Genomic DNA, 72,089 nt, shown 5'->3' with positions numbered 1-72,089 from the left:
GTGGGTCTCTGCTCCCATCTCTGCCTCAGCTCTTGTGGGAGCTGTGTGGATCAGGGTTAGGCTAGCACCTCCTGGGAGCGTCCAGCTCTTGGGTCTGCTCCACCCCATTCCCCTTGTCTGTGATGGCAGGAGGGGATTTCAGCAGCTTTCAATTAGCAGCAATCCCGCTACAAATTCCTTATAGACCAGTCACTGCAGAGGTGTTCCCTTATGTGGTTTTCCTGTCCCCCTGCTCTTTGTTGCTGCTCCCTTTTTCCCCTGACCCTGGTGTAGTTTCAGGGTTAAAGATCTCTGTCCTTATTTTCTCTTCTGTGTGTGTGTGTGTGTGTGTGTGTGTGTGTGTGTGTTTTATTTTTTTCTGTTCTTTGTTTTCAAGTTATATATTATTTTAATGAGAAATGTATGCCTTACCATTTTGCAGAATAGTTGAATTTAATATTGGTATAGAAAAGTGTGTATCACTTCAAAAATGAAAAGATTATTTCTCTTTTCTTTTTGTTTTTGTTTGTTTGTTTAAATTTTCTGTACTGATAGCCAAATTTCAAGTCTCTCCAAATCTCAGGCAGTCCAATTTTGAGTTTTAGATGATTTATTCTGTTCTCAGGTATTCTCTCAGTGCCTCCTTTCTGAGCTTGATCTGCTTCACCATCTTCTGATATTGATTTCCCTTCTTTTTAGGACTGAATAACATACTATTACATAAGAGTGAGTGAGTGAGTGTGTGTGTGTGTGTGTGTGTGTGTGTGTGTGTGTGTGTGTGAATTTATCCATCCATCTATCCATGGACTCTCAGGTTGTTTCCCTATCTAGGTTATTGTCACTAATGCTATAATAAATATGGGAGTGCAGACGTCTTTGCACGGTGGTGATTTCATTTCTTTTGATATATGGTCAGAGAGGGACTGTGAGGTCAAATGGTAGTTCTAATTTTATATTGAAGAACTTCCCTTCTATACTTAATTTGTTGCAGATTTTTGCCAAGGCAGAATATTGAGCTTTGTCAAAAAAATTTTTCCACCTCAATGGAAATGGCCATGTGTGCTTTATCTTTTACTCTATTAACATGATGTATTACAAAGGCTGATTTGAATGTGCTAAACCTGTCTTGCGTGCCAGGGATAAATCTCCGTGGCCACAGTGTATATACCTTTTGATGTATTATGTAATTTAGTTTGCTCTTTTTTTATTGAGGATTTTTACAACAAAATGTTCATCAGAGTAACAGGCCAATTGTTTTTTGAGTTTAATAAGTACCAAGGTGACGGTGGCCCTCACGGGTATCTTTGGAAGTATTCCCTCAAGCTCCACATTTTGGAAGAATTCAAGGAGCACTGGTATGAATTCTTCTTTGCCTGTTGGGCAGAATTGAGCTGTGAAGTCATCTACTCTTGAGTTTTTGTTTCTTAGGGGTTCTTTTTTTTAATCACTCCTTCAATCCCTTGATTTGTTATCTATTCCTTTCAGAGTCAATATTGGTAAGTTGTATTTTTCTAAACATTTATCTATTTCCTCCAGAATATTCCATCTGGGGCAAATAATTATTTGTAATAGTTTCTTGTAATCCTTTTTATTCTGATGTGTCTGTTGCAATATCGTCCATTTCATTTTGAGTTTGAGTCTTCCCTCTTTTTCACTTAGACTAGTATTGTTAATTTTGTTCTTTTCAAACAGACCTGCCCTTTGTTTGGTCGATTCTTTCTATGAATTTTGTATTCCTTATTCAATCTGTTCCTTTTTGAATGTTTGCTCTTTCTTTTCTCTGCTAACTTTGGGTTTAATTTGTTCTTCTTTTCTAGTTCCTTGAGATCTAACATTAGACTATTTATTTGGAATCATTCTTTTCACGAAAAGCATTTTTGCTACCATCTTCCCTCTTAGAACTGCTTTTACTAAAATTAATGGGATGCAGCCTGTAGCTTGCTTCCTTATTCTTTCACCCACTCCATGTCTTTGGAGGGGTCTCTTTGATCCATTTGTATTCAAGGTTATTACTGTAAAGTAAGAACTTCTTATTGCCACTTTGTTATTTGATTGCTGGTTGTTTTTCCCATCTTTTCTTCCTTGCTTCCTTTCCTGTTGTCTAACGTTGTGATTTGATAATATCCTATATTGCTCATTTTGATTACTCTCCCTTTTTTGGTCCTTTAGCTGCTATAGTTTGTGTTTTGTGGTTATTACAAGGCTTGAGGAAAACATTTTATTCTTTTAGTGTCTATTTACAGCAAATAACAACTTGTCATACTTCACTTACAAAAACCCTAGACTTTTATTCTATTTCCCACAATTAATGTTTTTGATGTGACAAACAGTATCTTTTAACATTGTATATATCTTAACAACACGACAATAATATATCTTACTTTAGCTGTTTTTTATTGATTTTACCTCTCAACATTCATACAAAGATATGTGTGGGATCTACATACACAAATACATTATCGAAGTATTGAGGATTTCACTGGGTATCTACCTCTAATTGTGAGTTTTGTATGTATTCATGATAATAATTGTTATCTATTCATTTCTGCTTAAGCACTATGCAGTTATATTCCATTTGTTAATAGTTCATATCAAAATTATACTAACATTAACATTTGTATTTTTGCATGCATGAATTTTTAATTGATCTTTTTCAATGTGCTTAAAATATATTTGTATTTTAAGTATGTCAATTGCTTTGCTTGAGTGATTTTTAAGTCTGGGACTAAAAGTATACATCCTAGATATTATAAACTGTTTTTCATAATTCTCTAACACACTTTGTATTTACCTTCCCATATTTTAGGAGTTATTTTCTCTGCTTAAAATGTGTTCCCTGCTCTTGTCAGCATCTCAAAATCAAATGAACATCAAAATTCACTTCTGATGAAATGTCTACCTGGAAGTCTTTTGACCCTCTCCCTACAACCTCTGAAATCACTAGTTTTAATCTTCTTTCAGCCAGTACTACTTCTAACCTCTAAAGTATAATATTATAATATTAATCCAAAAATAGCTTCTTAGAATACAAGTGTTCTTGTGTGCTCTGGCACATTTTGACACCAACTTGCAATTCTTCTGCTTTTCTGCTTTCCTCCAGGCTGTGTGCTCCTTGAGGACGAGACTAGAGGATCATCACTGTGATTCATTTGTTTGCCTGGAGTCCACCATACTTCCAGATCTGTGTTACACACTCAGCAAATGTGAACACAGAGTCATTTCCATTCCACCCCAGACAACTTACCTGCTCCTGAGGGCGCACGACTACTGTATTAAAATCTGGCCATTTGTCCACCAGGGCCTTTAGCTGGAAGGGGTTCCCCTGGTTGATGTGGAAGACAGTCCCGTAGACCTAAAACATTTCAACCAAGTGAGAGAGTCAGTGCATTACAAAGGGACAGCAAAGTGCCTTGTTTAACCACAATGAGCCTATTCCTGTGAATCAGGGTGTGTGACTTACAGACATATCCTTCAGTTTTCAGGATGTATATCATTACTCTAAGCAAAACCAAACAGATTTTTGCATGAAATCTTGAGAATATTTTATATATGTAGTTAAACATCAGACTAATAAAATAAACAATCCTCACTCTGACATTGTTGAATTTTTTGGAGATATACTAGCCTTGAACTTGCAGTCCTTCTGCTTTAGCCATGCCCCTCCCCACAGTGATTGGGATTATAAGCATGCACCACCACACTGGGGGGCGGGTGGGTATCCCACATTGATTGATTTTGGAATATGACTTGAGTTCTCAGGATAAATTGCCCATGTTCATGATACCATATATATTTTACATGTTTTATGCTTGATTTGATACTATTTTCTTAGGAATTTTTGGATCTATGTTTGTGATGGATATAATTCTGTACTTTCCTTACAACGTGTATTTCTATAATTCTGGACTCATAAAATGAACTTAAAGGTATTCTGCCTACTTTGCTACATCCTAAAAGAATCACAACCATGGAAACGAAATGAGGTACCCCATTTGTGTACAATGAATCAAAATGTAGTCTGTAAAAAATTTAAAAATAAATAAATAATAATTTTTTAAGAAAGGAATTTGCGTAGAACTAGTATTATTTTTCTCTCAGGTATGGTAGCCATTACCAGTGAACCCGCCTGGATGACGCGGGCTTTTCTTTGTTGGAATGTTTTCATTTACATACAGAGGGCAATTCAGGAGGCATGTTCCTCTTCAGCGACCTTTGGTACTGTGTGCTTTTCACAGAATAAATACTGAAATCTATGAAAACAACACTGGTGATTAATAGGTCCTTATCATGTTTATGATGTCTGTGGGTTTGTAGTAGGGTTTTCTATTTTATTCCTGACATTGGTCATCTGCGTCTTCTTATTTCTTGGTCAGTTTGGTCACGATATTATCAACATTGCCTAACACTTATAAGAACCATAAGTTGGATGTGGATTTGGGGTTTTGTGTTGTTTTCGTGTTGTTGTTCTCCACTCACATTCTTCGATTTGTTTTTTAATTTTCTAATCTATTTATTTTACAATTTCCTTCATTCTGCTTGTGAAGGGCTTAATGCCCATCTACTTTTTCAAGTTTCTAAGGTGGAAATTTAAATCATTGAGTTGAGACTATTCCCATTTTTAGGCTCATTTTGTAGCGTAAGCAGTTAGTGCTACATATTTCCCTGACAATGCTCCACTCTCACCTTTAAGGACTCAGGGAGCCCCTTCTTTAAGGACTTCTCTAGCATCTGGAGCATCTGTGGGCTTTGCAAAGGAAACATCTTGGCAGGTACTTCAGGCTAATGGGAGAATCAAGAAACATCAAGGAATGAGAAGAACTGGAAGGCACAGACACAACAGCAGTTCTCATTAACGTCCTAAGCTATATTCCTGCTGTCTCCTTGGTGCCCCTTCACTAAACTTCCGCTAACTCCAAGAAAGAATAGCAGTGGTGGAAAGTATAGATGCCTCTTTCTGAAATAACCTTACCTACAACCCCTGAAGTTTTTAAAAGTACTTGTGAGCATTTGTTTTCTAACAATTAAGGATGCACTCAGATTAATAGATCTATTCGCTAAGCATACATAAGCATTGATACAGACCATTTCCTATACTCTCCAAGAGCTTGCCCACCAATACCTTTCAGACTTCCAGTCTCATTAAGCTGCTTTCTGTCCCTATAATTTTCTCTAACAAAAATCAAATTAGTGGAATTATTTCATATGTAACTTCTGGGACTGGTATGTTTATCAAATCCAAGTTGCTGTGTATTTCAATAGTACATTGCTCTTTATTGCTGGGAAGTTTTCCATTGCAGAGATTGCACAGTTGAATTTTTTCATTTATCAATTGACCTGCTGAAGGACACTTGGGATTTTATAGTTTGGGGTGATTCTTAATTAAAGTTATGAAGAACATTAGTGTACAAATCTTCGTGTGGCTGTATGTTATTATTTCCCTCAGAGTGCACTTCAAGAGTTGCACGGTAAACGAATGTTTAACTAAATATGAAACTGCCTTGTTCCAAAGTGGATACACCATTTTGCGTTATTATTACAGTGTATGAGGGTTTCATTTGCTCTGTATTATTTCAAGCACATCTGCAGAGTATTTTTTTTTCTATACAGTCATATTCAAGAATCATTGCTATCGTGGGTAAAGTCCTCAAGAATATCCTTCAAATCAGTCTCCAAGGAGGTTCATAGAATTAGTTCTCAAGGCAGACCAAGTGGGTAAAGTTGAAGCGTATTTCAACAGATGCAGTTCTCTGAGGGACTGACAATGTTGAACTTTACTCAAGGGTTATGATTCAACAAAGTAACAATGGTTGAAAAATTGCTCCATCCAATTTGTGTCCATTCCTTACTTAGGATTCCCCAATTTCCTCCTTACTGCCCTAGGACAAGTTCAAATGTGAATCCTCGGATGCCCCATTCTTTGCTTAACAAAAAATGAGCTGAACTGCTATCACCCATTAATTAATAAGACTATACTTATTAACCAAAATTTCGTCCGTTTTCTCTCCTTCCCCCAGGTCCAGTCAGCTACAATCCCCATTTAACAGCCCCCAGCAAAAATAAGCTGAACACAGGGACATGTATGTCCCTCTGAGCCTCTATTGATACGGTGGTCCCTCAGTCCACTTCCCCTCTCTGAGTTCTCCCTCACCCTGTCCATTTCTCCTTCAGAAACGCTTAACTATTCATTCTTGATGAGCCATCAGAACAAAGTTTTTGTTTATTTATTTATTTATTTATTTATTGTGGTGCTGGGGATTGAACCCAGGACCTTATGCATGCCAGGCAAGCCATATCCCCAGCCCCAGAACAAAGTCCATACTTTATTAGCCAACTGTCCACCCTTTGATTTTCTGCTCCTCACAGAACTCTGAATTTTGACTTACCCTCAACCTGAGTTCTGGCATGCAGAAAGTTCCTCCTTATTATGAGGGTATCCTCTCTATCACCGTCTCTTGCTCACTTCTCTCTATAAAAGAAAAAATCTTCTCTTTTCTAACTTTCAGATGTTTCTAGATATTATGATCTGACAAATCTCCCTGTTACAATAGGCCCTTTCCCCCATTTTTCAATAATCCTCTAAATAAAATTTCTCCTTACCTAAGTCTGGAATTTCTTTTGTTTGAGAACTTGGTACAGTGGCTTTGTAAGATAACACCTTGGCCAGGCAGAACAGTATTTCATGCAATTCACTTAACTGCTGGTTTGCAGGTAGCATGGACCACAAGAGAGATTTAAGTGAGATATTTGGAGGCAAATAAGAGCAGCAGCTATTTTTCTTGGTCACCTCTTCAGACAAAGCTGGGCTTCCAGCTTGTTCCCCCAGATTCAACCATCGACTTCTCTCATCCTGGTCAAGTGTGTGCATCCAGCTCCATAATGAAGGAGCCTGGGAAGACACCCACTGCCAAGGCCACAGTAGCAAGAACTGCAAGGTTTCTGTCTGCCCAGTGAATTCCAGTGGGTGTTCTCACACTTTAAATCCATTTTCCCTCCCAACACCTGTGTGTACTTCAATCTCTAGCGGTAGAAAAGAAGAAACAGCCTTCCAGAAACTGCTTAACTAGCAAACACCATTGCATAAGGTCAAATTCTTATAACAGATCTTCTGTTTCTGATCCTGTGTTTTGACCCTGACTGATACACATACATGGGTAAGTGCCCTGAGCCACTGTGAGCTCATAACAAACTATAATAGATGCTTCCTGATATCTAAGAACTCATACTCTATTAAGGGAAATAAAACATACACAAAACTAAAAACAAAATGCAACATAGAATTAAATTTATATGTGTGTGAAACAGTGGTATAGATTTCAACACATTTTGAGGTAGTGATTTTGGTATGAAAATTATTCAAAATATGTCATTTTCTTTTTTATTACCAAGTGAAATTTGAAACCAGTTCACTCACCCTATCCCCAGTTCTCATCTCTTCTTGAACCTTGCCCCCTCCCTAAAGCTAAGGGTTGGATTTGTACAGTATATGTTGCTAAAAAGTATGAAGAAACATTTCTACATTTTGAATTACTGCAGCAAATTGCAAGCATCTGAAGAATGGGGTCAACGCATGCTTCTCCTTGTCAGGTGGCATCTGGGAATGCTGGTCTTTTGGGGGTGATGAACTAGGATCTGTACTTGGAGAAACAGTGCTGATATTAGTTTCTATTGGCTCCAATTACCAAAGACGTCACTCAGCATTTTGGCCTATGGCTTTCATATATTGGGAGAAGCTTGGAATAATGAATGCTTTGATTTTTCTATGTGTGTTTCCCCAAGATTTTCTGTCAGTCATTTGGGGACAACAACAGACTTTTCACTGACCCTTGAGCTCCCTTCATGATGTAAGGGAAGGAGAGTCTTAAACAAACCCACCGAGGCAGAGGCTGCATTTTGAATGTAGTTTCTGGGAGCAGGACCTGGGCCTTGTAGGATCTGCTTAGTTTTTGTAAATGATTTGTCGTTTTGTAGTGATGGAGACTGAACTCAGGGCCTTGTACATATCAAGCAAGCATTTTACTGAGCTATATCTGCAGCCCCTTGTAAACAATCCTTTAACCACTAAGTGCTGACTATTCATCTCACCTATGGTCTCTCTCTTCCACATAAGACCACAGAACATTTCTTTAATTCAATACCTGCTTTAGCTCTGACTTATCTCCATTTTATTTATGTCCGACTCCTACACTATCTTCAAAACCCAGTTTTTGCTCCTTTCCAAAGTCCTAATGAATGCCAATTTGTCCCTGACTGACTCCCTCTGAGATACCTCAACCCAAACAGAATGAATCATTCTCTTTCCTGCAAATCTGGTAACAATGAATTAGGGTCTGCCTTCTAATTTGTTAATTTCACTGGACACAAACTAGTATTCAAATTATTAATCCTTTCCTTCTCAAAGGTTATCACTTTGTCTAGTACACATTAAGGAATAAGTACATATCTGCTTATGATGGAATGTACAAACTACTTGTATTAATATAATAATTTAATTAGTCCTTTCCCCAAATTAAAAGATTCTTTCATTCATTCAACAAGTAAGCTATGATATGAATGTTTATGTCCTCCCTCAATTAGCATATTCAAATTCTAGTCCCCAAGGTGATGATGCTTAACCAGGTAAGAATTTTTGGGATTGGTATGAGAACATCCCTTCCACCAAATGAGAACACAGGAGAAAAACACCATCATAGAATCAGAAAACAAGCCATCTCTAGACATGGATGCTGCTGGCACTAAAATCTTGGACTTCCCAGCCTCCAGAACTGTCAGAAGTAGAGTTTTCTTGTTTGTAAGACATCCAGTTTGTGGTATTTAGTTAGAGCAGCCCAAAGTGGACCAAGAGAAATTACCAATCAAAGGTTACCTCTTGAAAGACATGGGAATTGTTACCATATACTGCATTAAATAGCTCCAGAACAGAAGCACCCGTGCCAAGAATGAAAGTCTCAGAACAGAAGTGTAATATTTGTGAAGGTTCATTGGACAGTCTAGCTGGAAACACCTCAGAAGAAGAGAAGAAAATAATAAAATAGAAATTGGCACCAGAACACTGAAGATATAACATTAAAGTATCAGCACGCATATTTAAGACAGCATTGGCTGTAGGTACATGTACCCTGAGACACAAATACGCTGTTTCACTAGTATACTTGACTAAAACCGGGGGAGACAGTGGAGGTGCACACTCTGGTAGGCTGTCAGATGGGCAATGAGAAAAGTCCTGTAAAAGGCACTTGGAACCTTTGACACAGTCAAAGGTTTGTCCAAAGAAAACAATTCCAATGAACAGAAATTCTCTGGAAAAAATTGTGCAAAGCATATTTACACAGTGTTCATGTGCACATTTATAGACAACTCATATATAAAGATAAGAATTTAGAAGGGAAAAACAAACAAGGCAGTAGCATTATAGAAGAGCTTTTAAATTTAGATTTCTTTTTCTTGATTTTAAGTTACCAACTCATCTCCTCTCTATTTCAGTCCCCATGTGAGAATCCACTCTAGTCTCTTCATGACTAAACAGGGCACTTCAATTCCCTGTACGTCAGTTACCCTAGGTAAAGTCGACTGCCTTAGAATGCTATAGAGGATTACATAAGATAAGGTTTGCATGGCGTGTATACACCTTGTATCAAATAAATGTCACCTGAGCCAGCATGTTCCTTTCAGGTGCCATTATAGTTTCTGTCTCCCACCCACTGACAGCAAGCTCCCAAGTCCCTTCATATTTATTCATCAATACAGACTCAAACCTGGCTTCATCCAGTCAAGGATTTCTGACAGATCTAGCATGCTGCCCTGCACACAGCAGTTGTGTCTGAAGTAGGTTTTTGCAACAGAAAAACTTCATTTCTTCTGGAAAAATTCTCAGCCCCAGTGAGCTCAGAAATTCTTATCCACATCCAACAGGAAGATTTGGCTCATTTTTCCTCAATAAGGAGATAAAAGGAAATGAGGGGTCTCAGATCAACAATTCTCCTTTGTTCTCACCTGAAAGTTGTCTTTTCATTCAAACTCTGCAAAGGTCTATAGGGAAAGACAGGAAGCAGCAGACTGTTCCGGAACAGGAAATATATCCTCTGAGGATGCCGATTTTTAAAGGTGCTTTCGTTTGTTTTCCCAGGAATGTGGTACTAAAGTTCCTGATAGAACTTCAGGCTGTGCAAACTTCTGTGACCTGAGTGTGAGGGCAAGCCCCTCCCTCCAGGTCCCATGCTCAGGCAGGTGGCTCTGGCCCTTGACCGGTTCACTTTGTGCATTCTGAGGCTGTTTTCCAGAAGGCTGCCTCACTTTCTGTTCCCAAAGGTCCGGTCATTACTAAGCAACTGAGCTGTGAACCTGCTGGCGAGGAGCTGGAGGCAGGTGGACCCCTAAGCAATACCCCTTTGCTTCCCTTCCTCTTCACAACTACCTGCAGCAGAAGCAAGAGCTGTCTTATTATTCAGATTCATTGTTTAGAATCAGAGTTTTCCCCCCAACCATTTGTAAAGAAAATTACCTACTTAGAGAGCCAAAAGGGTAAGGATCCTACACTTTTTGTTGAGTTCAGTGAACTCCAGTTAAAATAAATAGGAAAAAAAACACACCCAGACATGTAATTAAACTACTAAAAACTAAATATAAAGAGACCAAAGAATGATCAGGCTTTTCTTTTTTAAAAGTGGGGGCAAGGAATCTTTTATTTTCAGACACTGCTAAAAGGCCAACGCATTGAAATCTTTGTACTTTAGGTTCCTTTCTGATTACTGACCAGGAACTAAAACTGAGGAAAGGAAGTGTGTTTTAACGGGAACACATGCCCCCTGCCCCTCTAAGAATGTTGGTCAGAAATCCCCCCGACTCCGAACCACATGGAGGGAATCCTGATTTTTGTGTGCCAGCGGTTCTCGAAGGGTACTTCACCAATTCCTGGACTCCCAAGATTCCTTTAAGAACTTTGCATGGTCAAAGCTGGGGATATGACTGCATGTGCAAGGCCCTGGGTTTGATCCCCAGGACCACAAACAACAACAACAATAAATACATATTTTCATTAAAAGCCTACCATTAGGCTTTCCATGCATCATATACTAACATCAAATGCATATGATGTTAGCTGCACAAATTTTTTTAAATGCCCTTTATCAAGGTAAGGAAGTGCTATTCTCTTCTTAGCTTGCTAAGAGATTTCAGGAATAAATATTGGTCTTGTCAAGTGTTTGTCTTTGAAACAATTATATGAGTTTTCATTTTTAGTGTTTTGAATTAAATTGACTGATTTTTAAAATATTGAAACAAACTTGTGAGTTGGGGATATAGCTCAGCTGGTAGAGCGCTTGCCTCACAAGCACAAGGCCCTGGGTTCAAACAACTTGCTTCCCTACAATGAATCCTACTTCATCAGATTTATTATCATTTTTGTATATTGTTAGATTCAGTTTCCATAAATTTTGTTTGGAATTATTGCACCTGTGCAAAGAATGATTAACTCAATTCAATTCCAATAAAACCTCAGCAAGCTGTTATTGTAAACTGATTCTAAAATTCACTCGGCTATGTGAAGATTACAAAAATAACACTTTGAAAAAGAACAAAATTGGAGTATTAATATAATAGTTTCAAAGTTGGAGTATTAATATATACGATAATCAAGATGTGATTGGTGGTAAGACAGACACACAAATCAGTGGAACAGGACAGAATTCAGAAATAGAACTGCATATACATTAACTATGAATTTTTATTATTATAATTATTAACAAATATTAATTATGCATATTAATGCATTTCACTGACATTTGCATATATGCTTATATCAGACCTTGATCATGTCTTCCTTGTGCCCTCTCTTGCTCTCCCTTTTGTCCTCTCTTCCCCTGATTCCCTGTCCCTTCACTGAAAGTCCCTTCTACTTTTAGCACTTTTTTCTTTTTTAAGTTTCTACATAGGAGAGAAAACATGCATACTTGTATTTTTGTGTCTGCTTTATTTCACATAATATGATGCCCTCCAGTTCCATCCATTTTCCTGAAAATGACAGGATTTCATTCTTCTTTATGGCTAAATAATACTTCATTTTTTTTCTCCTTGTCTGTCATCTGCTGATGGCACCTAGGCTGATTCAATATGTTAGTCATTGTGAATAGTGCTGCCGTAAACATGGATATACAGGTATGTTTTTTGCGATGACTTCATTTCCTGCAGATATATACCCAGGAGTGGAATACCTGGACCATACGGTAGTTCTATTTTTTATTTTTTTGAAAATCACATGCTGGGCACGGTGGTGCAGACCTGTAATCCCAGCAGATTGAGAGGATGAGGCAGAAGGATTGCAAGTTCAAAGCCAGCCTTGTCAACAATTTAGCAAGACCTTCTCAAAATAAAAAATAAAAAAAGTTCGGGATGTGACTCAGTAGTTAAGCAGTTCTAGGTTTAATCCCCACTACTAAAAAAAAAAAAAAGAAGAAAAGAAAGAAAAAGAAAGAAAGAAATCACGTTACTGTTTTCCATAGTGGCTGTACTAATTTGCATTCCCATCAACTGATTTTTGACAAAGATACAAACATTGGTTTATCATTTTCAACCAGTCCTGGAAAAATTAAATATCCATATGCAATAAAATGAACTTTAGTTCATGCCTTAAATCATACACAAAAATTAACTCAATGAAGGGATAGAGCTAAATGTATAATTTAAAATTTAAAAATTTTAGAAGACTGGACAGAAATCTGTGACAACAGCAAAGTTTTCTTGGATAATAAACCAAAGGTATAATCCATAAGAGAAATATTTATGAATTGGACTTGGTCAAAATGAAACACTTGTGTTTTTCAAAAGAGACTGTTAAGAATGGTAGTCAACAGCCGGATGTGGGAGCAGACCTGTATCCCAGAGGCTTGAGAGGCTAAGGCAGGAGGATAGCAAGTTCAAAGTTAGCCTCAGCGACTTAGCAAGATCCTGTCTCAAAATCAAAAAACAAGGCTGGGGCTGCAGCTCAGTGCTTAAATGGCCCTGGGTGTACCCCCCAATACCAGAAGAAAAAATAATAATAATAATAATGGCAGTCATCAAGAATACAAAGAATAATAAATGCTGAAGAGGATGTGGAGAAAATAGTTACCGTATGATGAGAAATTTAAACAATCCATAGGGACAGTGTGGGGAGCAGGAAGGGGCTCAGGGGTAGGAGGGGGAAATTATAAAGGAGTGGAGGAAATGTTTGGGGGGATGGGTATGTGTTGGGGGCTATGCCATGCGGACTTGCCAAGATGGCACCTGGCAGCCAGCCAGAAGTTGTTTTGATCACATTGGCAGTATGCGTGCACAGGTGTCCCCGAGTGCTCCTGCTCCAGCCTGCTCGTGATTGAGCAGCTGGCTCCTCGCCTGATCTCAACTGGCGTGGCACCGCCCTCCGCCTCTTGGAGGGAATATAAGTGGGCAGTAGGTAGGAAGTAGAGAGCAGCAGCTAGCAGAAAGAAGCGGCAAGCAGAAAGAGAAGCAGTGAGTGGGGGCAGCGGCGGAAGGCAGATCGCAGAGCGGAGAACTGAGAACACACCTTTAGGTGCCAGATCACAGATAGGCAGATCGCAGTACGCAGGACACATCATTAAAGCACCTTAGGTAGACGCACCCTTAGTTCACAGGATGCAGGACGCACCTTTAAGAAGAAGCAGAACTAAGAAGATATAGATCTCTGAAAGTGTAGTCTCTCTCTCTTAAGCAAAGTCTCTCTTTCTCTCTTAAGCAAAGCCTCTCTCCCTCTCTCCTCTCAAAGCAAGTAAGCCTCATTTCCTCTGTCCTCCATAAACAAGCAAGCAAGGAAGCAGCCCAGAGACAGAAGTAGCTCAGTTTCCAGTCCACCACCCATAAAGACCTGCGCAAATTGTTGCTGCAGGCAGTGACAAATATCCGCGGATTTGATACCGCAAAGAGCCAGCGACAGGTATGTTCACTATCTTTTGCAATGTTAATGGGAGTTGAAGTAAAATTGTTGAACTGTAATGTTCTTCCTACATAAGTTTTGACTGAATATATTAAAAAAGGTATGGAGCCCAAGGACCAACATTCTGTGAAGCACGGTGGATTAGGACACTGTCTTTATCCTAGTAGGATGGCAAATTCAAGTCCCATATATAATAAACAAAGCCACAAATAAACACCCCTTCCCCAACTCGTTCATCTTCCTTTCTTAGGTTGGTTTTTGGGGGACGGGAGACGGAGGGTACCGGGGATTATACCCAGGCTGAGCCACATCCCCAGCCCTATTTTGTGTTTTATTTAGAGGCAGGGTCTCACTGAGTTGCTTAGGGCCTTGCTTCTGCTGAGGCTGGCTTCGAACTCTCTCGATCCTCCTGCCTCAGCCTCCTGAGCTGCTGGGATTACAGGTGTGCACCACGGGGCAGGCTCTTTCTTGGTTCTCACCTCTCAGTGAGTTATGAGTTTGAGTTGGAATGCTCCCGAGAGCATCCCTCCTTTTCACCCAACAAACTCTTACTCTTCCAATTGCCCCATGCAATGAGGTGTTCATATAACTCTTTGAGTTTCAGGTCTGGACTCCTTTGTAAATAATTCTACTAGAACACTTTTAGTTCTTCATTGAATTATTTCTTTATATGGCCAGACCCTCTCCCACCACCACCCCCGAGGTGGTCAGTTGTTGGATTCCAAAGATTATTATATCACCTTTGTGCCTTCAAGGTCAAACATAGTCTCTGGGCATTAGTCAAGAATCAAGACTTAATATGTTGAGTGAATAGAAATATGGATGGAAAAATTCACTTTGCTTCTGAAGACTGACACAGTCAAGAGTCCATCACCCATCAAGGCTACTAAGAAAGAATTCTGGCAATAAGGGGGATAGGGAAATGTACTTACTAAAATACCATTATAACAACATCCTCAATAGCTTTTGAACTCCTTCTTTCTATCTGCTAGAAACTTGGCCCGTCATATCTCTTTTGACCTTGACATTCTTGTAAGTTGGCCTCATTCCTTCCTACAGTGAGGAAGGTGAGACTCAGCTGAAGCCTTCTATCATGAGTCATGTAGCTAGCAAGAGAGAGAACTGAGACTTGAACCGAGGCCTCTTTTATCATTTCATCTCTTTATCATTAACGTGCATCACCCGAGAGTGATAGATGACTCGACCTCTCTTGAAAGGCCACCGTTCAGGCCTTTCCTGTGTCTATGTTGCCACGCCCTTGTGGAAATGTCAGGTAGGTTAGGAAAGTTTCTGTGCAAAGTTATGAGAGTACATCACCCTACCAAAGCTCTTCCGCTGGCCCTCGCCCGCCGGCCCACAGGACAAGGCTTTCTAAATCCTCCCACACGCGCTGCCTCAAAACTCTCCCCACCTTAGAGGAAAATTCTAAAAGATCAAGAAAGAGAAGCATAAAAGCTTGCAAACTACAAAGGTGAACAGAGTCTTTATCTCCTTCCCCTCTGAGAAGAGCAGGTCAATTTGTTACCCGCAGAATAAGGACATGCGTAAGTTACCACCCAAACAAGTAGAAAGGCCGAAGCCTGAACGTTCCTTAGGGTGCAGCCGTCAGAAAACTCAGCACGGAAAGTGCAGCAGGACTTGCTGCTTTGTGCGTAGGAGGTGTTCCGTGCCCGTGAGGGGAGTTTGCTGAAGAATTTCACCATGTTGGCATGGTGCTTATAGTCAGGAGTCTCATTCTAATACAAGTAAAAGAAAATAAAGACTTTTTTAAAAATTGCATTTCTACATCAAAATAGTTACTTCTCTAACTGCTTTCCTGTACCCTTTCTGGGCTCCGACAGAGACACCAGACCGGATGGTCTGGTACCACCGCTGAGCTACACATCTTGCCATAACTGGATCAGAAGTCGGCATCTCACCTGACCCACTTAGAAACTACCCTGACAAACTTGGACTTGTGACTAAGAGATCTCAGTGCCCCCCAGGGGCCTCTTGAATAACAGAAATGTAAAAATCTAGAGCTGTATTTTAAAGTGAGCAATTAACTGGGCGTGGTGGCACCTGCCTGTAATCCCAGCAGCTCAGGAAGCTGAGGCAGGAGGATATCAGGTTCCAAGCCAGCCTCAGGAACTTAGTGAGGCGGTAAGTAACCTAGAGATACCCTGTCTCAATCATTAAATAAATAAATAAATAAATAAATAAATAAATAAATAAGAGCAATAAGCACATGAAAAGATGTTCAATATCATCCTCCATTAGGGAAATGCAAATCAAAACCACAATTAAATACCATTTCACACACTATGATGGCTATATATTTTTTTATTCATAAATATATGTGAATAAAATAACAACTATCTATAAGGATGTGGAGGAAATGGAACCCTTTTTGCTTTGCTAGTGGAAATGTAGAATTGTACAACAACCATGGAGAACGGTTTGGCAGGTCCTCAAAAATTTAAACATAAAACTACCATGTGACTCAGAATTTTTGCTGTTAGAAATACACACCAAAAAACTAAATGCAGAAACTCAAACAGATATTTACATACCCATATTCATAGTAGCATTATTCCCAACAGCCAAAAGGTGGAAAAACCCCATAGATCCATCAACAGGTGAATACATAAAAAGAAAAAAATGTACTAAGTACATTCAATGAAATATTATTTAACCACGAAGAAGGGAAATTTTTATAAGTGCTATAACATGAATGAACCTTGACAACAGTATGTTCAATGAAATAATCAGTCGTGTGGAAGGACAGGTATTATATGATTCCACTGATTTGAGATACCTAGAGTAGGTAAATTCATACAGACAGAGAATAGAAGAGAGGTTTCCAAGAGCACGATGCAGGGATGAGCAGTGAATATTTAATGGGTACAGAATTTATGTCCAGGAACATGAAAAAGTTTGGGAAGTAATTACTGGGAATAGTGACCCAACATGGTGAATACATTTAATCCCACCAAATTGTACACTCATGAGGGTTAAAGTGATAAATATGTCATATATATTTACCACTGCATACATTTGTTTCTGTTTTCATTTTCAAACTTGTCTGTACAAGAAAAACAAAGTAATAGAAAGAGCAACCTTCCATCTCCAGGGTCCAACCTTTTTTCTTGGAATCAATTTACATTCCTGTCTGAAAATTTTTGTATTTTTTATTGATCCTTATATCATGTTGAGGGTCATCTTGGACAAGATGATGCCTGGCAGTGAGCCAAAGGGCACTGGCTACCAAAATAAGGAAGTACCCAAAAGGCTGCTTGCTTACTAGTTCCTTGGAGACTTATGACATGTTAATGCCAGGCTCAAGGATTGGCTATCTAATATCATGCCGCGTGTGGACAGCTCGTGATCCATATAGTGTTATGCTGGCATTCCTCTGCATGCTCTCCTGCATGAGAGAAAGCTTTGCTATAATTGGCTGATAAGCTAGGAGCCTGGGTGAGGAGAGAGGGAGAGGGTAGAAGAAGGGAGACAGTGGAAGAACAAGGGAGGCAGGAAAACAGGGAGGATGCAATAAATCTCGTCAACTAAAGATCGGAGGTGTCTCCTTTCTCCACGCCAGTTCCGCTGGATGGAACAAGTGGTGGCCCGTATGGGGAGCTTCTTCCTCCTTCTGCGTCCTCCCATGTAAGTAACTTAAGGTAAGTTATAGGAAAACTAAGTAACTTAAAGTAAGCTATAGGAAAACTGTAGGGTAACTTCCCAGAATTCTCTGGCCAGAGTGTATAAGGGGGAGGTCACAGTCCCGGTGAAGGGACCCCACAGTCCTGGTGAAAAGGACCCCACAGTCCCAGTGAAGGGACCCCACAGTCCTGGTGAAAAGGACCTCACAGTCCTGGTGAAAGGGACCCCACAGTCCTGGTGAAAAGGACCCCACAGTCCCAGAGAAAGGGACCCCACAGTCCTGGTGAAGGGGACCACATACCTTGGTAAAGGGAGTCTACATTACCCCGGTAAAGGAGGCCACATAACTCTGGTAAAGGGAGATCTCATAACTCCAGAATGAGGTCACAAGTGTCTAGAAATCAAATGATAAGACTCATACAAGATGTATTTAAGGCTAATGAGACTGCCGTAAAACCATCTACTGTGATAGCACATGTAACCACGTTGGCCAAGGTTAGTCCTTGGTTTTTGGAAGACGGAGTCCTAAATATTCCACAATGGGAGCATGATAAAGAGGATCTTATTAAAGCAGAAAAGCAATCCCCGTTACCTAGAGGTACTTTTCCCATGTGGCAGCTCATTAAGGAATGTCTAACATCTAAAAGAGGTAAAATAATAACTTTAGTAAAAAAAGGAAATATGTGTCTGGAATAGATAAAGAAACAACTAAGTGAAACTTCTCATAAAGAGGAAGAAGTGGAGGAGGGGCCTGCCACGCCTTAAAGTCCTGCATCCTGTGAACTAAGGGTGTGTCTACCTAAGGTCCCCTAGTGATGCGTCTCAGTTCTCCGTTCTGCAATCTGCCTTCCGCAGCTGCCCCTACTCGCTGCTGTGTTTTTCCCTCTGGCTGCTTCTAATGGCTGCTGTGGCGTGTCTTCTTCTCTGGCTACTGCTGCTCTGCGTGTCTTTTCCTCTGGCTGCTTCTAATGGCTGCTATATCTCTGTCTCGCTCCGCCTACGCTTATATCACCTCCAGGACGCGGAGAGCAGGGCCATGCCTCTTATGCAAAGATTAGGCGAGACACTCTAGCAGGCAATTAGTGCTCGAGAACACATGCGCATACATTGTGTGCATGGACGAGAAAATCACCTGAGTGTGCTTATGTCAATCAACCTCCTTGCTGCCGATGTGATCAGGCGCCATCCTGGCGCCGCCAACATGGCACAGTCCCCAACACAATCCTTTCCTACTATCTCCTCATAGTCCTGAGGAACATCAGGGAGTGGGAGATTGGACCTCTGTGCCTCCACCTGACTCGTTTTAACCCCAGAAATGGGAGTACAAACGGTCCCTGTGGGCGTACATGGACCACTCCCTGAGGGCACAGCAGGATTATTGTTAGGGCAGAGTTCCACAACTCTGTCAGGATTACAAGTATTTCCAGGAGTCATTGATTCTGATTATACTGGAGAAATAAAGATTATGTTATCTTTCCCTTGAAGGGTATCTGTTGTTTCTCCAGGAGATAAAATAGCACAAATATTGATATTGTCTAGCCATCATGGGACTTTTCCCAGTTCACAAAGGACTGGAGGAAACAATGGGTTTGGATCCACAGGATCAGGTGTCTTTTGGGCACAATCAACAAAAAATAGACCCATGCTTAAATTAAGAGTTAATGGTACTCCCATAGAAGGTCTAATAGACACAGGTGCTGACATCTATATTATAAGACAGAAGGACTGGAACAAATTATGGCCTGTTGCCTGTTACAGCATCCAGTACTACCTTACGGGGACTTGGATTTGCCCAAACCCCATTACAAAGTTCAGCTGTATTATCTTGGGAGGACCCTGGTGGAAAAGGGGGGACATTCCAACCTTATGTATTAGCTCACCTGCCTGTCACTCTTTGGGGAAGAGACATTTTAACACAGATGGATGTTATCATTTCTTCCTCAGTTGAGCAAAATATGTCCTGTCTAAACCCAACTGTTTTGCCAGTCATGGTGAGACAAGGTTATATCCCTGGAAAAGGACTAGGCAAAAATTTACAAGGTGTTACCTGCCCCATTCAAGCTAAAGGACAAGCAGGGACTGAGGGGCTGGATTTTCCGGAGGGGCCAATGAACCATTAAAGATAACATGGAAATCCAATAATCCTATCTGGGTCCCCCAGTGGCCTCTTTCTAAAGACAAAATAGAGGCGACCCAGGAAATAGTTAATCAACAATTGAAGGAAAATCTTATCATTCCTTCCACTTCCCCTTGGAATACACCCATTTTTGTCATAAAAAAGAAGTCTGGGAAATGGCGACTCTTGCAAGATCTGAGAGCCATAAATTCCAGTATGCAGATTATGGGCCCAGTGCAACTGGGTCTCCCCTCATTAGCTGCTATTCCAAAACATTATCATATCATCTCTATAGATATGAAAGATTGTTTCTTTTCCATTCCTGTTCATCCTGAGGATAGCCCTCGATTTGCCTTTTCCGTTCCTTCTTTAAATAATGAAGGGCCTAATACTAGATACCAATGGGTGGTCCTTCCCCAGGGAATGGCACTATGTGTCACATAGTGGGAATGTCCCACTATGTGTCAAATATATGTTGGCCAGGCTATATCACAGATTAGACAGAATTATAAAGAACTTTATTGTCTCCATTATATGGATGATATTCTTTTGGCTCATAGGGAACAGGAGACTTTATTTAGGGTACTTAACAATATTATTGATACCATAGGAAAATAGGGATTACACATGGCCCCCAAAAAAGGTCCAAACCCGCAGCCCTATTTCCTTTCTAGGGCATCAAATATTGGATACCTGTGTTAGACCACAAAAGACCCAATTAGCCACAGAAAACCTTAAGACTCTAAATGATTTCCAAAAATTATTAGATGATATAAATTGGGTAAGGCCAAATTTGGGAATCACCACTGGTCAACTTAAGCCTCTGTTTGATATTCTCCAAGGAGATTCAGACCCTACATCTCCCAGAAATTTAACTCCTGAAGGTAGAAAAGCCTTGAGGTTAGTAGAACAAGCTTTAGAAAATGCTCATAGTGATAGAGTTGATCTATCCTTACCTTTGAGCCTCATAGTGTTAGATTCTGAATATACTCCTACAGGTCTATTGTGGCAAACTGGACTCCTGATATGGATCCATTTGCCAGTGTCCTCCAAAAATGTTGTTTCCCCGTATCCTGTGAATGTAGCAAATCTAGTTACATTAGGACTTAAGACAGCCCTTCGAGTTTTTGGAGTTCATCCTCAGTTATTGTCTTGTACACGGCAAAACAGATTGAAATACTAATTAACAATAATAAAGATTGGGCAATTGTCTATTGTTCCACCATGGCCACATTTGATAATCACTTGCCAAGTTCACCTATTGTCAGCTTCTTCAAAAGACATCCTGTTATTTTCCCTCAGGTTGTTAAGGCTCAACCTATCCCAGCAGCAAATACAATCTTTACGGATGGCTCCTCCTCCAGTATAGCTACACTAGTTTCTGATAAAGTACAGACTATTATTATTTTTCATAAGTCTGCTCAAAAAACTGAACTAGAAGCAATTATAACTGCCTTACAAACATTTCCTAAGGAACCTTTAAATATTTATACTGACAGTCTCTATATTACCCAGCTTGTGCCACGGCTTGAGACAGCTGGACCCATTAGTCCTCAATCTACCTTACGACAATGCTTTTATCAAGTAAAACTCTTCTGTGGGCTCGCATAGAACCTTTATATGTAGGCCATATCAGAGCACATTCAGGCTTACATGGGCCTTTAGCTCAAGGAAATTCTACTGCAGACTCAGCTACTCATGATCCTCATGTGTTTAATATTGTACAAGAAGCAATTAATTTCCGTAAAGATTTTCATGTCAATGCTAATATTCTCAAAATAATATATAACATTACAAAAGAACAAGCCAGAAATATAGTAAAATAGTGTCCTGCCTGTGTGCCTCATTTACCTCTTCCTCATTTTGAAGTCAATCCTAGAGGACTCCTTCCAAATCATCTATGGCAGATGGATGTCACCCATATCCTTTAAGATTTGTACATGTAACTGTAAATACCTACTCAGGATATATATTTGTTGCCGCCCATACAGGGGAAAGGACAAAAGATGTAATCAGTCATTGCCTTCAAGCCTTTGCTACTATGGGAAGGCCAAAATCATTTAAAACAGACAATTGGCCTGTGTATACTTCTTCTTCATTTCAACAGTTTTGCTCAAAGTTTAATATCTATCATTCTACAGGATTGCCCTACAATCCACAAGGACAAGCTATTGTGGAAAGGGCTAAGCAAACATTGAAATTCTGCTTAACTAAACAAAAAGGGGGAATAGGGGCATTAGCCCCTCCCAAGAACAGACTTAACCTTGCTTTATTCACCCTCAATTTTTTAACTTTGGATGCTATGAGCTGTACTGCGGCTGATAGACATTTTAGTGGAAAGTATGGTGGCCATTCACAAGCAATGTGGAAAGACATCTTGATTGGGTCCTGGAAAGGACCTGACCCAGTATTAATTTGGGGGAGAGGATCTGTTTGTGTTTTTCCTCAGGACCAACAACAACCTATCTGGTCCCAGAGCACTTGGTAAGAACTATCCATAAAAAAGAAAATGGCACTGAAACACAGAATGATGGTGATGGTGGTAAGCCTGCTGTTGTTAGATCTTCCTAAAACCTTTGGGGATATATCTCTCATGGCACACAAGTTTTCCCTCAATTATTTCCTAGTACAGAACTTCTAGGTATCCCTTACCTACCAGCTGGTTCCACTGTAAATCCACTTATTACTAGTCTAAACTTCAAGTTAAGAGGTAGTCTTTGCTTTCTCTGGTTAGCCACCTCAGAAAATGCCATAATACAGGGAGGCAATCTCTCTCTCATTCAATAAAGGTACAGTCAAAAGCAAGCCTATATAGAGGGAAGCAATACACCTGCTTATAGTTATACAGGGTGCGAGGCCAATTACTCTTCCTTTTATCAGGTTTTGCCCCCACTCCCGTATGTGTCACATCTCCGTTTGTGTTCATTCTAACAGTTATAAGTTTAATATTAACATTACTAATAACAATGATAATGATACTGAGGTCCTTAACTGTGTTATATGTTAAGAGTGTTATGTGTTATGTGTTGAGTGTTATGTGTCTAGTTGTTGGGATGCTTCACTATTTCCTCTGGCTGTGATTGCCAGGATTCCAAAATTCATTCCAGTCCCAGTGACCTTAATTCATAGTGAGTGGAATTTCCTACCTGTGAAAACAAAAAGAGATTTTGGTACCTCAGCTATTATAGCCATCACTGTTGCTGCAGCAGCTGCTGCAGCTGCTGCCACTACTGCTGGACTTGCCCTAGGAACTGCTATTCCTACTGCTCACATGCTCAACAATCTGTCACGAGCCACCGCCAAAGCATTGACAGCCCAGGAAAACATCAATGTGCATCTCGCCATGGGATTCCTGATTCTAAACCAAAGAGTGGACTTACTACAAGAACAAGTGGACATGTTGATTGTTACCGCACAGACAGGCTGTCTAGTGCATGCCCAAGACTGTGCATTATCCCGATTCCCTATTCTAATACTACTGCTGCTGCCAATCTGTCCAAACAGCTTGGTAGCATGCTTAATGGGACATGGACTAAAGAGTTTACTAATTTGACTACCCTATTAAGAAATTCTATATTTGTGGTAAATAGTACTCAGGTCAAGGTCCCAGGTATGCCAGAAGCCATTAGTTTCTTACAGTCAGCATTACAATTTGGTAAACGATGGATGGGAAGTTTTGCTATGATGGGATTGTTGTTCTTGCTGTTATTATTGCTGCTCAGATATCTGTTGTCTCTAAGGAGTCATCAAAGACGGCAAGCCTTAGTGGTACGGCAAGCCCTTATGGCCATGGACCAAGGCTCTGATCCTCAGATTTGGCTCTCCCAATTACAGGACTGGTAGTCAATGACGGGTAAGCACAGGGTGGACTTTATACCAACCTAAAACAGGGATCAAAGCATGCCAACAGCTCTTTGACTCCCAATGATGGGTAAAGATAAAGTCTGACTCTGGCACCTAAGACAGGCACAGTCGCTGTCCTTTTCTTTTTATAACAAAAACGGGGAGCCAGTTGGCCTGTTGAGGGCCGTCTTGGACAAGATGGCACCTGGCAGTGAGCCAAAGGGCACTGGCTACCAAAATAAGGAAGTACCCAAAAGGCTGCTTCTTACTAGTTCCTTGAAGACTTATGACATGTTGACACCAGGCTCTAGGATTGGCTATCTAATATCATGCCTCGTGTGGACAGCTCGTGATCCATATAGTGCTATGCTGACATTCCTCTGCATGCTCTCCTGCATGAGAGAAAGCTTTGCTATAATTGGCTGATAAGCTAGGAGCCTGGGGGAGGAGAGCAGGAGAGGGTAGGAGAAGGGAGATAGTGGGAGAACAAAGGAGGCAGAAAAAGAGGGAGGACGCAATAAATCTTGTCAACTAAAGATTGGTGGTGCCTCCTTTCTCCGTGCCAGTTCCGCTGGACAGAACAATATCAAACATTTTGCTTTTTTTCTCAAAAAAAAAATAGCTCAAGTTAAATCCTTTCACTTGAACCTAAGTACAGTTAACTAACCAACTCAGGTAGAGTTTTAGCAAGTTTGTGGGTTTGGAGATGGCTCATCTTCTCCTGGTAAGGGTTAGCTGGGGACCCAAACCAAGGGCAGCTCAGAGCAATTTCACACTTCACTTAACTTGGGCTCCCAGAGGAGAAAGTTCTAATCATTTTCTGGTTTTGTTTTTGAAGAGGATTAAGGACACTCTGAAACCCACTGAAGCAGAAAAACCTGAATCATCAAGATCTCTGGGTAAACATCTGGGCTTCCTTAGGGGAAGCTACCAGTCAACAATAGTCCAGCAAGTACCCAGGGAATTGGGTGAGTATCTGAGATTCCTGCAAGTGTTCCTAGAGATAATTTCATCTCTGGGATCATTTGGAATTGACTAGCGAAAGGGGTGTGAACTAATAATACAACTGACTCTCTGGGGGTTTTCTAAGGAATGGGGAGGGTTCTGGTACAGAATTATGTCATGGATCATAGTAGGAGAGTGTTGTGCAGAGTCTGATGTCATTATAAGGTAATGATTACCCACCCAAACATAAAATATGTTTAAGAAATACTTAATCTTCCAAACTGTACAATAAGAATATCATTTAGGATATTTCCTTTAATCCTGACATAATCATACAAAACAAAACAACATTATTGTTATGATTTATATCTAAAAATGTCTCCCCCAAAGTTCATGTGTTAGGCAACATGACAATGTTCAGAGGTAAAAAGGCTGGATTATGAGCACAGTACCCTCTTCGGTAGATTAATTCATTTGATGGATCGATGATTTGAATGGAGTTCTGGGTGTTAACAGCAGGCCGATGGGGAAGAGGCAGATCACTGACAGGATGTGTGGCCTCAGACTAGATGGGTCCCTGGCCCTTTTCCCTCTTTCTGCTTCCCAACTGCCACGAGCTGAGCTCTCTTCCACCACAGCCTTGTCATGTTCTGCCTCACCATAGCTCAGGACTCAGCCAACCACGAACTGAATCTCTGAAACTCTGAGCCCAAAATAAACATCTCCTCATCTGAGTTGTTCTTATCATGTATTTTGGTTACTGTAATGAAAAGCTGATTAGCACAATTATTATTCTTTCCAATTATAGAAAAGGAAACTGAGACAACAGTCAAGAACTCGTGCTGCAGCTCCTGAGTTAATATTTGTCAAGCCCTGTCCTCGGTCATCTAGTCACAGATTAACAGTGACTCGGGAGCCATACTGAGTTTGGTTCCTGGGCTGGCTTTTACTGCTTGGATGGCCTGGGGATATGACTATAAATGGTTTCCTCCTCTAAAATAACTATCCTAAAATAACTATTCCTACTCAGAAAGGTTATGGAGAAAAGGAAACCTTTGTACACAATTGATGGGAAATTAGGTTAATAGAGTCTTTATGGAAAACCATATGGAACTTTTTAAAGAAATTAAAAATAGGAACACCATATGACCTAAAAATCTTTCTTTGGGGCATATATACAAAAGAAGTGAAATCACCACCTCATAAAGATATCTGCATTCCCGTATTCATTGAAACAATAGTCAAGATATGGAAACGACGTACGTGTTCACTGATGGACAAATGGAGTAAGTGATAGAGAGATGATAGATGATATATAGATAGATAGATAGATAGATAGAGGTGTATCTACAGATATGTATACATATGTGTGTGTGTGTGTGTGTGTGTGTGTGTGTGTGTGTGTGTATGCAATTGAATATTATTGAGCCCTAAAGAAGAACAGGAACCTGCCATATGTAGATGAACCTAGAAATACAGAAAAAATAGTATATGATCTCACTTATATGTGGAATCTTTAAAAATTATCAAATAAGCAAAGACAGAGAACAAAACTGAGGTGGGAAGGAAGAGATATAAATCAGAGCATAGAAACTAGTACATATGTAGGATGGACAGATCTCGAGATCCAATGTAAAACATGAAGACTATACGTTCTTTTAAAATGAGTAATAAAATTATACTGGATATGGAATCATGCCAAATGAGTAGATTTGAGCTGCTTTGACATAAAACAGAAAAATGGGTAACTTTGTGACATAATGGGTCTGTTCTTTGCTTACTACAATCCACAGACATAAATATGTATACATGTATTCCACAAAATCAAGTTGTATATGCTACATACAAAAAATTAAACTTATTTTAAAAATCAAATCTCCATTTAATTTACAAACTTATTTTTAAAAATCAAATCTCCATTTAATAATAATTGTGTTTATCAGCTTTTCATTACCGTAACCAATTTTTTCAAATTAAAAAAAAAAAATAAATCTCCCAGGTATAGTATCCACTTGCTACCACATATTTGTACATGGAGTATATCAACAAGGTTATTAAAAAGACCCAAGAACACTGGTAAAGGGATCTCCAAAAAGTATGTAGGTAAGAGGCAGGTCATACTTTAACCACTAAGTAAAGGGGTTCTAGGAAAAGAGGGAAGAAAACACCATCACAAGATAAAGCCACATCTTGACGTAACTCGAGATATCTGCCATTGGTAATAATCAACGTGTGAGGCCGGGGTTCTAGGAGAAGCAGTAGGGAATCACACAGGTAGAAAGAGAAAGTGTCACCGAAATCTAGAAGTGGAAGAAAGTGAACAAGGCCAATGGCCCCTACAGAGAGGTCTCGCCATGCCCAGTCTACTGGATCTGAAGGGTAATTTGAGTGCAGGGACCACAGTGTTCCCGATGACCGTTCACACTGCTTCCCCACAGCCCCACGATGCCCCCTCCGTTACAGCTGGTTCTAATTTGCTCTTTCTCCATCTCCTCATCCGCTCCTCTGCGTGCAGGGCCAGCTTCACAGGGGCACACAGTTCCACTGGTTCCAGTCGCAGGGCATGCGGATATGATGCAGATTTTGACTCAGTTTCTGTACGATTTTGTTGGCTCTGTCTGTGTGGTTATACGCGGGGAAGCCAAGCTTCTCTTGAGCCTGGACGTGGACTTGAGTGATATAGGAGATGAGGCCTTGTCCCCGGTACTCAGGCACGGTGCCCCCCATTCGCAGCTCTCCAGTCTGGTCCATCAGGGCCCATGACACAGGCGTCCCTTCAGGTCCCAAAAGACAGGAGCTGGGGAAGGTCCGGATACAGCGCTCGATGAACCTCTGGCTTCTCTCATTGCCACCAAAATGCCAGAATTTATTCACCAAGGCAGCATGGGTCACGTCCAGCGATGAGACTTTAAACATCTCTTGGTTACTGTTGAGGAAAGGGGGAGGAGAACAGTGCATAATATGCATACTGTGAGGCATTATATTTGTTCCCAAAAATTATATCAGGAGTCATGTAGGACCACAGTCTCAGTAGCCAGACTAGCTGTGCTATCTCATGCAGTTAACAATGTCTGTCTGCCTCCATTTCTTCTTAAGTAAAACAAGGATATTAATAGCATTCTGTCAAAAGACGGAAAGGAATATTATAAGAACTATTGCATGAAAAGTACGTAGGATAGTGCCACACAAACAACAAAAACTCCACAAAAATGAACTATTATTCTTCTCAACGTTGTTATGACTCCCTATATAAGATGGAGCGGACGATCTCATTCCTATTTTACAGATAAAAGAATGTAAACATTTGACCCAGGTATCCCACTCCTTGGTTTATACCCAAAGGACTTAAATCAGCATGCTACAGTGATGCAGCCACTTCAGTGTCAATGTTTACAGCAGCTCAACTCACAATAGCTAAACTCTGGAACCAACCTAGGTGTCCTTCAACAGATGAATAGATAAAGAAACTGTGTTACCTATACACAATAGGATATTAGTCAGCCATAAAGAAAAATGAAATTATGGCATTTGCTGGTAAATGGATGGGGCTGGAGACCATCATGCTAAGCAAAATAAGCCAAACCCCCAAAACTAAAGACTGAATGTTTTCTCTCATATGCAGATTTAATATGGAGGAGGGGAAGAAGGTTACTCTAGATTAGGTAGAGGGGAGTGAAGAGAGGGGGAGGGGTATGGGGGTAGGAAGGATAGTGGAGTAAAACAGACATTATTACCTCATGTACATATATGACTACATGACCGATGTGATCCTACAATATGCACATTCAGAAAACTGAGATATTATAGTCTATTTTGTATGATTTATCAAAATGCATAAATGCATTCTACTGTCATGTGTAACTAATTAAAACAAATAAGTAAAAAATTTAAAAATATAAAATAAATAAATGAGAGGCCCAAAGCACATGCTAGCAAAAGTAAAGACAGAGCTCAGAGTCATGAAATTTTATCCACCATGGTCCTTGGCCACCATGTTGAACACATGGGAAAGTTGAAGTCCAGAGAGAGGTATCAATACGGGGTGCAGATGGATCCTGTTAGGGAATACTGAAGTCTGAAGACTCCTGCAATGGTTTCAAGAGGCTTCAGGAGACATCCATGAAATAGACTGGTGAGGCTAGAAAATCTAGACCCAAGCTTCAGTTAGACCCCACCATGTGGTGAGCAAGCCACTTCAACATCAGTCTGCTCTCTCAGGAAACAGGAATAACGTCTCCTCCTCTGACTACATTGCAAGGGTAGATAAAAGGACCCAACGCAGTTCCAGTTTCTAGACTTACAATGTGAATAAGCCTCTTCCAGGCATATAAACACACAGAGTGTCATGGGATGAATGATTTGCTGATGAAATTCTCACTATCAGTTACCATGGAAATTAATGGAAGAAAATATGTAATGTGTTTAGATTCTCATTATTTGGAAACATTTTCTCCTTGAAAGTGGGTTCATTAAGTGGATAAGACCCTACTATGTGCCAAATACTATTCTGGCTATTGAGAATCTATCAGTGAACAATATGGAGAAGATCCCTGCTCTAAATATCATGAAGAGGCAACAAACAGGTAGTAATGTTCTCCAGTAAGCTGTTTTCAGGTAATGGCAAGTCCAATAAAGAAAATTAAAATTGGGTTTTATCATAAAGAATTAGGACAGGGCAAGGGTTTTACATATGGTACTCATAAAGAACTGCCATAGGAAATAAAATTTGAGAGTATGAGAAGCAAAAAGAGAAAACATGGAGATTCAAGGGAAGGACATTTTAGACAAGAAAAGAGCAAGTTTGATAAATGCAAAGACAGGAGCAAGCACATGAGGTCAAGGAGCAGAAGGAAGGCCAGAGATGCTGAGTGAGCAACAGGGCCAAGGTGACCTCCAGGAACTGAGGGTGCAGGTCTTGTGGGGTCCATAGAAGAGTTTGCATTTGTTCAAGGTGAGGTGAGAAATGGTGACTTTTAGGCAGGTCATTACCCAGGAGAGGGACTCTGGGAGGTAAGGGTGAACATAGGGAGACAGGTTGGGAAGCTACTCTAGTGACATGGGAACCCTGCAGAGAGAGCATCTTTCATCACACTCACATGACCCGGGGTGCCCTGGATTCAGAATGTAAGTTCTTTGTATCCAGCAGGAAAGGCACCAGTCTCTTTGCTGTCTGAGGCATCATGTAGAGAATGCATTGTGTTTTCTTGACCTGGACCGATTTAGCAGCTGCAAGACTTTGTATCACCTCATCCAAGCTGGACTGTGAACCTAGAAGGGAGTAAATAAGGAGAGAAGTCACTGCATGGAAGGGACAAGAAGGGGCCCAACAGAAGCATGCAGGACTTACAGTGAGTCACTCTTGCTTCTGGAATTGCCACCAACAGTGTGATGTGGACAAGTGACTCCCTGGGACAGGTTTCTCTTATGCAAAAATAGTACTGGAAATGCTGACGGTGTCACTCTGAAATCAAAGACGGGGGTATCTAATTCATAGTACCTATTTTGTGCATTTGCTATATGCCCAGGTATTGGCCTTATAGTTCATTTAATTCTTACACTGACTGTATGTTTTATTTTCCTCCTTTTGACTTATGAGGAAACTGAGCAATAGGTACCTTACATCACCAAACAGATCACAAAGCAGGAGGTGAGCAAAGGAGCGACCTTCAAAGTCTGACTCTAGAGGTTCATAACCACAGCAGGTGTCCTCCTTTGTGACTTGGGGGTTGCTCTGTGGTATTAGCAGCTGTAGTTTCAGGAATAGAAGACAAGAGGGCAACCTCTACTCTCACACCCAACAGCCTGAGGGATGCTGAATATGTTTGCAGAATATATCTTGAATCTTCAGCTTACTAGGAATTACCTTGCTCAGACTTCCTAATAACAACCGCGGAGTGCACAATATTTGAATTCTACTCCCCCGCACAGTTGGTGACAGTCAATACAAGCAGTGGACACTAGGTTGAGATTCTGAGGCTTGGGGGAAGGAGGTAAGGGTTGTATGGGAATGTGCTCAGGGTAGAAAGTAGTCCTACAGAGGTAGACATGGGGGTCCAGCAGCCAGCATACCCTAGCCCCCTTACTTTGGATCTGCAAATGTTGTTTCCAATTGATGACATCTGATAAGGCAAGAGATTCTTGACAGCTCTTGAGATCCTTAGAATAGATTTGGTAGGTGTTGGTGTAGTGATCAAGGTCATCTGTCATCTCCTGTTTGGTTGGGCAACAGGGAATAAGTTGAATTTATCATACCAAGAGATCTAAATATTTGTTCTAATATTGCCCTATATTGTTATATTACAAGATTAAATATAGATATTTTCTGCACATATTATCACTACTTTCTGCAATCATTTACATCATGATACCAAGTCAAGGATTCTATTCAATTCCTGTTTAAAAAATTTTTGCTAGCCCAACGTGTTCCATTACAATTTCAACCAACCAAAGGTGCTCTAGTTCAAGAAACATTTTTCTATAATTTTGTATTCCTCAAGGAGAAATACAAAAAATTATATTGTCAAAGGGCATGCTTCAGCTACAGGAGGAAATTTTACTCTATTTTAAACAGTGTAGGAACAAACATTTTGAACTCAATAATATTTAAATTGGCACAGGTATTCTTGTATTACAATTTTTATCTATACATCATAAAACTATACAAAATGAATATACATTGTGTCTAAAATATAAATCACAAAGCACCACTGTTATAAACAGCTTGCATTCCTAGCAAAATGAAAACACAAAATTTGTTTAAAAAGACCTTCTCAAAGTTAGCAAATGAGAGTTGGGATTATCTGAAGATGAAGGAAGGACCAGAGGACAGATCCCTGGCTAGTGCAGAGCAGGCGGAAAACTTCAAACAGAAGCAACTCACAGCTTGATAATAAAACCATTGACACTCACTGTTTCTAACATAACATTTAAAAAGCAAATATTATTCAATTTCTAGATATTAATAATTTAAATTTATTTATTTTTGTTTTCTGTGTCATTTGTTGGTGTTTTCACAAAAGTTTTGCATGTTTCTAAGGTTTACAACATGATCTTATGGGATAATATAGTTAGCAAAATGTTTATTACACTGAAAAAAATTAGCAGATCCATCATCTCACAGAGTTACCAGTTTTTCTCTGTTTCTGTGGGAATAGCAGTTCGAATTTACTAAGTTAGCAGAAAGTGTAGTACATTTTTATGGCCTCCAGTCTTCTTGTTGCACATGAGGTGCTTAGTGTTGACATTCTACACATCAGCTATGATTCCTCTGGCCTGTCTCCTTCCGCCCCCACCACCACTTAGGACCTGGTTAACTACTTTTATCTTCTCTGGGTCTGCACACCTTTATTTTTTTTTTTTTTAAGAGTCACATGTAAGTGAATCATGCAATATTTTTCTTTCTGTGCTTGGTCTATTTCACTTAACATAATGTTCAGATTCACCCACATTATGCAAAATGGCAGACTCTCTTTCTCTCCCTCTCTCCCTCTCTTTCCCTCTCTCCCTCTCTCTCTGTCTCTCTCCTTCTCTTTGTCTCTCTCTCTCTCTCTCAGAACACCAAGAATTTCCTTTATTTAGGTATGCATTTGCATTTCAGCATTAATGGTCCTGAACAGGAAGTGGGAGACGCAGCAACATGCCAGAAGGCCCAGCCCACCAATTCCAGGATCCGCTGTGCGCGGCAGCTCTTCCGCAGTCCCTGGGCACCTGGGAAGCAGCGGTACCAAAATCAGCGTGTGCACTGGGTCCAGGTTTCTCTGGTTCCAGTTGTCAGATTCCACACTAGACCATCGTGGATGGCAGGGGAACTCCAACAAGAGTCCTGTTCACCCCTTATTTACTGTCTGAAAGTCAAGTCATTACAGGAAAGGGAAACAATCCAGAGGGACTTGTGTGCCTACACACGCCTTCATGTGGCCTTTCTACAGGTCTAACCAGCAGGGACTACAAGGGCTGGCAAGTCCGTGTAACCCTGGTGACTGCCCTGTCCACCTTAGGAAGACCTGGGCCAAAGATGCATTGACTGAGGGTGACAGCAGAGTGGCAGGGCCCAGGAACTACAGTTGGCAGAATCTCTTTTTAAGGCTGAATAACATTTTAATATAACTATAATTATAATAATATATTATCATAAATATAATTATGATAATATATTAGTTATATTAATTAGATAATATAACTAATTATCTAATTAATGAGACTATATACATATCATGAAATTGAAATTTCATATAATAGAAGTGTATATATGTGTGTGTATACATAGGCACATACAGACATGCAGTTGTCCATGGATTCCTGGTTGTTCCATGTCTTGGCTCTTTGGAATGGTGCTGCAATAAGTATGAAAATGCATATTTTCAAGGTGGTGATGATTTTTCTTGGAATACATGCCCAGAAGAAGGATCACTCAATATAAATTTTTATATTGAGGTGCTTTCTTTGTATACCTAAGTTGTTGAGAGTTTTTGTCAAAAAAGGATGCTGGAATTTGTCAAATTTTTTTTCCTTAAAAATTGAAATGATCACATGGTGTCCATCTTTTCATCTGATTACTATGTTATATCATATTGATGGATTTGCATGTTTTAAAGCAGCCTTGCATACCAGGGGTGAATCTCACTTGGTCACAGTGTTATAATCTCTTTGATGTGTTGTTGAATTTCATATGATTAACCTTTATATTTTTGTATGCAAGATCTATTTTAAGGTACTTAAATCCTCATCCTTCTTTTTTATTTTTTTCCATATTTTTGTTAGTGCATTATAGTTGTATATATTGATGGGATTTGTTGTTACGTATTCATACATGCACAAACCATAACAATATGTTGGCCAATATCACTCCTCAGCACTTCCCCCCTCCCTCCCTGTGTCCCTCCCCTTGGTCCCTCTCCTCTACTTATCTCCTTTGGTTTTCAGGACATCCACCCCCATCTTTGTTTTTCTTTTTCCTCTCTAGCTTCCACGCATGAGAGAAGCACAGGACCCTTAAACTTTTGAGTTTGACTTGTTTCACTTAACATGATGGTCTCTAGTTACATCCATTTTCCTGCAAATGCCATGATTTCAGTTTTCTTTATGGCTGAATCAAGCTCCATTGTATTTAGGTGCCACATTTTCTCTATCAATTCCTTCACTGATGGACACCTAGGCTGGTTCCATAGTTTGGCTGTTGTGAATTGTGCTGCTGTAAACGTGGGTATGCATGTGTCACTGTAGTAAGATGGCTTTAATTCTCCAGGATAAATACCAAGGAGTGCTATAGCTGGGTTGTATGGTGGTTCTATGCCTAGTATTTTGAGGAGCCTCTATACTGATTTCCATCATGGCTGTGCTAATTCTCAGTTCCACCAACAGTGTAAAAGTGTGCCACTTCTCCACATCCTTTCCAGCATTTTTATTATTTGTATTCCTAATGACTGCCTTTCTGACTGATGTGAGAGGAAATCTCAGTGTAGTAAAACCTATTCCTTCTTAAAATATGTGCTTAAAACATATTTGCATTTGAAGTGTGTTCATCCTTTTGGGTGATTTTTGAAAGATCTGGTGCTGATAATATAATACTCAAGTATAGATATTGTAAACATATATTCCCATATCATTCTTCTTTTTAACTTCACGTGTTTTTATCAGATTATAATGTGTCCCCCGCGCTCTTGTCAGCTTCTGAAAATCAATTAAACATCAAAATCCAGTTTGGGTGAAATATCTACCTGGACGTCTCCCGACCCCACAGTACTGAGGATTAAACCCAGGGCCTTGCACATACTAGGCAACTGCTCTAGGAGCCACGCCCCAGCCTTCCTGGAAGTCTCTTGACCCTCTCCCTACAACCTCTGAAATCACTAGTTTTCATCTTCTTTCAGCCAGTGCTACTTATGACCTCTAAAGTATAATATTATAATATTAATCCCAAAACAGCTTCTTTGAATACAAGTGTTCTTGTGTGCTCTGGCACATTTTGACACCAAGTTGCAATTCTTCTGCTTTTCTGCTTTCCTCCAGGCTGTGAGCTCCTTGAGGACGAGACTAGAGGATCATTACTGTGATTCATTTGTTTGCCTGGCGTCCGCCATACTTCCAGATCTGTGTTACACACTCAGCAAATGTGAACACAGAGTCATTTCCATTCCACCCCAGACAACTTACCTGCTCCTGAGGGCGCACGACTACTGTATTAAAATCTGGCCATTTGTCCACCAGGACCTTTAGCTGGAAGGGGTTCCCTTGGTTGATGTGGAAGACAGTCCCGTAGACCTAAAACATTTCAACCAAGTGAGAGTTAGTGCTTTACCCACATACACTGTGCATGCACATATTTCCATGTCAATACGCAGAAATCTACATGAGTGTGTTTCATGAGTACATGTTTATTACATGGAAGAACTGTAATAAAATTTTCCTACCTCCTATTGCTGGTCATTTCCGTTTTCCCTGATAATTTAGGTTAGCTCTTCAAGGAAAATTCTTGCTTACATCTTTGAAAATATGCCTATTACAAATTTCAGATAGGAAATTTCTGTGTCAAAGGTCATGTGCCACTTAAAGCTTTAAGAGAGGTTAAATGGGCTTCTGTCTATTTAATCATGAGAGAGCATAGTGCTCAAGTCATGGGCTTTGGTGACAATAATGTCCAGGAACATCACACGTTGGACAATCTGTTTAAACTTCTCTAGAATCATCTATTCAGGTGTTATTACCCTCAAGAGGTACATAGAGGGGGTATGAAAGATGGTGGAATGAGACAGACATCATTGCCCTACGTACATGTATGATTACGAATGGTATGAATCTACATTGTGCATAACCATAGAAACGAAAAGGTATACCCCATTTGTGTACAATGAATCAATATGCAGTCTGTAAAAATAAAAAAAATTTAAAAAAAGAAATTGAGACAGACATCCTACAAATTGGAAGAAACACTTGACTGTGGGAGAGGAAATATAACCCTTGTAGCCGTGAGGTCCTCAGGACTCAAGTGCAACTGGAACAGGGGGCCTCAGAGGTGGGGTGGAAAGTCACCCAGCTCAAGCTCCATGGAATGATGAACTTTTCAAAATCCAAGGACCAGACCTAATCCTGAGGTTCCCTACTCCTTCCTTGAAATGTTTATATGTTCTGAGTTAATACTGGATTATGAAATTCCCTGTCAACTGCAGAAGCTCAATATGGAAGTTAGATGTAGTTTGGGGAAAAATAAAGAGGTTATCTTTATTTTTAAACATTGGAATTTGGGATGAGTAATGTTCACATACACTGCAAATATACAGATGCAAGTGCAATTACTCCTCCTTTCTTTCCCTATAGCAGCACCTACAAATTGAATAACAGAGTACAATAAACCTATTCAGTGTCACCATTTAGAAAACAGGCCACAGCACAAGCATTCCTTTTACCAGAGACTTTAGTGATGTCTCGTGGGAGTATCTACCAAAAATATTGACTTTCTGGTTTTACTTATTTTACATGCAAGAAGGCAGAGACTCAAAGCTGTTTAACTTTTGCAATGTTACCCAGCAAATAGTGAATTTGCTACGTCAACAAAGTGTGACTCTAGACCCTGCCCTTTTGTCAGTGGCTCACTCAGAAGGATTAGTGACTTGGGGTTACCCAAAGTTCCTGTGGCTTAGTCCATAAATGATCCCTATACAGGGTATCAGAGCGCCAGGAAAAGGTAGCAAATAACATTATACCATTCTTACCAGGCTTCCCATCAGGAAGATCAGTATAGTAACTATACTAAACACATCATCCTTACTTTGCCCAGAAGATTCCAAATATGTGAGTCATTGACAAAATAAAATGTAAGCTAACATGGGTCTATACTCAGAGCTCTTAGGGGTTTTGTGCATGTTTGTGTGTATGCTATTATAAATGGTAATAATTTTTAATTTTTAATTCCAATTGTTCATTGTTAGAAAATATAACTGATTTCTGTTGTTTTGTATGTTGACCCTGAATTCTGTTAAATTGCTAAACTGACTTACAACTAGAAGATTGTTTTGCATCTTCCTTAATATTTTCTATATTAGCCAATCATGACCTCTGCAAATAGACTATTTTACTGGCAAGGAGGAGAGTGTCACACTGAGTAGGAATAGTGAGGGTGGACATTTGTGCCTTGCTAACATCTTAGGGGAAATACTCAGTCTTGCACTACTTAGTAAGACATTAGTTGTGACTTTTGCCCATATGCTTTTTATCAGACTGAAGGAGGTCCCTTTTATTACTAGTTTACTGATAATTTTATGTTCATCAGGAACATTAAATATTACCAAACACCCTTTTGGTACCTTTAAAAATGATTATAAGGTTTTTCTTCTTTAATGATATGTTGATATAGTGACTTACATTGATTGATTGCACTGTTGATTGACTGATCTTTTTGTGGTCTTGGGGATGAAACCTAGAGGTGCTTTACCTCTGAGTCACATCCCCCAGTCCTTTCTGGAGATGGTCTTACTAAGTTGCCAAGGCTGGTTTCCAACTTGCAGTATGCCTGCCGCAGCCCCTTGAGTTGCCGGCTTAATTGATGGATTTTTGAATGTTGAACCAGTCTTGGATTCTTAAGATGAATTCCTTTGGGTTATGATATGCTATTCTTTTTTAACACTGCTGTATTTGAGTTAATAGTATCTTGTTGAGAATTTTCGCATCTGTGTTAATGTTGGATATAGTCCTGTGGTTATCTTACAATACCTATTTCCAGTTTTGTTATCAGGGTAATTTGACTCATAAAGTGAACTTGGAGGTGTTCTCCCTACTCTGCTCTATCCTGAAAGAATTTGTGTAGAATTGGCATTATTTTTTCCTAGTATGTGTGATACAGATTGTCAGTGAAGCTACCTGGATGAGGAGATTTCCTTGTTATCATGTGCTCATGTATAGATATGGAGCAATTTAGGTTGGTGATTGTTGCTTTTTACAGAACAAATTGTAAAACATCTGAGTACAATGTTCATAATAGTATGTCTTTATTATCTGAATAGTATATCTATTCAGTTTGTAGTAATGTCCCCTATTTTATTCCTGACATCGATAATCTATGTCTTCTCTATTTCTTGGTCAGTTTGATCTTAATATTATCAACTATACTGAACTTTCCTAAGAACTAGATTTTAAGTGTATTGATTTTCTTTACTGTTTTTCTCCTCCATTCACATTCATTAATTTCTGATTTTTTTTTTCAATCCTTCATTCTTCTTGCTAAAGGGTTAATTTCCACCTAGTTTTTCAAGTTTCTAAGGTGGAAACTTAAACCATTGAGATGATATGGTTAATTTTTTATATAAGTAGATAATGCTACATATTTCCCACTTGTCAATACTTTAGTTGTATCTCACATATTGTTATATCTTGTACTTTCATTTTTATTCGGTTATAACACTCTAGTTTTCTTTGTGACTTTGAAGCATGGTTTTTTTAGAGGTGTGTTTGAATCATTTGAAGACAATTAGAGAATTTCTGGAAATATTCACTTTTTAAATTTTAATTTTAATATAGGGAGATATTTCTTGTGATTTTAATTACTTAAAAATTCTAAAAAAAATAATCAATCTTGGTAAATGTTCCATGACTTGACCAGAATATATATGTATCCTGCTGTTGTTGAAGAAAATATTCTTTCAATGTCAATTAGTTCAGTATTATTCATGTTTTCAAAATACTTCAAGTTTTCCACCTGTTTTATAAATTACTGAGAAAAGAATGGTGAGTTTCTCTATTTTTCCTTAAATGTCTATCAATAATTATCTCAATATCTTCACTCATTTTTCTGTCTTCTTGGTGAATTAACATCTTTATCATAATACAAAGACACTCTTTAACTCTGGTAATATTCTAGATCCTTTGCAATATAAGTTACTGTGGGAAGATTTCTGTGTGCAAGATCATTGATCCATTTTTCTTGCTCAACCCCAAATTACGTATAATCATCAGGGATTTGACAAAAACAGGAATTGATTTCTTATTAATCTCAAAGAAGAATCATGTGGTTGATATCTTACCAGACACATGATTTTTTAGGAAAACAAATTAAACATTAATGTGTTCATTACAGTCAACTTTGCCACTCTAGAGAACTTCCAATGTTATATAACACACTTCTTGCAAGAGTACAAAGGAATGACTGAGTCATCACACAGCAAAGATCATACAAGATTCGAGTCATAGCATTGCCACTCACTAGTGGTGTGGTCTTGCTCAGGGCAGATGCCTTGGTCTCATTTCCTCTTCAGCTCCATGGGTTTGATAGACCCGCCTTGCTTCACTGTGATGGAAACTAAATCGGTGGCCACAGAGCAAGTGCTGGCACACCCCAGGTGTTCAGTGAAGGACCCTTCTTTTTCCCACCTTTCTTAGGCAGAATATGATGTCCCCGCCCCACCACCCAATGCTCCACTCTTACCTTTAGGGACTCAGGGAGGCCCTTCTTTAAGGACTTCTCTAGCATCTGCAGCATCTGTGGACTTCGCAAAGGAAACATCTTGGCAGGTACTTTAGGCTAAAATGAGGATCAAGAAACAGCAAGGAATGAGAACAGTTGGAAGACAGACACAAGAGTCAGTTCTGGTTAATGTCCAGAGCTACATTTCTGCTGCTCCAATGATGCCTGTTCACTAAATTTCTAACTCCAAGCACGAATAGGAATAGTGAAAAGTACAGATGCCTCTTTCTGAAATTACTATACCTTTATAAGCTTTTGAAAGTATTTATAAACATTTGTTTTCATTTTTATATCACCCTCGATTCCAACAATTAAGAATGCACTGGGATTAACAAATCTATTCTCTAAGCACACATGAGCATCCTTTGAGATTAAATTTCTTTCAGTGACAAGCCTGATTCTGCCATTTAGAAGCTGCATGATACTGAATGTTACTTACCTCCTTGCTGGCTTCTTCGTTTCCTCACCTATAAATGGTCACGACTATAATAGCACTAATTTCATAGAGGAGGTGAGACAATTAAATAATTCATTGCAGATAAGCAGCTTGAAACTGCAACTGGAACACAGCAGGTGCTCAATGATTACAATTATTAATACTCTTTTTATTCATTATTATTTTAATTTTACAGATCAGTGTGGTAGAATGTGCAAGGATAATACATGAGTATGATCAAATCGGGGTGGTGAACTTTTCCATCTGTCTTTAGCAGAAGCAACAGTCCATCCAAATATACTCCACTGAGTAACATTTCTTCTGCATAACCACCTGTTCTAGATTTGAATCAAATCGGAAAGGATTAAATGGGATGAATCCATGTAAAATGGCACTTAGTAAACAGGATAATGTGTTCTAAGTCTAGAGTAAAGTGCCTGTCTTGAGGGTGACTCAATCTGTATTACTTATTTTAGTTAATGCTAACATTATTACCTAAAGAATATCTTCTCTTGATACTGGAAACAAAAAATGAAAGAAAGACAAAAAGGTTTTCTCCTCTGAGACCCTACACCGGAGACCCAGTGGAGCTGTGCTCTGGTGGCTTGCCAGACAATGAGCAAAGTCCTGTAAAATGAGCAAAGTCCTTTGCAATGAGTAAAGTCCTATAAAAGACATTTGGTACCTTTGACATGGTCACTCCAGTGCTTGGAATTTGTCCAGAGAAAACAATTCCAATGAGCAAAAACAATTCCAAGGGGCAAAAATGCAATAATACTTTGGGGAAAATTGTGTAAAGATAGAAATGTCACTTTTGTGTACATTTGTATAGAATATGTATAAAGATAAGAACTTAGAAGGAAAACTCAAATAACATTATAAGTGAGTTTTTTTTAATTACATTTATTTTTTATGGTTTTAAGTTAACAACTCATCTCCTCTCTAATTCAGTCCCCATGTGAGAATCTACCTTGTCTCTCTGTGACTAAACAGGGCACTTCAATTCCCCATATGTCAGTTACCCTAGGTAAAGCCAACTGCCTTAGAATGCTACAGAGGATTACATAAGATAAGGTTTGCATGGCGTGTGTACATATTGTGTCAAATAAATGTCACCTGAGCCAGCATGCCCCTTTCAGGTGCTGTTATAGTTTCTGTCTCCCACCCACTGATAGCAAGCTCCCAAGTCCCTTCATATTTATTCATCAATACAGACTCAAACCTGGCTTCATCCAGTCAAGAATTTCTGATAGATCTAGCATGCTGCCCTGCACATAGCAGTTGTCTGAAACTGGTTTCTCCAATGGAAGAATTTCATTTACCCCTAGAAAAATTCTCAGCCCACATGAGCTCAAAAATTCTTATCCACATCCAATAGGAGTATTTTGCTCATTCTGCCTCAATAGGGAGGTAAAAGGAGATGAAGGGTCTCAGATCATCAGTTCTCCTTTGTTCTCACCTGAAAGCCGTCTTCTCATTTAGGCTCCGCCAAGGTCTGTAGGGAAAGACAAGAGGCAGCAGACTGTTCCAGAACTGGAAATATATCCTCTCAGGATGCAGGTTTTGAAAGGTACTTTGGTCCGTTTCCCCAGAAATGCATGCTGAGGTTCTTAATGGAACACTTGCACCAAGCTGTGCAAACTTCTGAGATCCCAGTGTGAGGGCAAGCCCCTCCCTCCAGGTTCCGTGTTCAGGAGGTGGCCCTGTACTTGCTGGCTAGCATTGTGCATTCTGAGAGTCTTTTCCAGAAGCTGAACTGTGTTCTGTAGGCCCAGGCATTACTTAATAACTCAGCTGTGAAACCAGCTGGCCAAGAGCAGGGAGCTGGATGGGTCTCCATATGCACCTTTCACAGAACCTGCAGCAGAAGCAAGAGCTGGATATTATTCATGGTTGATGTTTAGAATTACAGTTCTTTTCCCAACCATCTGTAAAGAAAATTACCTATTTTAAAGAGACAAAGGGGTAAAGATCCTTTACTTCTTTAATGAGTTCAATGAATTCCAGGCAGGATAAACACAAAGAAACCCCCAGATATATAATTAAACTACCGAAAACTGAATGAAAGAGAGAATCAAAAGAGCAACCAGAGGAAAAATTAATCATTACATAGTGGAATAATTGTAATTAATGACTGACATTCAGGAGATATATAACAAGGGCCAGAAAACAATAATGTTTTTTTAAAAAATACAATGCTCAACCTAAAATTCCATATCAAGAAAAATATCTGTTTAAAATGGAGGCAAAATATAAAATTTTTAGATAAATGAAGTAGTCTGTCCTGCAAGGAAGAAAGACTGCAGGTCAAAGAGAAATGTCACTTGATGGGATCTTAGAACTACACTTGGGAAGAAAGAGCATTGAAATATGTGCTTAAATGTTTTCTTTTGTTTCTTAAATTTGTTTTTAAAATTGATTGTTTAATTGAAGCATAATAACTGTATTCTGTAGAGCTTTAGCATATGTAAAGAAAACTTGTTTAGGACTTAAAATTAGCATACTACAGTAACACAGCCACATCAATGTTTATAGCAGCTCAATTCACAATAACTAGATTGTGGAACCAGCCTAGATGCCCTTCAACAGATGAATGGATAAAGAAACTGTGGTATATATATACAATGGAATATTATTCAGCCATAAAGAAGAATATTATGGCATTTGCAGATAAATGGATGGAATTGTAGAATATCATGCTAAGTGAAATAAGCCAATCCCAAAAAACCAAAGGCTGAATGTTTTCCGTGATAAGTGGATGATGATATATAATGGGGATAGGGGTTGGGGGTGAGAGAAGAATGGAGGAACTTTAGAATATGTAGAGGGAAATGAGGTGTGGTATGAATGAGACAGACATCATTACCCTATGTACATGTACGATTACACGAATGGTATGAATCTGCATCGTGCACAACCATAGAAACAAAATGATGTACCCCATTTGTGTACAATGAATCAAAATGCAGTCTGTTAAAAAAAGTAAATCTTTAAAAAAAAAAAAGAATAGCACAAGAGGGGAAATGAAATTATATTTTACATGACTTAATCTCAATTTAAGGGAAGTGAGGTAAGGGTAATCTTGCATAATATAATTATTAAGTTAACTATTAAAAACAGATAAGAGAAATAACTTGTAAGACTGTACAGGAGAGAGAAGGCATTAACCACTCTAAAAGGGGACAGAAAAAGAGAAGCAGAGAACACAGGGAAAACAGCAAAACCATAAAAAACCAACAACAACAATAATTTTATTGAATATAAAAGGGCTTGACCTTACTATTAAATGAACTAGATGTTTGAATGATGAATTAGCTTTCCAACTTTGTAGTGGTTAGGGTCATACAGTCAATGATCTCACAGCTCTGGGCCCCAGAATGCAAAGTTAACAATTTAACCATTCTTTTCATAATTTTGCAAGATGTGAAAAATCCTTAGGAAAATTCTGATGAGATGGTTAAGGCAAAGTTTGGCCAATTGCCTCTGCATATGTTAGTTACCAATCTAACTGAATTATAATTGCTAGCCCTCAGACTCAATGGGAAATGTGTTGATTCTCAGTTTTCTCAGTTATGAAGAAATTCTCATAACTGTCAACAGACACAAGACAATCAGGCACAAAAAAGTCAAAAGTAATACTTTGTACTGGTGGATAAAAAGGAAAAATAAGAATACAAGTCAAAAATAAGCAGATTAATACTTGCCAAATACAGCATCCCTAAAACAATAATGGGATGAATTATATTATGTGAACATCTATTTGTTAAAATAAGGGAGTGGTAGGATCATATCTATGTCAGACAGATGATGCTCATCACCTCATTACAGGTGGGCTGTGAGACTGAGCCACAGGGAATAGCAATTGCCTGGATGGTATAAGGAAACCCACTGTAAGCAGCAGTAGGATTGACTCAATGTTTAAAAGGTTCAAAAAAAAAAAAAAAAAAAAAGCAAAGTAGGTGATTGACGGGATATAGGTATCAAGATATCATTCCTGAGATGGGATCTGACTTCAGATTTCTATTTCCACCTATCCAGGAGTGTTCTGAGCCCTGACATGAGCATCCTCACACTTCAACACTCCCTGGATCTCCCTTCCTTCCGTGATTCCTCAGTGATGTTTTCCAAGGATTCACACAGACTGCAGATTCAGGGATTCATGAAGCACAAACATCTTGTTAATGCTTTACTTTCCTTCCCTCTGGGAAACAATCTCAGGAAACATAGGCACAAATAAAAATGCCTGGAGACATAAGACGAGTGTTCAGAAAGAGAAGGAAGATGAGTCACCTGACCTCCATATCTTATTAGAAGCAAAGGGTTCCCAATCCAAGTCTTTCATTTTAGAATTAAGAAACTAAGTCCAGAGCTACATCTAGACCTTTGGGCTCCTTGGTGATCTCCATCAGCTCTGCTCTTACCAGAGTGTGTCTAGTACAATGAACCTCCTCATACCCAGTTGTTTTGAATTGGGACCAGAATCTTTAATGTGATACCTTCAGCTCTTCAGATACAAACCAAAAGAATACTCTCTTCAGGTCCTGCCTCTGGGGACCCTCCAGACCCTCAGACTTTGAAACACTTGCTATAATGTTGCCATGGCAGGGGTACTACTTTCAGGGGTCATGAAGAATGTGCTAAACTGGAAAAAATCCTAAAGACTTTATTGTGTGTGATCCTTCCCACCCCCCCACCCCCGAGTAGGGAGTGGAATCATAGGAAGGAAAAACTGTTGAGTAGTGGTGATACCACCCAAGCATAAACTGGCAAAACACTGAATTATTTGGGGGGCGGGGGGGATTGAATTATGTCTCAGTAAATTTCAAAGTAGAGCAAAACCTCTTACTCAATAATTCCATAAATAGAATATCAACCCAAATAAAAAAAACACATACATATAAATATGAAAATACAATAAAATTTATTGTAGTGTCAAAATACTGCAAATTTAGAAAAAATCCAAAATCCATCACAGAGACATGGTTAAATTAATGATAGTATATCCAAGCAAAAGATTACCAGAAAATCACTAAAATGATTTCTCCAAAGAGTATTCAGTGACATTGGAAAATGTCCTTGTTATAGTTAAGAAGGTATGTGATGCTAGCCCAGATTAATTCTGTAATGATGATAGGTGAACAGCTATCTGTGTATATGTTCTCAGGTGTGTGTACCCACCTGAGAGTCTTTATGAAACAAAGTAGCACATTAGTAAGATATGCACCAGAACTTTGGAACTTTTTTCCAGCCTTATACAAATGAACACCTGATTGTATATAATTATATATAATATATATTCGTATTTCATATACCTGATCTCTTCTATGACATTTAAAGTTATTATATAAATAGACATATTCTTAAAAAAAAATACAGAGCCTCTCTCATGCTTGGCACTCTATCTTGCAGAGTGCTGCTTTCACCTTCACCTTCAATAAATCTGTACTTTGTTTAATTAAAAAATAAATAAAAAAATAAATAAATACAAGAATTTCTAAGTAATTTTTGATGGCTTGTAAGGGGATCATAAATCATTTTCAGTCACAATGATTCTGGAAAATGCAGTCCCCATAGGGGGTGTGTGTGTGTGTGTGTGTGTGTGTGTGTGTGTGTGTGTGTCTGTAGACAGAATCAATACAAAAGGAAGCACAGTCATTTGAACATAGTCTTGGAAATCAAACAGATCAGAGCTCAAACCTCGACTCTTCTTCTTGGTACTTGGGTACTTGATCTTGGAGTCACACTTTCTCTGTCAGCAAAATGGGAATAATAATACCTACTGTGTAGGTTGTCATGAGGATTCCATTAAATCACAAATTATACATGAAGCATTTTGCACAGTGGTCGGTGGTGTATACCTGAGACTCTGAGAGAATTTTTGAAGAATCAAACGAACATGATTGTTCCATAGGACAGGAAGATAATGAATAAAAACCACGACTGCAAAGAAGGTACTTTATGTGACTTGCTTGGAAATGCATTAACACAAAACAGATGTTTTGAGATAAAACCACATCTTTAGAACAAGTCGGTTAGAATGATGAGAACCAAGCAAATGGCAAAGAATCGTGCCCATTCTGCAAACCTCTTACAGCACGTTCCTCCAGAGGAGAAGAACCTCCTTGGAAAGTGAGACCATGTCTTATTCTTTGTAGTTCCAGCATCTGGCACAGCACTTGGCATGGTGTGAAATCAGTGAACTTCTGCTCAGTGAATGAGTGAATGGATGAATCAGTGAGGAGCAGAGATGGGCCCTTGGAATACTTTTTCTTGAAGACTAAGCACCAACTCTCCTCACTCCAGGCATAGTCAACTTTCTGAGAAAATGTGGCTAACATAATCTTTAAGACAAAGAAGAAAATATTTTTGAGCACCTAAAATCAGTGCTATTGGAAGGTGGTGGTATCTTTAAAAGGTGAGGCCTGATGGGAGATCTTAGGTCCTTGGGAGTGTGTTGTCAAGGAGGAGGTGGAAATCCAGACCCTGCCTCTCTCTTTTACATCCTAGTCACCACAAGGTGAGCAGCTTGCCCCCGATGCTCTCCCTGCTGTGATACACAGCCCAAGCACAAAATCAACGGAACCAACCAACCAACTATGGACTGAAACCTCTGCCTGTAAGCCAAAACAGTCTTTTCCTCTTTTTAGTTGATTACCTTGGATGTTTTGTTACAGTAACACAGTCTGACTAACACAAGAAGGAAATCATGACAGAGGCAGTCTGTGGAACTCCACGTGTGACTGTTTACATTTTCTCAATGAAACCAAGAGTAAGGTCACCACCCACCGGCAGAGAGTGAAAACAGGGAGGAAGTGTGGTTTTGAAGATAGGGGAGTGACTGAAGAAGTAGGATGGTCTGGAGGTCCTGAGGGTCCACTTGAGGAGTGTGATCACAAATTTGAATTAAGAGCAGTCGGTGTGAATGTGTGCCTTTTCTCCAGTCACATGCAGCAGTACAGGTCCAGCCCAGGGTAGGAGAGCTGGATTTAACCAGGATTGTGGGTTTTCCATGTGAGCAACATCACAGACAATTTCATGAAACATCTTTAGACTTAACTTTAAAGTCTGCAAAACAGTTGATCATATGCCCTAGCTATGCTATAGAGGAATAAATATTCCCCTATTTTGGAAATTTAAAATGCTTCCATAACTATATTATTATTATTAAAAATAACAGCATAAGGGGCATCCTTGTACATGATTGCCAGTTTTCATGGTTATAATCTGGTATAGAAGCAAAACTAATGGGTGAAGAAATAGGAGCAACTGTGAGATTCTTGATACATGCTGCCAAAGGCCTTTCTAGAAAACATGCAATTGCTCATGTTCCTATCAAAAGTTCATAAGAGGCCAGTTTGCAATGATTGCCCTTACTGTTCAGAATTAATAGTGACTGATGTGTATTGTGTCTTGCAAAGTCATTGTGCTAGCTGTTTACATGTATTTAATCCTGGGAACAACCCTTTAAGGTAAGCTGTAGTGAACATATGTAGTTCTAGATTTTTCTGTTAACATTTCCCATTTCCCCAATCCCTAAAGAAATCAGTCTTTAATCTCTGTACTCAGTTGTACAGAGATGCCTGATTCCCATCCTTACCAGGTACTGGAATGAACTTTCTTTGGGTTCTGAGAACTGCTCTACATCTTGATGATTCATTTTCTTTTTTTGCTTAAATGAAGCCAGAACTACTCTGCTACTTGTAATTGGAGGGTCCTGATATGTAGGGACCATAATTCCCATTTTTTGTGAGAAACTTGATACTAGAAAGGTTGCATGGGGCGCTTCACGGGTGGAGCTGGAATCTGACCCCTGGCCTTTGGGCTCCTGAGTCTGCTTTTACCTGTGCTGAGTTTCCAATGTCAAGATGGTTCTTCTCCAGTGTACCCCAGGTGCATTATGCTGAGTGAAGTAAGTCAGACACAAACAAGTATTATATCATTCTACTTATATGGAGTCCCCAGAATAGTCAGAGTCCCAGAGACAGAAGGTGGAATGGCAGTTACTAGGCGCAGGGGAATGGATACCTGTCACTGAATGGGCATGGTTTCTGTTCGAAATAGCAAAAAAGTTCTGGAAGTAGTGGTAGGGTTGTTCAACACTGGATGTATTGAATGCTGCTGAGTCACACATTTTTAAAATGGTTAAAAAAAAGTAAATTTGATATTATGTACGCTTCATCACAATTAAATGAGTGAGGGGAGGAGTCCACCCAGAGTTGTAAGCAGTTTTCTGATTTAGAGGCAAAAATTTGAGATGAGGGTAGAGAAAATTTTTCTTTAGGTGTATTTCAGAAGTAGAGGCTCCTGTAGCAACGAGAGCAGCAATATTCTAACGAGAGAAGGAGGAGGCTCTGGACTAAAGTGGCCGAGGGGACAGAGCAGGGAGTGGGTGTGAGAGGTAGTCTGGAGGAAGATGTGGTTAGCTGATCTCTATGGAGAACCAAAGTTTTTTTTCTTCTCATGTGTCCATTCAGGACACAGAGTTCTCAGAAAACACACGTTCTTTGTGGGAATCTGATCAAGCCTGGTTGATCTTGAATTAAAACTTCTGAAACTTTGGAAGTTCAAAGGGGAAAATAATAATGAAAGTCATAAAGATAATTTTAGGTAAATCGGGGAAGAAACAGAAAGCAAGGAAAGTGTTTGGAAATGGAAAAAAGAAAGAGTAGCTGTTCCTGGCATTTACAAGAGCAGCATAAGACACCCTGGACTGTAGCACAGACCCGATTCTATTTTCCAGAAGTTCCTAAAACAATTCAAACATTCTGAAATTCTGAGTTCTCTAAAAGGATGCCTCTGTTTAAAGATTGCTTCACCACGTTACAGAACACAGTGTAATTTTAATAGGACTTCAACCCCAGGAAAGAAAATACATGCTTCATCTTGCGTGTCAATCAATACATATTCATTAACTATTTTACTTCCATGGTTAAAAAGTTTAAACATGTATATTAAATTACTTGCTAATGACTATTTCAAATATCCCTGGGTTCTTTATCTTATGTTAACTAAGTTGGCAATTTCTTCATGTGTTTAATTACTCTACACATTAATAGATATAATTGTTAAATCTATAGATGACAACTTTGTCAATACAAAATCATCACAAAAAAAACTAACATATAAATACATATACTTACCTTATGCTGGGTGTAGTGCCGGGCATTTCACATGTGTTGTGTTGTGTAATTCCATACCTCTGAAAGATATTCACTCTGGTGAGAAAACATTTTGAGGCTCTGATTGGTTAAGCAACTTGACAGAGAAGTAGGAGGGAGAGCTAAAATTTGAACCCATCCTCAGCCTTAAAGCACATCATTCGTGACAATGGCTTTCTCCAAGTTATTGTTAAATTCTTGGCACAGTTTCAAGAATAGCGAATGTCAGTCTAACTGAAGTCTATGCCTATGTGTGAGAAAATTCCCTTTTTATTTATCATAGTGAAGATGGAACAACTTCCAAAATGTACATAAGCCTAAAATATGTGCTAGTTGTCCCACTAAGAAAATGTATGCCAATCCCTGCTCTAAGTTTTCCATTCATGACTGCCCTCAGAGGCTGCGATCTCAATTCCCAGTGAAAGGAGACGTCTGATGCTAAAACATAGGGAAAGGGTAATGGTAGTGGTGTGGGGGTCTATGGCAGGCACCTGGGAACCTCATAGAACCCTTGATAGTATAAAAATCAGAATGACTGCAGAATGGTCAAAAAGAAAGCAACATTTTTTTCTTTTTTTTTTTTTTACTAAGCATTACAGATTTTAATGATGGGGTAAATTGCCACACACACATCATGCTGGGAACTGAGTTCACAGGAGGGAAATCTTATGGGATCTAAGGATACCTTGAAAAATCTGAGAAACTGGATTGGCCAGTTTGCTTCTTGAGCTGGATGTTCCAGTGAATTTACACAACTTACAGCCACCCTGATTTGTGTCAAACTTACCTCGATTTTGCTTTTCTCCTCCAAAGAATGCCAAGTGGCACTACCTACTTCTCGCTCTGGAGGCCCAAGTTCACCTTCCTTCTGTGACACTGGTGCAGTCTAACTGAGCCTGTTTCCAGTTTGCAAATCGACTCTGCACCAGAATCAAACTGCCTTTGCTGTAATCTCAACCTTATTTATTATTGTTTTGTTTTACACTCTTAATGTGCTCTTTTAACTCTTTCCATGAGGGTGGGAGAACATGGATTTTGGAGTCACTTGTATGAGGTTTCAAAATCTGATTCTGCCACTCATTTCTAGTACAGCCTGAGGAAGTTACTTAGTCTCTCTGAGCTCTGGTGTCTTCACAGTAAGGATGATTCTAACGGAATCTACCTCAAGAGTACTGCCTAAATACATATGTATAAAATGCATTTTTAATTCCTTTGTTCCTTTAAAACTCTCCTTTGACTTATCTCTTCAGAGTTTCTTTTTGAAGGGCTTGAGGACCAAAGCACCCCATGAAATGTTGCTGCTTCATTGTTCCCAGAAGCTGCTGAGCCTATACAAATCCTTGGCTGGGAGCATCCCTGAATCCCTGAAGGTGAGGGAACAGGTGAAGGTCAGGGTGTTGAGGGTGAGAAAACAGCAGACTCATAACTCTTGTCCTCCCTCCCTGACTTCCTGCCAAGAGTTAGCTGCAAATGAGGATGGAGCTGGGGTGAAGGCCAATCTAGAGCACTAGGTCCACTCTGCAGGTTTTATCATTGATTTGGAGGCAGTGAAGGATGGTGGCTAAGAACACAGGTTTGATAGCCAAGCTAAACAGGTATGCATGCCTCTGCTGCCACTTTCTAGTTGGGCAGCTTTGAGCAGGTGTCTTTCCTCTCTGTGCCTTGGTTTCTGCACCTGTGAAATGGGAATATATTAGCACCTACCTCTTGAAGTTGTGAGAGCACTAAATAAACCCATGCCATGTAAGCGTTAAGAGCAGAGCAAGTGCCCAGCAAGGTTAGTGCACAGAGGTATTCATCCACAAGGACAGCTGCAAGTCCTTCCTGTTTGCAGGTAGCTTCACTCTCACCCATATAGTCATAGTCCTGGAGAGAGCACTCATCTAGTGACCATCTGAACTCTTCCTGCCACTCTCTCTGGGTCCCCATTTCTCTCTTCGTCATCACATTCAGGACCCCATCTCTGAGGATACCAGGGCAACCTTCCCTTCTGCTCCTCCCTCAGGTGTATGGCTCTTTGTATTACATCAACCATGGAAACCCCTTCAACATGGAGCTGCTGGTGGACTCCTGGCCAGAGTATCAGACGGTCATTATCAGTCCTCAGAAACAGGTGGGCACACAGACCAGGTGGGTGGAACCAATCAGCTTCAAAGGGTATGAGGAGCCTCCTCGGTTCAGGCTCACCAGGGATGTAGGCAAGGCCAAAGAAAATCTGGGAGACTTTAAAGACACTCCTTCAGAACTTGGTCGCTCAGACGGGTTCTGCATCCCCACCCATCCTGTTAGAGCACAGGATTCATCTAGGCATTCTACTAGCTAAGTGGCCACAGGTACTTCTCGGAACCTCAGTTTTATCTCCTGAAAAGTGGGAATAATTCTTATTCCCTTTTTTATGGGATTATTGAAGACTTAAATTAGATACTTTATATCAAAGCCTTGGTACATGGCATATAATTGTAAATATTACTTGCCATCGTTTTTGGCTGAAGTCACATGAAGGAGTAAGTGTCTAAGCTGAGATACAAACTTGCATCTCTTTTGACCCTAAAGTCTATGAACTTCCCCAACTCCATGAACATCAAGTCAGTGAGCTGAAGCTTCTGGGCCAGCCCTGCTTCATTACAGCTACAAAAGCTGAGTTCTCAAATAGGAATAACCTACTCCAGGTCAAGACTGGTTTGCAAATCAGGTCAGAAAGTAATATAGTGACCCTAACTTGAGGAAATAAGGGGTGTAGTGGTCAGAAACCAGGCCAGCCTAGACCTGCTGTGGCTTCCTTATGGACACCTGCCAGGAAGATGTTTATTTGATCCTGGCTTCCTGACAATTTGAGTTTGAGGATTAATATTTAGTTTATTAAATTCCATGTCCAATTTCTTCAAACTTTGGTATACTAAATAATTAGAGAGGATCAAATGTTTCTTTCTATTTCTGTGACTTTGTAATTAGTATGTGTATTTGAGCAATGTAACTTATAGTATAGATGAATTTATAATTCAATCAATTTCACTCCTCAATACCTCCCGGCCCTCTTCTCCTCTCTGCCCTTGATCACCTTCCTCTAGTCTGCTGGTCTCCCTTCTAATTTCATAAAGTCCTTCTATTTTTGTTTCCTCCTCTGTTCTTTCCTTGTAGCTTCTACATATGAGAAAAACACTTCTGATATCTTTCTAAGCCTGACTTATTTCATCCAAAATCATGACTTATTTTATTGAAAATTATGTTCTCCAGTTCCACCCATTTTCCTGCAAATGACATAATTCCATTCTTCTTTGTGGCTGACTACGATTCCACTGTGTACATATGCCACATATTCTGTGTACATTCATCCATTGACAGACACCTAGGTTGATTCCAAAACTTGGCTACTGTGCATTGTGCTACAGTAAGCATGGGTATGCATGTATCTCTAAAATATGCTGGCTTTAATTCTTTTGGATAAATACTTAGGAGTGGTATAGCTGGATCGTACGGTGGATCTAGTTTCAGCTTTTCGAGGAACCTCCATACTGATTTCCCTAGTGGCTGTACGCATTTACATGTCCCCCAACATGGTGGGAGTATTCCTTTTCCCCCTACCCCCTCGCCAACATTTATTGTTATTTATATTCTTGATGCTTGCTGTTCTGATTGGCATGAAATAGAATAAAAAGAAAGAAAGAAAGAAAGAAAGAAAGAAAGAAAGAAAGAAAGAAAGAAAGAAAGAAAGAAAGAAAGAAAGAAAGAAAAAGAAAGAAAGAAAGAAAAAGAAAGGAAGGAAGGAAGGAAGAAAGATCCATTCAATTTTGAATAAAAATGTTCAAGGGTGCAATGCAGGAAAATTTAACTAGAAAAAAAATTTATTTTTTTCTTTGTTAAGTTTTCATCTCCAAATAATATATGCAAATTATACCAGTAGAAAACTCCAGCTTTGTTCTAAAAAGTTAATAACCTTTGGCCTTCTTTCCCACCTCCTTGAAGTAATCAATGTTCTTACTCATACTAATGCACATGAGGGTATCTGCTACTTCTTTCGTAACTCTTTATTTTACCTTTAGCCCACCATGGACATCACTCCTGGTTCATCAGTGAAGCACTAATCTATTCTTTTTAAAACTGTACAGTATTTCAGTAAATGTGCATTATGGTAATGTTGGAAGCCAGTCTCCTGTCACTGGTTTTGAAGTGCTCACAGCTCTTTGCCTCTGCAAATAATGCTTCAATAACATCCCAGATACATGTCTTCATACCTTTTCTCATCTGACTGATTTCCATAAGGGGCATTACCAAAACAAAGACCATTTTTTTTTCAAAGTTCTAGTAATCACTGCCAGATTGCTGTCCCACAAGATTGCTGCAATTTTATTTCCATTAGCAGAAAATGGAAGAACCATCCCCAGCTATTCTCCTCAGCACTGAATATTAACTTCTGCCAAACTCATGGATGAAAAATGGTATCTTATTGTACAGTCTTTTGACATATTATACATACATACATGGAGTATTATTCTAATTAGGATCCCATTCTTATGGTTCTACATATTTTTTGACATTTTTTAAATTATGTAAAAGTGTACTAGGGATACTAGCATGAATGAGACACACTACAAATTTTTTCCAATTTATAATTATTTTTATTTTATTGATTAATGGAGATTTGACATGCAGAAATTTTTAATTTTCTTTTTTTCTTTTTTTTTGCACTGGGGATGGGGTGTTTTACACTGAGCTACATCCCCAGATCTTTTTTGTTTTGTTTTGTGATGCTGGGGATTGAACCCAGGGCCTTGTGCTTGCGAGGCAAGGACTCTACCAACTGAGTTATATCCCCAGCCCCCCAGACCTATTTTGTATTTTATTTAGAGACAGGGTGTCACTGAGTTATTTAGTGCACTTTGGTGAGGCTGGCTTTGAACTCTCAGTTCTCCTGCCTCAGCCTCCCGAGTCACTAGGATTACAGGCATGTGCCATGGTGCCTGGCTCCTTTTTATTTTATACTTTGAGACAGGGTCTTGCTAAGTTGCTGAATCTAGCCCCAAACTTGAGATCCTCCTGCCTCAGTCTTCTGAATCATTAGGAAGACTTAGTTTTTACATAATTTAATTTTTCCAGTTACCCTCCAAATATCTGTGGCAATTAGATTTGAATTGGATTCGCTTTATTGAATAGTTGTGAAAGGACTGATTTTTGTGTGATACTAAATCTTTTCATCTAGAATCATGGTCTATATATCTAGATTTTCTCGGTTCCTGTTGTATTATTTAGTAAATTAACATTTAGTAAAATGTTAGTGTTTTCCTTGGTTTATCCATATGACTCTCCATTCACTTTATTCACAGGTATTTTATGTTATTTGTTAGTACTATTAAATTAACTTTCTTATTCAAAGTATTATTATTTTGCTATTGACTTCTTTTTTTTTAAATTTTATTGTAAAAAAATGGGATACATGTTGTTTCTCTGTTTGTACATGGCGTAAAGGCATACCATTTGTGTAATCATAAATTTACATAGAGTAATGTTGTTTGATTCATTCTGTTATTTTTTCCCTTCCCCCCACCCCTCCCACCCCTCTTTTCCCTCTATACAGTGCTTCCTTCCTCCATACTTGCCCCCCTCCCTAACCCTAACTCTAACCCTAACACTAACCCTTCCCTCCCCCCATTATGTGTCATCATCCACTTATTAGCGATATCATTCTTCCTTTGGCTTTTTGAGATTGGCTTATCTCACTTAGCATGATATTCTCCAATTTCATCCATTTGCCTGCAAATGCCATAATTTTATCATTCTTTATGGCTGAGTAATATTCCATTGTATATATATACCACAGCTTCTTTATCCATTCATCAATTGAAGGGCATCTAGGTTGGTTCCACAGTCTGGCTATTGTGAATTGAGCAGCTATGAACATTGATGTGGCTGTATCTCTGTAGTATGTTGATTTTAAGTCCTTTGGGTATAGGCGGAGGAGTGGGATAGCTGGGTCAAATGGAGGGTCCATTCCAAGTTTTCTAAGGAATCTCCACACTGCTTTCCAGAGTGGCTGCACTAATTTGCAGTCCCACCAGCAATGTATGAGTGTACCTTTCTCCCCACATCCTCACCAACACCTGTTGTTGCTCGTATTCTTGATAATCGCCATTCTAATTGGGGTGAGATGGAATCTTAGGGTGGTTTTGATTTGCATTTCTCTTATTACTAGAGATGTTGAACATTTTTCCATATGTTTGTTGATTGCTTGTACATCTTCTTCTGTGAAGTGTCTATTCATTTCCTTAGCCCATTTGTCGATTGGATTATTTGAATTCTTGGATTAGAGTTTTTTGAGTTCTTTATAGATTCTGGAGATTAGTGCTCTATCTGAAGTATGATTGGCAAAGATATTCTCCCACTCTGTAGGCTCTTTCTTCGCATTGCTGATAGTTTCCTTTGCTGAGAGAAAGCTTTTTAGTTTGAATCTATCCCAGTTATTGATTCTTGCTTTTATTTCTTGTGCTATGGGAGTCCTGTTAAGGAAGTCTGGTCCTAAGCCGACATGTTGAAGATCTGGACCTACTTTTCTTCTATAATCTGCAGGGTCTCTGGTCTGATTCCGAGGTCCTTAATCCATTTTGAGTTTAGTTTCGTGCATGGTGAGAGATATGGGTTTAGTTTCATTCTGTTGCATATGGATTTCCAGTTCTCCCAGCGCCATTTGTTGAAGAGGCTATCTTTTCTCCATTGCATATTTTTGGCACCTTTGTCTAGTATGAGAAAATTGTATTTACTTGGGTTTGTGTCCGTGTCCTCTATTCTGTACCATTGACCTACCTGTCTATTTTGGTACCAATACCATACCGTTTTTGTTACTATTGCTTTGTAGTAGAGTTGAAGATCTGGTATTGCAATACCCCCTGTTTCACTCTTCCTGCTAAGGATTGCTTTAGCTATTCTGGGTTTCTTATTCTTCCAGATGAATTTCATAATTGCTTGCTCTATTTCTGTAAGGTACGCCATTGGGATTTTAATTGGAATTGCATTGAATTTGTATAGCACTTAGGTAGTATGGCCATTTTGACAATATTAATTCTTCCTATCCAAGAAAATGGAAGATCTTTCCATCTTCTAAGGTTTTCTTTAATTTCTTTCTTTAGTGTTCTGTAGTTCTCATTGTAGAGGTCTTTCACCTCTTTTGTGAGATTGATTCCCAAGTATTTTATTTTTTTCGAGGCTATTGTGAATGGGGTACTTTTCCTAATTTCTCTTTCTGAAGATTCATCACTTATGTATAAAAATGCATTGGATTTATGAGCATTGATCTTGTAAGCTGCTACTTTACTGAATTCACATATGAGTTCTAAGAGTTTTCTGGTGGAATTTCCAGGTTCCTCTAAATATATAATCATGTCATCAGCGAACAGGGATAGTTTGAGTTCTTCTTTTCCAATTCGTATCCCTTTAATTTCTTTGGTTTGTCTAATTGCTCTGGCCAGAGTCTTAAGAACGATGTTGAATAGAAGTGGTGAAAGAGGGCATCCCTGCCTTGTTCCAGTTTTTAGGGGGAATGCTTTAAGTTTTTCACCATTTAGAATGATATTAGCCATGGGCTTAGCATAGATGGCCTTTACAATGTTAAGGAATGTTCCCACTATCCCTATTTTTTCTAGTGTTTTGAGCATGAAGGTGTGCTGTATTTTATCGAAAGCTTTTTCTGCATCTATTGAAATAATCATGTGATTCTTGACTTTAAGTCTATTGATATGGTGAATTACATTTATTGATTTCCTGATGTTGAACCAACCTTGTATCCCTGGGATGAAACCCACTTGATCATGGTGCACTGTCTTTTTAATATGTTTTTGTATGCGATTTGCTAGAATTTTGTTGAGAATTTTTGTGTCAATGTTCATTAAGGATATTGGTCTGAAATTTTCTTTCCTTGATGAGTCTCTGTCTGGTTTAGGTATCAGTGTGATATTGGCTTCATAGAATGAGTTTGGGAGGGTTCCCTCCTCTTCTATTTCATGGAATACTTTCAGAAGTATTGGAATGAGCTCCTCTTTAAAGGTTTTGTAGAACTCGGCTGAGAACCCATCTGGTCCCGGACTTTTATTTGTTGGTAGGCTTTTGATGACTTCTTCTAATTCAATACTTGAAATTGGTCTATTTAAATTGTGTATGTCCTCCTCGTTCAGTTTAGGCAATTCATATGTCTCTAGAAACCTGTTGATGTCTTCGAGGTTTTCTGTTTTGTTGGAGTACAGATTTTCAAAATAGCTTCTAATTATATTTTGTATTTCAATCCTGTCTGTTGTGATATTTCCTTGTTCATTCCGAATTTTAGTGATTTGGGTTTTCTCTCGTCTTCTCTTTGTTAGTGTGGCTAAAGGTTTATCAATTTTGTTTATTTTTTCGAAGAACCAACTATTTATTTTGTCAATTTTTTGTATTGTTTCTTTTGTTTCAATTTCATTAATTTCAGCTCTGAGTTTAACTATTTCCTGTCTTCTACTACTTTTGGTGCTGATCCGTTCTTCTTTTTCTAGGGCTTTGAGCTGTAGTGTTAGGTCGTTTATTTTTTAAGTTTTGCTTCTTTTATTAAATGCGCTCCATGAAATAAATTTCCCTCTAAGTACTGCTTTCATAGTGTCCCAGAGATTTTGATATGATGTTTCTTTGTTCTCATTTACCTCTAAGAATTTTTTAATTTCCTTCCTAATATCTTCTGTTATCCATTCATCATATAATAGCATATTGTTTAATCTCCAGATGTTGGAATAGTTTCTGTGTTTTACTCTTTCATTTATTTCTAACTTCAATCCATTATGATCTGATAGAATACATGCTAGTGTCTCTATCTTCTTGTATTTGCTAACATTAGCTTTGTGGCATAATATATGGTCTATTTTAGAGAAGGATCCATGTGCTGCTGAGAAGAAAGCGTATTCGCTCTTGGTTGGATGGTATATTCTATAAATGTCCGTTAAGTCTAAATTATTGATTGTGTTATTGAGATCTATGGTTTCTTTGTTCAATTTTTGTCTGGAAGATCTGTCCAGTGGTGAGAGAGGCATGTTAAAATCACCTAGTATTATTGTGTTATGGTCTATTTGGTTTCTGAAATTGAGAAGGATTTGTTTGACATACATGGATGAGCCACTGTTTGGGGCATAGATGTTTATGATTGTTATATCTTGCTGATTTATGCTTCCCTTAAGCAGTATGAAATGACCTTCTTTATCCCTTCTGACTAACTTTGGCTTGAAGTCCACATTATCTGAAATGAGGATAGATACTCCAGCTTTTTTGCTGAGTCCATGTGCATGGTATGTTTTTTCCCATCCTTTCACCTTTAGTCTATGGGTATCTTTTTCTATGAGGTGAGTCTCTTGCAGGCAACATATTGTTGGGTCTTTCTTTTTAATCCAATCTGCCAGTCTATGTCTTTTGATTGATGAATTCAGGCCATTAACATTCAGGGTTATTATAGAGATATGATTTGGTTTCCCGGTCATTTGGTTCATTTTTTAAATTTTATTTATTTATTTGTTTGACACAACTTGGCTCCTCCTTTATTTGACAATTCCTTTAGGATAATTCCTCCCTTTGCTGATTTGCTTCTTTGTTTTTCATCTCTTCCTCATGGAATATTTTGCTGAGAATGTTCTGTAATGCTGGCTTTCTTTTTGTAAATTCTTTTAGCTTTTGTTTATCATGGAAGGATTTTATTTCATCGTCAAATTTGAAGGTAAGTTTTGCTGGGTATAAGATTCTTGGTTGGCATCCATTCTCTTTCAGGGCTTGAAAAATGTTGTTCCAGGCCCTTCTAGCTTTTAGGGTCTGGATTGAAAAATCTGCTGATATCCGTATTGGTTTCCCCCTGAATGTAATTTGGTTCTTTTCTCTCACAGCCTTTAAAATTCTGTCTTTATTTTGTATTTTAGGCATTTTCATTATAATGTGCCTTGGTGTGGGTCTGTTGTAATTTTGTGTATTTGGAGTCCTATAAGCCTCTTGAACTTGATTTTCCATTTCATTCTTCAGATTTGGGAAATTTTCTGATATTATTTCATTGAATAGATTGTTCATTCCTTTGGTTTGTTTCTCTAAGCCTTCCTCAATCCCAATAATTCTTAAATTTGGCCTTTTCATGATATCCCATAGTTCTTGTAGATTCTGTTCATGATTTCTTACCATCTTCTCTGTTTGTTCAACTTTGTTTTCAAGGTTAAATATTTTGTCTTCAATATCTGAGATTCTGTCTTCCAGGTGTTCTATCCTACTGGATATGCTTTCTATGGAGTTCTTAATTTGGTTTATTGTTTCCTTCATGTCAAGGATTTCTGTTTGTTTTTTTTTCAAAATCTCTAACTCTTTATTGAAATGATCTTTTGCTTCCTGTATTTGCTCTTTTAAGTGTCAATTGGTGCGATCATTCAATGCCTGCATTTGCTCTTTCATCTCATCGTTTGCTTCCCTGATCATTTTAATTATGTACACTCTGAACTCCTTTTCTGTCATTTCTTCTGCCATGCTGTCATTGGGTTTTATTGATGTAACATCTAGATTTGTTTGCAGCATTTTCTTTCCTTGTTTTCTCATATTGTTCAGGTATCAGTGGACCGCTGAGATATTGCAGATTTCCTTTATTGACTTATAATGTCCCTGAAGATTTCTATATATATCCCCTCTTAGCCTTCAGTAGGCTGAAGTCTTGGAGGAAGTTGATAATGGGGTGCTCCACAAGGAATCTGCCTCTCTAGGAGTGGTGGCCTTCAGGTGGGGTATATTCCCTGCTAGTGGGCAGAGGTGCCTCCACTTGTTGACCAATGGTCATCCAAAGGGGAACTAGGCTGCGGGCTGAGCCAAGGCCTGTTTGGGCCTGTGTCTCTGGTTTTACCGTCCTTGTGGGGAAACCTCACCCGGCAGGGAAGACTCACCCGGTGGGGAGGTCTCGCTGGTCAGTTCCCTTCTAGAGGTTCCCTTCAATTTACAGCTACCGCCTGGGCTGTGCTGCCTTCTTCTGCAAAGTTCCCAGGGGCCCGGCCCTACCTCCTGGGCCTGGGAGCCTCACCCTTCGCAGATGAATCTTCTTAGGCTGCCTCTCCTCAGAGAATCTGCCCCTAGTCCTGGAACCTTCGCTCCGCCCCTAAGCCTGTCTCTGTGCGGCTCTTCCACCAAGAAGCCTCCTAGATCCTGGGACCCTGCTCTGCACCTAATCGCCTGGCTATGCGGCCCCTCCTCTGAGCAGCCACCTGGGGCCCCGTACAATCGCTCTGAGTCCCAGAGACCCGCCACACGCCTCTTCTTCCAGACAGCCGCCCAGTATTCTGGTGTGGTCACTGGAAGTCCAAGGAACTCACTGCGTGCCTCCTCCTCCCACCGACCACCCGTAGCCCTGGGCAATCAATCACTCCGAGTCAAAATGACCCTCCCTGTTCCTTCTCCTCCTCCAGGTAACCCCCTGGGTGTTCAGGAGCGGTCACTCTGAGTGGCTCTGAATCCACGTGACCCGCTGCACGTGTCCTCTGGGTACCTGCCCAGAGCTCTGGTGCGGCCACTCAAGACCAAGCGACCCACCGGGCTTCTCCTCCAGGCAGCCCCCCTGTGTTCAGGAGTGGTCACTTTAAGTCCAAACAACTCACCACTTGCCTTCTCCTCTGAGCAGCCGCCTGGAGCTCCAATGCAGTCACTGCGAGTCCAAACGACCCGCCACGCTCCTCCTCCTCCTCCTCCTCCTCCTCCTCAGGGCAGGCCCCAGTGTCCTGAGTCCACACAGCTCTCCTCGCCACTCCTCCCCTGGGCAGCCGCCGGAGCCCCAGTGGTTGCTCTGAGTCCCAGTGCTGTGCTGAGCGGCCTCCTCTCCGATGCTCCCAGTTGTCTGAGTTCACTGCTCCAGCGGGGGGAGGGGCGCCTCGCCGGCAGCTCTACTTCACAAGTTCCCTGCGTTCCGGGACCACCGTCCCATCTGGGACGCCTCCCCAATGGGAGAGACTCACCCGTCTGCTTTGAGTTGGTCCCAAGTCTCTCAATTTCTCCTCTTTTGAATCCTGAGTCCTGAACCCTCTTCAAAATGATGGTTCTGGAGTATGCCTTCTTTTTCAGAATTGATTCTAATCTCAAGGACTTCTGCTATTGACTTCTATTAGTGGTTTTTGTTTCCAAATTTGCCACGGCATTCTTTCAAATCCTGCTTGTGTGAGTTGCTATTGCTTGTCAAGTTCTCCTGGATTTTCTGAATACACAATACTATAATTTACAAAGATAATTTGTTACTTTTTTCCTAATATTTGTTTCAGCTGTTCAATTTCTTGCCTTACTGCACAATGTAGAACCAAAAAAGTAATTATAATAATACAAGTAACAATATTGGTTTTATCATTATCTCATTCTTTATTTGAATGAAATGGACATAACAACTTACATTTGAAAATACGTTTATTACTTCCAGTGTTTATTTTCTCACTGCCCCCATTTTCTTGGAGCTCAAATTTAAAATAAAGACTGAATTTTATATTATTTGATATTTTTTCTTTTTAACAATGTGTAGACATATGTAATTTTCCCCTCTTTAGTTTACTATACTGAGAGACCTTTTAATCTGAAGCATTCTTGCCCTCCTAAAGTAAACTCTATTTATTCACAGCTATTATTCTTTTCACACACTACTGGACATTTTACCCATAATTTGTCCATTGTATTCAAAGTGAAAATGATCAAGAAATCTCTGTTTGTTGTTTCTTTACCAGATTTAGGGTTAGGAATTTTTCCATCTGTTACGTTGGTCTACAACTAAAATTGTGTGTTTAGTTTTGGCATAGGTATAATTTAAAGAAAAATTGGTCTGATTCTGGACACTTTTTAAATGGTGGGCTTTTAATTTAATTTCCAATCTTTCCTGCTGGGGTGTTCTCTTTCTTTGAAGGTCAGTTTCGTTCTTGAGGGTAGCATCTTTCTTAGCAAGCACATAACCCTCTCTTCTAATTCTTATGTTCCCTCCTCTGTCTTGTACCCTACGCTTTTCACTGCCAATGTTGTTTTTAATTTTCCTCTTGTTTTGTTCTTTTTAAATTATCTTTTAAAATATCTACTAAATTGAATTTGAAGTTTTGGTCGGATTATACGCAGGAAACTGTATTTATTCAGGAACCCTCAAATTCTTGAAGGTTTCTTCAAAATTAGTTACACAGTTTTATGTCTCACTCTTTAACAATGTAATTTACAACAGAATATGTTCACCATTAAAACTCACCCTATGGTTATTTCTTAGGAACAGATACTCATCTTTCCATGGAATTAGTGGATTATAAGAATGAGATTATAAGTGGTTTTTTTTTTCTAAGTTTGCCGGGGTCCAGCCCTAGCAGCAGCCGGGGTTCTGAGGTGGATAGGAGGCATTGGTGTGGTGGAGGAACAACACACAGAGACACCAAGTGTTCTGAGGCTGAGTCTGAATCTTATTGTTCACAGAGTCTTTTTATATGTTTCTTCTGTGGTATTAATTATATCATTTCATGATTAATACAAGGAAATGTTAAGTTAAAAATCTTCAAGAGTATAATTAATGATCTTATTCAATAAACATGTTTTTACTGTATGATAGCTTAAAAAGAAAAACAGTTCCCAGCAAGGTAGAGGGCACCAACAAACTTGTCCCACATCTATTTTTTAATAGATTAGTTTTAATATCCCTGAAAGAATACGTCATTAAGTTTCTGTAGAAGTTACCCCTTCCAAGAACTTTAATGTTAGTTTTTTTTAAATTGTAAACAAATGGGATACATGTTGTTTCTCTGTTTGTACATGGCGTAAAGGCATACCATTTGTGTAATCATAAATTTACATAGAGTAATGTTGTTTGATTCATTCTGTTATTTTTTCCCTTCCCCCCACCCCTCCCACCCCGCTTTTCCCTCTGTACAGTCCTTCCTTCCTCCATTCTTGCCCCCCTCCCTAACCCTAACTCTAACCCTAACACTAACCCTTCCCTCCCACCATTATGTGTCATCATCCACTTATTAGCAATATCATTCGTCCTTTGGCTTTTTGAGATTGGCTTATCTCACTTAGCATGATATTCTCCGATTTCATCCATTTACCTGCAAATGCCATAATTTTATCATTCTTTACGGCTGAGTAATATTCCATTGTATATATATACCACAGTTTCTTTATCCATTCATCAATTGAAGGACATCTAGGTTGGTTCCACAGTCTGGCTATTGTGAATTGAGCAGCTATGAACATTGATGTGGCTGTATCTCTGTAGTATGCTGATTTTAAGTCCTTTGGGCATAAGCCGAGGAGTGGAATAACTGGGTCAAATGGTGGTTCCATTCCAAGTTTTCTAAGGAATCTTCACACTGCTTTCCAGAGTGGCTGCACTAATTTGCAGCCCCACCAGCAATGTATGAGTGTACTTTTTTCCCCACATCCTCACCAACACGTATTGTTGCTTGTATTCTTGATAATCGCCATTCTAATTGGGGTGAGATGGAATCTTAGGGTGGTTTTGATTTGCATTTCTCTTATTACTAGAGATGTTGAACATTTTTCCATATGTTTGTTGATTGCTTGTACATCTTCTTCTGTGAAGTGTCTATTCATTTCCTTAGCCCATTTGTCGATTGGATTATTTGAATTCTTGGATTAGAGTTTTTTGAGTTCTTTATAGATTCTGGAGATTAGTGCTCTATCTGAAGTATGATTGGCAAAGATATTCTCCCACTCTGTAGGCTCTTTCTTCGCATTGCTGATAGTTTCCTTTGCTGAGAGAAAGCTTTTTAGTTTGAATCTATCCCAGTGGTTGATTCTTGCTTTTATTTCTTGTGCTATGGGAGTCCTGTTAAGGAAGTCTGGTCCTAAGCCGACATGTTGAAGATCTGGACCTACTTTTCTTCTATAATCTGCAGGGTCTCTGGTCTGATTCCGAGGTCCTTAATCCATTTTGAGTTTAGTTTCGTGCATGGTGAGAGATATGGGTTTAGTTTCATTCTGTTGCATATGGATTTCCAGTTCTCCCAGCTCCATTTGTTGAAGAGGCTATCTTTTCTCCATTGCATATTTTTGGCACCTTTGTCTAGTATGAGAAAATTGTATTTATTTGGGTTTGTGTCCGTGTCCTCTATTCTGTACCATTGATCTACCTGTCTATTTTGGTACCAATACCATGCCGTTTTTGTTACTATTGCTTTGTAGTAGAGTTGAAGATCTGGTATTGCAATACCCCCTGTTTCACTCTTCCTGCTAAGGATTGCTTTAGCTATTCTGGGTTTCTTATTCTTCCAGATGAATTTCATAATTTCTTGCTCTATTTCTGTAAGGTACGTCATTGGGATTTTAATTGGAATTGCATTGAATTTGCATAGCACTTTAGGTAGTATGTCCATTTTATGGACAATATTAATTCTTCCTATCCAAGAACATGGGAGATCTTTCCATCTTCTAAGGTTTTCTTTAATTTCTTTCTTTAGTGTTCTGTAGTTCTCATTGTAGAGGTCTTTCACCTCTTTTGTGAGATTGATTCCCAAGTATTTTATTTTTTTCGAGGCTATTGTGAATGGGGTACTTTTCCTAATTTCTCTTTCTGAAGATTCATCACTTATGTATAAAAATGCATTGGATTTATGAGCATTGATCTTGTAAGCTGCTACTTTACTGAATTCACTTATGAGTTCTAAGAGTTTTCTGGTGGAATTTCCAGGTTCCTCTAAATATATAATCATGTCATCAGCGAACAGGGATAGTTTGAGTTCTTCTTTTCCAACTCGTATCCCTTTAATTTCTTTGGTTTGTCTAATTGCTCTGGCCAGAGTCTCAAGAACGATGTTGAATAGAAGTGGTGAAAGAGGGCATCCCTGCCTTGTTCCAGTTTTTAGGGGGAATGCTTTCAGTTTTTCACCATTTAGAATTATATTGGCCATGGGCTTAGCATAAATGGCCTTTACAATGTTAAGGAATGTTCCCACTATCCCTGTTTTTTCTAGTGTTTTGAGCATGAAGGGATGCTGCATTTTATCTAATGTTAGTTATTAACAGTGGAATGTTTTTTGTTATTACTAACAGAGAATAGAGGAATCAGCTTATAGTTAATATTTATTCTATTTCATGTACTCAATGATGGACTAAAACTCTAACTAGACATAGGAAGAATACAAATTGTACCTATGATTAATCTACTATTTATTTATTAAGTGGGAAAAATATCCTTAAACTTAATCATAAACACTTAGAAAGCAATGAAGACCAAACACCACATCAAAGCTCAGAGGAATACACTCTCATATATAACTTTTAGAGAATTTTGTATACTAAAAGAAATCACAGGCTCCTTACAAATTTGAGCAAATCATAATTGCTTATTTATGATTTCATCTAAGTACTAATATTAAACTTTATTGTATGTTATTTTGTGTCCCAGCACCATGAAATCTCCCCAATATTCTCTATAATCTGAATCTAAGGATATATTGATTATTAGTATTAAAAGCAACTACACATGGAGACATGCCACATCTATGACCCCCAAGAGGGACGATGATCTTTCAACAGAACAGTGTCAAGTGTTGGAGTGGTAGGAAATAGATGTGGCACAAGTTTGTAAAAATGACGCCACGCCAAACTGCCCAGAGTGCTTCAGAAAAATTCCAGTTACTGTATTCCATTTTGCAGACTTTTGGCTTTGAATTATTACTATCCTAGCAGGCTGATATTCTGTCAGTTTGGGGAATGTGATGTCTCATTAATGGATGCATCCATTAAAGTGTCTTGCTCAAGCTCTGCTGATTCTGGGCTTCTAGATTTCAATACAAGAGAGATGAAGAAAAAACACAAGGAATGATAGGATGTGACCTTTCATCGTCCCTTGCAGGAGATGACGGATGACATGGATCCATACACAAACGTGTACCGTGTATTCTCCAAAGAACCTCAAAAGTTACAGGAAGTCCTGAAAAACTGTGGGGTCATAAACTGGAAACAGAAGTTCCAAATCCAAGGTACCAAGTCAGAGGCAATGACAGTGGTTCTCAAAGTGGGTCCCCCAACCAGCCACACCAGCTTTCCTTGGGAGCGTATTAGAAATGCCCATTCTCAGAACCCCTGAGGGCTGGGAAGGGGGACAGCAACTTGTGGCCAGTGCTCCAGCTAACTTGGTAAAGCTCAAGGCTGAGAAGAACCAAGAGTGGCATTGAGTTGTGAGCCAGGCAGAAGCAATGGAAACAGAGCAAGGTCCCTCAATGGCTGTGTTGCTTTCCCGTCTTTCTTCCCAGGATGTCAAGAAAGCTTGGGAGAGGAGATAAAAGCCATTGCATTTTCAACGTCAGTGAAGGTGAACTATTCTAAGTTACTCCTCTACCTCACGGAACACAGCCCGGGGCTCAAGGCCTCCACCGAGAGCAAGCCTGGGAGCCGGCGTGAGGCCCACCACCCAGATGATGGGTCTGAGAGGTACAGAAACACATTTTCTTCAGTGGCTTTTTAAAAATTTGTCCTTTTTAGTTATACATAACGGAAGGATTCATTTTGACATAACTATAAAAACACAGAATATAATTTGCTCTGATTCAGTGCCCAGTATTTCCTCTTTCCCTCCCTTCTTCCCTCCCACCACCCCATTCCCTCCCTCCCTCTACTTTCTGCTAGTGTTTTCCAATTTACCCGTTTCCGTGTTTGTTTGTGTTAGTTAGTGTCTTCTGGATGGACATGATGGTGAGATCCACTGTGGTGAATTCACGTACATACAGAGGAAGGTTCTCTCTTCCCTCCCCCGTCCCTCCCCCTCCCCCTCAATCCTCCATCTCATTCACCAAGCTTCCTTCTGTTTTGACAGACTCTTTCATCTCTTCTCCCCCCCTTACTCTCTTCTCTTCTCTTCTTTCTTTCTTTCTTTCTTTCTTTCTTTCTGTACTGGGAATCAAATCCAGGAGCACTTAACCATTAAGCCACAATATATATATATTATGTAGAGACAGGGTCTCACTAAGTTGTTTAGGGCATCACTTAGTTGCTGAGCCTGTCGTTCAACTCGTGATCCTCCTATCTCAGCCTCCCAAAATGCTGGAATTCTAGGCAGGTGCCACCACACCCAGCTACCCCTTATTTTAGATTAACTTCCACATATCAGAGAAAACATTTGACCTTTGACTTTCTAAGCTGAGTTTTTTTTTTTTTTTTCACTTAGCATGATAATCTCCAGTTCTATCCATTTACTGGCAAATGTCATTATGTCATTCTTCTTTATGGCTGAGTAATACTCCATTGTGTGTGTGTGTGTGTGTGTGTGTGTGTGTGTGTGTGTGTGTGTGTGACGTTTTCTTTATCCATTCATCCTTTGAAGGGCACCTTGGCTGGTTCCATAGCTTGGCTGTTGTGAATGTGCTGCTATAAACACTGATGTGGCTGTGTTTCCTACAGTATGCTGATTTTAGATCCTTCTTTTGGATATATTCTGAGGAGTGGGGTAGCTGGATCATATGGTGGTTCTATTCCTAGTATTTAAAGCAGTCTCCATACTGCTTTCCAGAGTGGTTGCCCTAATTTGCAGTCCCACAAACTAACAATGTGAGTGTACTATTTTCCCAAAATTCTTGCCAACGCTTATTATTATTTGTTTTAATTTGCATTTCCCTGATTGCTAAAGGTGTTGAACATTTTTTCATGTATTTGCTGGTCTATTGTATTTCTTCTTTTGAGAAGTTTCTGTTTAGTTCTTTTGCCCATTTATTAACTGGGTTATTTGGGCTTTTTGTGGCAAGTTTTTTGTGTTCTTTATTAAAATTGTTCTCCCTTGTATATTTTTGTAATGCACGTGAATCCATTTTGGAGTGAGAAGAGTTCATTCCCTAGGATGAATACAGGTCGTCAATAGTCAAAATGAGCAACTTTGCAATGGTGGATGTTTAACCAAGGCCTGGGAGTTCTGGAACATGTCCGTATCCATAAATTAAAGGAATGGAAATGAAAGTTTGGGTTTGGGTTTTGTTTCCACAGTGGGGTTCCCAACTTTAAGTTTTCCCAACTGGATGTCTGTCATCTGCACTGGTAAATGACAACTGGGACATAGGACAGAATGAGAAGAGCCTGCGTTACATCCAGCGCTGCATACAGACCTTGCCAGCATTCTGTCTGCAGGGCCCGGAAGGGCACCCGGTCACGTGGGCCACCATGGACCCCAGCTGTGAAGTGGGAATGGCCTACACCCTGGACAGATACAGAAGCAAGGGCAAACTGAGACAGCTGCTAGGATACTTCATGAAATATCTACGTCAGGAGAATATTCCATTCTACCTCTCTGTGCTGGAAGAGAATGAAAAATCCCGCAGAGCTGTGGAGGGGTCTGGATTCTCTGTGGCCTCTTGTGGGTGGCACCAATGGATCTGCTCCCCAGGGAAATAAGTCCCATTTGTTTTGACAATGATGCTGCTCAGCCATCACGACCAAGATCTCCCCTTAACGTGGAAGCAGAAATCACATAACAGCTTTCTTCACTCTCGAGTGTCTATTGAACATTTAAGATGTAGTAGGAACCCTCTGACATGGAAGCAAGATGTTAAAAGACATAACCATCCTGCTGAGGTACTTACGATCTGAGGTGAGGATCAGCCTTTTGATATTCTTGATAAGTGTTTTTGAGAATAAAGGAGTTACCAGTAAACATGTAACTGGAAATCCAGGGTCAGTTCTTACCTCTGGAAATCAGAATTGCTTTTGAAACTTGATGAATTGAATCTCTGATCTGGAAGATACTTCAAGGAATTCAACAAAAATATCCATAGAACACACCTACTCTGTATGGACTGTATGCTGAAAATACACCTGGTATTTATGGATGTATGACTCACAGGTACACCGAAGGGTGGAGTCAGTCTGGTAGTTCAATGACTAGCAATGAATGAAAGGTGAAACCCCACTCGACCTACTTCCCTAGGCTGACTTTCATCACTACAATGCAGAAAGGGAATCCAAGAACTGAGTCTGGTGGACCAGGGGCCAGGTCTGTGCTGCTTTTCTCACGCTCCCTGGGGTTGGGTAAGGTGTTTTCTGGGAATCTGTTTATGAGTCCAGCTCTTTGTGTTTGCACCACTGCTGTCTTAGGGGTCAGAGCAGGGATCAGGAGGGTTCCTGGGGGAAGGAACCATTTCAATGAGGACTGGATTGTGAGCCAGGGTGAAACTTTTTGGTGCACAAAGAAGCCTCTTGGTAACTCGCAAGTCTTGAACAATTTTCAATGCCCTTATAGTTTAACTTCCTGTTCAGGAGACTCTATATAACTTGAGGAGCTAGTTCTGGGTCACTGTTACTCCATCAGAGGGCAGTGTCCCACCTGGTCCCAGCTGTGCTTAAAAATGTCTGTGTTTTCTTTGACTCTGTATTTTTCTTCATCTCCAGCTGCCCCTACCCAAGATCCTTTGTTGATGCCGCGTGGGTCAAAGCAGCTCAGGAACAGCTTAGACATAATGGACTCTTTTGGCCTTACCCTGCCACTCTGACCCGTAGCTGGACTGTTATGGATACTACAGTATAAATAATAATAATAACTTTAAAATTTACATTCTTTCTAAAAGTCCAGATATGTGGATTGGCTTTGGGAGCAACAGTGATTAACAAATGCACACCTGCATCTCTCCATAAAAAATAAAAAAAAAATTTTAAACTAACACAACTCCACAACATTTAATGTTTATATTTGATATTATTTTAAAATAAGCCATTTCAGCATTTGAATAATCTTGTAAGTTAATGGACTTGTTTTTAATCCCAATTCATCATAGAAGGCTGAAGCAGATCTGTGACTCACATCTTGCTATGAATCAGTCCAGTCAGATTGTTAAACTCCTAAAACCTGGCAGATGGTTATATTGACTTAAGTGAAAACCAGGTATGAGGCAGAGAGGAAACACATCACTTTGGATTCTGAAGGGTGAGTAAGACTTGGAGGAAGAATTAGGAATGGTGTTATGTGAAAATAGTTTGCTGTATTCTGGCTTTTAAAATGCAAGAGCAAACACAGGTTTTGAAAAAAGCAAACACAAATAAGATTTGCCTCTTTCAAAATGGTTCTATCATGTGTTGAAAAAAATCTATCTTTTCTCCAATGTATGTTTACAGCACCTCTGTCTAGTATGAGATAACTGTATTTATGTGGATTTACCTCTGTGTCTTCTATTATGTACCATTGATCTTCATGTCTGTTTTGGTGCCAATACCGTGCTCTGTAAGTATGATTTAAGTTCTGGTATTGTGATGCCTCCTGCTTCACTTTTCTTGCTAAGGATTGCCTTGGCTATTCTAGGCCTCTTATTTTTCCAAATGAATTTCATGATTGCTTTTTCTTTTTCTATGAGGAATGTCATTAGGATTTTAATAGGAATTGCATTAAATCTGTATAACACTTTTTTGGTGGTATGACCATTTTGACAATATTAATTTTGCCTATCCAAGAACATGGGAGATCTTTCCATCTTCTGAGGTGCAAGGTAGGTTTATTTCTGAGATCTCTTCTCTCTGCTTATATGTGTTTGTTATCTTGCTCTGTTCTCACATAGTAAAAGAGAGAGAGAAGACAGAAATACTACTTCCCTTCCTTTTCTTAGAAGGATTACTAGTCCCATCTTGGGAGCTCCATATGACTCAATCTAAGCTTATTTACTCCCCAAATGCTTCACCTACACTTTGGAATTTCACTTTGGAAATTAGAGGTTTAACCTATGAATTTGAGAAAGACATAAACACTCAGTGCAGAGCAAGGCATTTTTAAAATAACACACAAAGTTTAAAAGGATGAAAAAATATCCACTAGGAATTGTTAAGCTGAAAGCAAAGTAATGAATCAATACCAAGCCAAGTAGAACTTAAAGTGAATGTGTGATAAAATACAGAATCTTCTCACAAAATAGGTCATAAATCTTCTTCATAGAGCACAAGATGACAAAAAATATATATCGAAAGCTGACAGACATACAAAGAGAGATTGTCAGATCTATAATCACAGTGGGAACTTCCCTTAGGGAGGGAAGCCAATAAAAAATAAAGATAATCTGGATTTATGCAATACCATTATAACTGAATTTATTTATTTTTTCGGTGATTTTTTAATTATCTGCTTATTCTTTTCATCCTCCTGTTCTTTTTTTGTTTACCATAGCTGCCAACAGGGATGATGAGGTGGGAAGCTGTCCACAGGGACAAAACTGGCTTAATGATCTGGAAGAAGTGAATCACAGGACCTGCATGTATTGAAATGCAGCAAACAACTTTTGGCAGAATAAAAGATCTTGAGTTTTGACTTCTGGCATGAGTTAAAATTATCCAAAGACGGTCCTTGGGCAATTTAGTTAACTTGTTTCCTAATCTGTGAAACAAAAAGATGATTAAATCAGACAACCCTATGGAATGTGCCAAAGCAGGATGCCTGGCATTTGGTGAGCGCTGCGTGCCTGTCGCGTGTCCCCCAGGTCTCTCTTGACCCTACTCCCGCGCAGCCACCTCAGGTTGTCAGAGCCAGAAATGCTGAGTTGCTAGGAAAGTGAACAGCGCTGCGCTGGCTTTTCACAAAACTTCTAAGACAAAGGGATGGAGAGACAGATCTGCCCAGAAATAGGCAAGGGGGTCTTAGTTAACTGAAAGATAAGTTGAACCTCAAAACGTCTGTCAATAGGAGCTTTAGCAACCTCAGAGGAACAGGTTACCTTAGGGGAGCATGCGACTCGGCATCTCCCGCTCCATCCTTCCACTCGGCGCCACGAATACTGCCACCGAAAGGAATGGGACTCTTCGGCGCCGGAGAATGGAAGGCTGGGCTGCGGTTGAGCTTCCCGGTGTCGATCCACGTTGGCCCTGCTTTTCCCGGCCTCCGATGCCTCCCCTTTGCAGCATTTAGAAACGCCCTCTGACGGCGTTTAGAGACAGCGCGGGCACCTGCAGGCGGTCGGGGACAGGGTGGCGGTGTAGATCTCCTTCCCTGGAGCTGAGAGCAGGAAGAGCCGCGGGCGCCACAGGGAAGCCACCGAGGGGCAGGTGGAGCCGCCCACCAGCAACACTGGCCTCATCTCCAAAGAAACGCAAATTACCAGGCCACCTTCCGACCCTGTGCAATCAGGGCCTCTGAGGCTGGAGCAGCAGTGTGCGATTGGACTGCTCCCCGGGGGATTCTGATGCGGAGGATTTATGAGGATTCTCCTCCTCGGAAGTGAAGAAGGGCTATTCTGAGTATCTTAGGTAGTTCTGTTGATGCCCGCACTTGATAAACGATGCACATGACTAGTCCTCAGTCCAGACCTACTGAGCTTAAGTATTGGAATCGATTCCCAGGATCCGCATTTGTAAAATCATGCAAGTGATAAATCTGAACATTAATATACAGGGAATCACACACTGGCAGATCTCTAACTTAGAAGAAGGGAAATAGGATCCCCAAGAAAGGAGGGAATTTGCTCAAGGTCACCCAGGAAACTGAAATTCTAAGTTAAACCCCACCTTGGCTCTCCAGTCCATCTCCCACCCCCAATTAGTCCTGTGGCCTTGAGCAAACCGTCCTGTTTAATATGTGAAGTGGGGTAACCAGGCGTGGCTTACTCCTGTACTCCCAGAGACTTGGGAGGCTGGAGGCAGGAGGATGGCAAGTTCCAGGC

General features: G+C 39.6%; 3 protein-coding genes across 4 annotated transcripts in view; 1 reads left to right on the top strand and 2 right to left on the bottom strand.

Moving 5' to 3' along the window:
• The window catches only part of LOC306639098 (glycine N-phenylacetyltransferase-like), a 20,982-nt gene extending 10,607 nt beyond the window's left edge, over positions 1–10,375 (bottom strand). The window contains exons 1-3 of one of the 2 annotated variants that reach the window (XM_079102527.1): positions 9,970–10,375; positions 4,663–4,758; positions 3,224–3,331 (exon numbers count right to left, since the gene is read on the bottom strand). In XM_079102527.1, coding sequence (XP_078958653.1) covers positions 3,224–3,331; positions 4,663–4,740 — 186 coding nt within the window. In that variant the 5' untranslated portion in view covers positions 4,741–4,758; positions 9,970–10,375. The other variant, XM_079102526.1, reaches the window with a different exon arrangement.
• A 16,568-nt stretch (positions 10,376–26,943) lies between these two features.
• Positions 26,944–41,090, bottom strand: LOC306639182 (glycine N-phenylacetyltransferase-like). Its single transcript, XM_079102582.1, has 6 exons — positions 40,797–41,090; positions 38,863–38,958; positions 34,602–34,709; positions 30,533–30,659; positions 29,546–29,717; positions 26,944–27,375 (listed from the first exon to the last, which is right to left on the bottom strand). Exons 2-6 carry the CDS (start codon positions 38,938–38,940, stop codon positions 26,973–26,975), a joined length of 888 nt encoding a protein of 295 aa, XP_078958708.1. The 5' UTR covers positions 38,941–38,958; positions 40,797–41,090; the 3' UTR covers positions 26,944–26,972.
• Positions 41,091–45,812: 4,722 nt separating this feature from the next.
• Positions 45,813–68,240, top strand: LOC306638390 (glycine N-acyltransferase-like protein 1). The gene is given in 7 exon segments (XM_079101694.1): positions 45,813–45,953; positions 49,746–49,865; positions 50,501–50,608; positions 65,330–65,456; positions 65,730–65,907; positions 67,450–67,490; positions 67,493–68,240. Coding segments are annotated over 6 exon segments (894 nt in total). The 5' UTR covers positions 45,813–45,953; positions 49,746–49,787; the 3' UTR covers positions 67,855–68,240.
• The last annotated feature ends 3,849 nt before the right edge of the window (positions 68,241–72,089 follow it).

This window comes from Sciurus vulgaris (genome assembly GCF_902686455.1).
Source record: "Sciurus vulgaris genome assembly, chromosome: 11".
NCBI lineage: Eukaryota > Metazoa > Chordata > Mammalia > Rodentia > Sciuridae > Sciurus > Sciurus vulgaris.
This window is presented reverse-complemented; position numbering and strand designations above follow the sequence as displayed.

Coding starts and splice junctions, on each gene's coding strand:
- LOC306639182 (XM_079102582.1), bottom strand. CDS start 38,940: ATGTTTCCTTTGCGAAGTCCACAGATGCTGCAGATGCTAGAGAAGTCC. Junction 34,710..38,862: donor GCCTCCCTGAGTCCCTAAAG/GTAAGAGTGGAG, acceptor GAAATGTTTTAG/GTCTACGGGACTGTCTTCCA. Junction 30,660..34,601: donor TCGTGCGCCCTCAGGAGCAG/GTAAGTTGTCTG, acceptor CCAACCAAACAG/GAGATGACAGATGACCTTGA.